The sequence below is a fragment of the Cricetulus griseus genome (assembly GCF_003668045.3).
Source record: "Cricetulus griseus strain 17A/GY chromosome 1 unlocalized genomic scaffold, alternate assembly CriGri-PICRH-1.0 chr1_0, whole genome shotgun sequence".
Taxonomy (NCBI): Eukaryota; Metazoa; Chordata; class Mammalia; order Rodentia; family Cricetidae; genus Cricetulus; species Cricetulus griseus.
The window spans coordinates 212,894,555-212,966,643 of NW_023276806.1; the positions used below are offsets into that span (position 1 = coordinate 212,894,555).

The 72,089-nt window shown below is 38.0% G+C and overlaps 1 protein-coding gene across 2 annotated transcripts; it reads right to left on the reverse strand.

Annotated features, from left to right (window-relative positions):
- Positions 1–22,003: 22,003 nt before the first annotated feature.
- Positions 22,004–40,857, reverse strand: Tmem106b (transmembrane protein 106B). Of its 2 annotated transcripts, XM_027389925.2 has the most exons (9): positions 40,715–40,857; positions 40,266–40,351; positions 38,447–38,668; positions 35,415–35,478; positions 31,108–31,267; positions 25,071–25,211; positions 24,802–24,851; positions 23,828–23,881; positions 22,004–22,988 (listed from the first exon to the last, which is right to left on the reverse strand). In XM_027389925.2, the coding sequence occupies exons 3-9, from the start codon at positions 38,664–38,666 to the stop codon at positions 22,850–22,852; spliced, it is 828 nt and encodes a 275-aa protein (XP_027245726.1). In that variant the 5' UTR covers positions 38,667–38,668; positions 40,266–40,351; positions 40,715–40,857; the 3' UTR covers positions 22,004–22,849. The 2 variants fall into 2 exon arrangements, with proteins under 2 accessions (XP_027245726.1, XP_027245727.1); XM_027389926.2 differs by lacking the exons at positions 40,266–40,351; positions 40,715–40,857 and adding an exon at positions 40,415–40,546.
- Between the last annotated feature and the right edge of the window lie 31,232 nt (positions 40,858–72,089).

Sequence of the window (72,089 nt, forward strand, 5' to 3'; positions counted from 1 at the left end):
GAAAAATTACCTTTAGAGTGAAAATTCTAATGAATTTCTATTAATGAATTAACTGAATTGAAATAAAATATACCATAGTGGTTGGAATGAGGTTTCAACTTTATCAGACATCTGTAATGCAATACCCCCAACAACTTTTTAAATAAGTTAGTGGAAGGTTTAATCAAAAAATATGAAAATTACTTTAGAAAAAAATATCACTCTTCTTAATGACTATGCAATAAGCCAACAGACTAAAATGTTCCTGCGTGGGGACTGGCTTGGCATAAGTTTCCAAGCCCTGTGGGGCTCAATAAGAGTTCTATGAAGTGGAATGAGAGGATGCGGCAAAAGAGAACTTTTCAAATGATTTTAATAATCTTTGAAATTGGAAATTGATGTTCTCTGACAAATAGCTTAACCTCAATTTTCTGTTAAAGTCTTATTGCACAGCAACTTTCCATGCAAATTGTGGTATTAAAGAAAAGTAGATTTTGTATATGCAGCATATCTCTTGTTAATTGTACACTACAAGGAACACACTTTCTAATTAAAAAATCATATTCTGGGATAATAATGGAGATTGAAAAATAATGATAACAAGTTCCTTTAAATTTTAGTTGTATTTAAAAACGTACTATCTTAAAATTCTTCATACCTTTACAACACCACATATTAAGTTTATCATCCTTGTGATACCTGATTTTGGGTAATCTGTTATTAGGACAATTTCAGTTTATACCTATTTAGCATAATCTGGTGAGTTATGTTACATCATTATTATGGTATAGAGTTATGGTGTAGATGGAAGTTTCTATCCGCCTGGCCCCACCACCATTTAGTCCAAAATAAACACACAGAGGCTTATATTAATTATAAAATGTTTGGCCAATGGCTTAGGCTTCTTACTGACTAGCTCTATCATAATGATTATTATCCCATTTCTATTAATCTATATATCTCCACATGGTCTTGGCTTACCAGAGAATGCCCAGGCATCTCACCTTGGTAGCTACATAATGTCTCCTTGACTCCACCTACTACCTTTCTCTATCCCTGTTTGTATTTTTCATCTGGCTAAATCTTGCCTGTCCATTGGTTGAAACAGCTTTATTCATCAACTTATAAGAGAAACATATTTTCACAGTATACAGAAGGACATCCCCATCATCTTTCCTCTTTTCTGTCTGAATAACAAGGAAGGTTTTAACGTTAACATAGTAAAATTATATATAACAAAACAGTTATCAAGCAAGCACCATAGATAACAATATTTAGTCAACTAACATTTGGCAAAATTAAAAAAATATTCTATCATCTACCCTGTCTTTGTGAGTCTAAAGTTTTATATATAACTTATCTTTCATTATAACTAAGGAAAACCATAACCATAACTATCTCTCTTCAACTCCATAAAAGACCCCACAAGGATAATTATGAACTCCAGAATTGACAGAGACATCTCACTGCCTGGACAGTCACCCACAGCTTCTCTGTAATGCGGGGGCATTCATCTTCACTCCATAGGCCATAGTGTCTGGCAGACTTTTTTCATTTAAATTTAACAAGATTGTTTTACATGTCAATCCCAGTTCCCTCTCCCTTCCCTCCTCCCCTTCACCCCACTAACACCCTACCTATCCAATACCATTTCTGCTCCCCAGGGAGAGTGAGGCCTTCCATGGGGGCGTCTTCAGAGTCTGTTGTATCCTTTGGGATAGGGCCTAGGTCCTCCCCCGGTGTGTCTATGTGAAATGGGTTCCCAAAGTCCATTCCTGTGCTAGGGATAAGTACTGATTGATCTACTACAAGAGGCCCCACACATTTCCAGGGCCTCCTCACTGACACCCACATTTTATGGGGTCTGGATCAGTTCCATGCTGGTTTCCCAGTGATCATTCTGGGCGTCAAGAGCTCCCTCTTGTTCAGGTCAGCTGTATCTAGTAGAAGCAGATACCCACAGCTAAAAACTGAACTGAACTGGAATCCAGTTGCAGAGAAGGAGGAGTGATGAGCAAAGGGGTCAAGACCATGCTGGCAGACTTTTTAATGAAGTAGAAAATTGGAACATCTGTTCTGTATTGTATTGGCAAAGTTTGTCATTTGCTTTATTCTGTAAAGCAGGAACCCTGAAGGACTATTTTGTTTCTTGGCAAATTCATTAGTCACTTTCCTTTGTAACGTGCTAGTCCAGTTTGGAAAGCATGCTTATTGTTAGCAGTTGAAGCAAGGGCAATTCTTTGCCCAATAGGCCAGTTTTGGCTCATTGTAGGCAAACTTCATAATGAGTTTCTTCAATGCCTATCTTCCTCTTTTACGAAATTGGTGTTGCCAGGAGCAGTTGTGTATCATTGTCATGAAAAACCCTAAGAAACCATTTTAAATGTTGTATTCTGTAGGTCGCTGAAAGGTTTTGAAGCATACCTATCCATTTGAACTTTATCTCTGTATATCTAGAAAACCTAACTAATATAAGTTTTGACTATTACAGGTAACTCTCTATAATCTGTATTTAATTATACATTACATTTTTTGAAAGAGCTGTATAAACATAATACCTAAACAAGAGTAGGAATATACATAAAACAAAATTGACCTTAAATTTGTATCAATAAACCAAAATCCATACAATGCAAAGTATTCCCTTTTGTCATGTCATATTCCTTTTTCTTCTTTAACCATTTATAAACAACCCCATTTAAATGAAAACAAGCATTTATAAACAATATTTAGGAATTTAGTCGTAGTTCTCTCCAAACTGCTTCCTGCTGTTTGGGGTCACTGTCAATCCCAAGAGTATCCTAAGAAAATACGGAACCCTGGCCAAATCTTGGCTGGTCCTGTACTCGTCTGTGAGCCAGCATGGTCTCAGCTGTTTTGGGTGCTGGATCACCTGGGCCACTCATTCAGGGGGTCTTGTCTGATCAAACCATATTAATCTGGAAGAAACCCACAGCTTTCATCTTCTGTGGAAACAAAAGCAGAAACTCTTTTCCAAAGTAACCTGTCCTTAGACTTAAATTTTGAAGTCAAGGCATTTTCAAAATATATAGGTTGGATTAATCCAGCAGCATTTATAATCAAATGTCTTTTAGCAGCTGTTTCTCTTTCCTCATCAATCAAACAATTCAAAGACAACACAATAACATACAGTAACCAGACTCTCTGTGTATTTTCCATTTTATGTGTCTTTTTTGTTACTCTTTTATTTCTTTTTTGTTTTTTGAGAAAGTGTTTCTCTGTGTATCTTTGGCTGTCCTGGAACTCACTCTGTAGACCGGATTGGCTTTGAAATCACCAAGATCTGCCATTGTATTATTAGAACACATAGGTTTATTATTTTTACTTTTGCTTCTTTATGTTATATAATTATATGGATACATTATTAAGTTTTCTGTAATTAATTGCTGTTTCCTAGTGGAACTTCTGATAACGAATTGTGGTTATTTTGTGCTAAAAATAGTATTGAGCTATGTAAATATATTTTAAAACATGTACTGTTTTCTACTCAATTTCCATCCTTATTTCTTTCTTGCAAAGCCTTGGTTTGTTCATGTAGCAGTGTATCCAAGTATAGGATAGTATCCTGCTGTTGCATGCTGTTTACAGAGTTCTCTCCTGAAAAACCAAGGCTGAAGGTTTCTTAGAATACCTTTGCTTTCATCATGGAGATACATCCCATCCTCCTTTATTTTTCATCTTGCCTGCATCATGAACATGACCAACCACCTTCAGGTCATGAATTAGCAAGTCTGAGAATGGACAGCAAATGCCTAGCTGGCACTTGACAAATGGCAGGTTCTATCATGCCATCCCAGAAGTACACTTAAGCTCTCAACCTCTGGAAATGTTAGGGATGAAGATTTAATCTATGTTAAATTCAGCAATTGGGTTTTATATTATTTCCAGTTTAATGTGATTCTAATGTCACAGCCTTATATTTATTACATAAAGTCTGTCTAGGAGACCAGTCAAGGATCAGGAAACATACGGTGTGTAATTGGGTCACAGTTCAGTGGAAGCATTGCAGCTTTCTTAGTAATGATGTCAAGTCACTTGGATTAATTATACTTTTGAAAAATACAAACTCAGATCCTTCATACTCTGTACCAAATTATTTAAAGATTAGGCCAAGTTGTAACCATGAAAGCTAAAAGAAAGACTAATCTTATGTTAGAAAACAATAAAATATGCATGCAACAACCATAGACACGTTGAAATTTATTAAAATAAGAATTCCTATTCATTAAATTGTTTCAAGGAGAAAAGGTAAGTCAAGCACTGGAAATATTTACAGGGCATACACACTCAAAACAGATTCCTGTCAGAATATAAAAAGAAACCCTACTATGAAATATGTAACAGAAAACTCATTTATAAATGAATAAATCATTTAAATAATACTTCCCATGAAGTATGCAGCATATGCATATATATTATGCTACTTATAGTACATATTGCATTGTATTATATTATATATGCAGTTTTTGAAGCAGTATAGTTTTATGACATGCAAATCAAATCCTACTTTTGCCGTAAAACTGACTAAGAAAGACAAAGCATTAAGGACAGGCATGGATGTGGAATAACTGGGAACCTTTGGAGCTCTGATTCTCGACTTCCTTATGCATTCAAAATAAGGAACTTCTATTGTCTAAACTTCTATTGTCTAAAATAAAGTTCCATAATGATCTTTTTAATTTACTGTATTACAAGTGTGCATAAAAAGCACTCATCTAGGCAGGCTTATTAGAAATTTTATCACTTTTCATTTTATGTATAGATTAGTGCTTGGCTCACACTGGAAAGTGAGAAGCACTTTGATACATGCATTTTAAAGTAAGAGTTTAGGAAAACTTCAAAGGTTGCATAACATGCCTCTATCTCCCTTTCTTTTTCATAGTGTAGTATGGCATATAATTAATATACCTAATAATTACCTCTTTGCTATGAAACTTTGATCCAAGAAAGGCTATGAGTACCTGCTATATAATCAGGTTCAGCCCTTCAGAATAGAAAAGAATGTACTGGGCTTGGTGGTGCAGATTGGAATCCCAGTTCCTGGAGTTGGGGTTCAGAGCTGGTACCAGAAGATCACAAGTTCAAGGTCTACATGAGTTTCAGAGTGAGTTCAAAGCCGGCACAGGGACATATGAGACCTTGTCTCAAAATAAAAAGGGAAAAGAGCCTGAAATACAGCTCAGTGGTAAAGTGGCCTATGGAAGACTCTTGTCTCAATCTTCACTACAAAAACAAGTGATAGAAAAAAAAAAACAGAATGTAAAATAGCCACCCACCGAGCTGGGTATTATGGTCTATACCTATAATCGTAGCACTTGACAAACAGAGGCAGGTGGGTTAGGTAAAGCCTAGGGCTGTGTGAGAGCCTGTCACAAAGAATCTAACAAACCATTAAATAAAGTAGCTTGTCTTTTACCTTCTTATGAACAAATACAGTTTTTCTAAGAACAGAGAATCAATAAAAGTACAATTCCAAAGTTAATTTGATTGTCTGTCTAAAACATTGTGGGGCAAGGAAAAACGTTTTCTTGTGTCATCGTGGTATGTCTGCATTGACCTTGTCCATATGGAATCCTCTCCCCTCTTGGAATGCCACTTCCAAACCCATTCTTGGCTTATGCTTCCAAATCATGGAGTAGCATGAATCTGGGAATCAGGTTCTATTTCAAGGCTCTTCGTTCTATAACCGAGTGTAGTACTGACAGAAGCTGGGCCCAGACTCTTAATTCCCACACTTATCATTTGCATATCTTCCCTCAATTCCCATCACAACAGCATTCTAGATTGACCTTGGTCTAGTGCCAGCAGGACACTGTCAGTGCCAAGATCAGTAGCCACCTGTGGTAACAGCTGTTTCTTGTCCACTGATAGGATTTATGTATGTGGACCACCTCTGTATACAAGCCAGCAAGAGACTCCAAGAAAGACCCCTGTTGGGTGGGGGAAGGAAATGTGTTTAAGGATTGTGAAATGGGTATTCTGTAGTCTTTGGGACAGATGGGCATGGTCCAGAAGGCAGAACACAGGTGTGGAAGTCACATGCCTTTAGATTATGGGGAGACTTTGTATTGATGTCTGCACATCAATCTCTCTTGTTGTGTGACATATTCCTGGACAGACACAAAAAAAGCCCTCACTCACTGCTGATAGAGCACCAATAAGCAGGCGAAAGTACATTTTCATCCATGTCCACCTTTGTGAACAAATGAGTTTATTCGGCTTCCATACAGAGCATAGGTGAGGAGTCGCCTACAAGAGCACTGGCGACTCAAAACATACACTCCCCCAAAAATCTCACCCAAGCATGGACAATGACTCTTGCATAGCTATATAGATAGAGTCTTCCACTTCAGCTAGCCCTCAACTGTTTGTAAACTCTAGGACCTTTTGAGAGCAGAAGCCAGTGTACAGTTATGGCAGGATTGCCTACAGCTGAGGAGAGGGTAATAGGCAGCAGTGACTAGAATCCAGGCCCTTATATGATGGACTGTCAGCAGGCCCAATGATAAGTATCTCTTATATATTAATCTTAGCCCCTCTGATGTAGTTGTTAATGACTGGGAAGACTGCATGACAGCATTGTACAACAGCTGCCTTCGTACGGGAAGTCAAAACTTTTCCAAACCTTGTATGGAGTTGTTCTAGATAGAATTCTCCTCACAAAGAGTTGATCCAACTGCTTGCTGTTTACCTACTCCTTTTCACTCCTAGAAGCTATTTTATTTATTTATTTTTGGTCTGGAGGTAAATGGTATTAGCTGGAGAAAAGGGAAAAGGGACAGGAGAGGATACTTTTTGCCTTAAAAGAATCCCCTTGGAGTTTTCTTGTTAAAGGATGATAGTTTGGGTCTCTGAGCTATACTTCTAGCTATCTCAGTTGAAATTTAAAATGACATTATAATTCAATAGTACATTTTAGAAAACATACTAATGGTATGTAGGGCTGTCTATATATCTCAAACTGACTGATTAAGAGTACTATGATATTATATGAACAGTGTTGGTGATGGAAGATGACTAGAGAAGCATGGTGGAAGGCATACAAGGACAATAAATAAAATTTATTTCCAGTGATCAATTAAACAGTGAAAACAAAGTTTCCTCAATGCAAAGAACTGCCAAAAACTCCTTCTGTCTCCTTCAAAAGGAAAATAAAGCAAATGGCTTTCAAGGTCTTACACAAATTTGTATCAAAAATTTTCATTCCAGAATCTCATTTTCTTCCATTTTACAGCATAGAAATTACTTTTTAGAGGGGCAATTAATGACCTCATTCTCTTCAATAATATAGTAGTGTAATTATTTCTCCTGGAACGACTACTATATATTATTTCATATTTTATTTTCCCCATAGCTTTTCATATAATACCCACCTTACAAAGTGATAAAAGAAATTGTCAGGAAAGATTTAATGCAGAAATAACAATGGAATACAACATCTCTACTTATTCATTTATGCTTACACTTACATAACTTCAGAGGTGCTCAAGGTTCCACAAATATTGAGTCATTAAAGCGTGGTGCCCCTGAGAGCTGCACTTGCTATTACCATTATGGTTTATTATTATTCAGATAGACCAAATTTCCCCTGGAGTCCCAAACAACTCTTATAGAAAGTGTTGGCTTTTTAACATTCTGCATCAGAGAGTCACAATTCAAGTTGTTAAAATTAACTCATTTTTCCTAGGATTGTCTCTGAAGCCTTCATCTGCTTCAGGTAGCATGGCAGAAATAGTGCTTGCTTGGCTCTTAGGAAACTTCTAGTTGAAATGCCATTTCTTCCCCTCTCCAAGTGACAGAGATGAGGCAAAATGCTTTAGGAATTGAAAGTAATTGGTTCTTGAAATGAAAATTATTGATGTAATTGCTGTGGTTTATTGACTAATATACCACGGGGTTGGGAGTATAGTTTAGTGGTAGAGTGCTTGACTAGTAAATAGAAGGCCATGGTACACATACACACACACACACACACACACACACACACACACACACACACATACACACAAACATAATAATCTATTCTAGTCTCTCCTGAGAACATGAATGGTCTATGTAAAGTGAAGACCTCCATGTTTCTTTAAATTGTTTCTTCTCAAAACTTGTTTTCCACCTTAATTCTACTCAGTTCCAGGGTCACACCTAGACCTTGACATGATCAATTTCTGGTATATGCAACCCCAATCCTAGTATCTAATCCCCCAGCACAAATTGTGAACACCACCCATAAAGATTTGCCAGCTCCCATCTTTCTTTATGAATATCAGGCACTCAATCCCAACCATCATCCCAAATATGGTGTCTTCTTGACTTTTATATGTGTCTTCCTTTGTCATTTTCTCACTGGAACTCAAATTTACACTTAAACCCCTTTCTTCAATTACATAGGGCTGGAGTCTGTAACTGTAGAGGACCACCGAATGTGGCTAGAAGGCAAAGTATGTTCATTAGTTTTCATTTTGTTTAATGCTCAAGTAAGTAACTAGGACAACCAGACCCTTCTTGCCTCTTTCAACTTTCTCATTTCCAGTGGACTTTGTTACTGTGTGGAACCTCAAGTCTATTGGAGATGCACTGGTGATCCGAGTTTTATGAAGACTGTAGACAATTGTTATTGCTTGTTTAAGGGTGAGACGCAAGGCTTAACAGATTCTTTTCTTAAACCATGAATCTTCTTCCCAATCCACACTCACTGCTCAAGGCTAGACTCTTCACCATAGAAAGGTGCTCACTGGCTTTGTGAGGAGCTGCACCAATAGAGCCATATGACAGTCCCGATAAATAGATGACTGGGCATCACAAAGGCATTCCACAAAGGGCAGCTGATTTATTAGTCCTTACCTGTTTTGTGCTTTGAGGTCACATCAATTGGAAAACTGTAATCACCTCTATAGTGTCAGCATAGTGCACCAGCATTATCTTGTTTGTACATAATTCATGAATGACATGTTGATTCCAATAATCATGTTTTATGCAATATCAAATTGCTGCTCCATAATCTTCAGGGGTTGGGCCAGTGCATCTTATGGTTCTTACTCTCGGAAAATCATTTAGTAATATGGAGGACAAACAATATAGCACCCTCGGCTAGAAAATAGATCTTATGACTGAAATGGTGTATGCACTACATTGCTTTGACTATTATTGGTTGTGAAACCTAATTTTAAGTGATTCGTTAAACATTTCTATGAAAAATGTTTTGCCAATATAGCCAATTTGGCTGAGTTTTGATTGTAATTATGAGTAATTATAAAAATAAACATTACTATGTTGCTTTCATTGGATGGAACTAAATGACTATATATCTATATCTATTAATCCACATATATATTAATATCATTTTAAATATGTGTGAGTGTTGTAGTGTTAAAGGTAGAATCCAGAGCCTCTTATATGCTAGACTGGGGTATATATTTATCTCAACACTTTTTCTAAACACATTCAAATATTTTCTCTGGAACATTTCTGATTTTTATTATTTGAATATTTACTTTGAAAATTACATATACCCATATAAAAATATAAACCATGAAGGACAATAAAGTAAAATTAGAATTCCACATAATCCCCTTACTTAAGATGTCCAGTGTTCTAAATAGGAATACATACTCAAGAATTTTGGCATCTACAAATTTCCCTCATGTCACATGGTTATGGCAACTGCTGTACTATTATTCCCTAGGTGAGATTCCTACTGGGGTAATGGGACTGTAAGATACAGCCTCTGGAATGGAATTATAGAGAATAGTACAGTTCATGGGTCCCCATGGGTGTTCCTAAGGATGCCAACTGACTCCCCAGAGGAGCTGGTAGATGCATTCCTGCAAAAGTGGAATGAATGGCCAATCGCTACCAACTCACAGGGAATTAAATAAACCATCTCCTCCACAGGAAGCAAAGCAAAGCAAAACAGCACCATGAAAACATTTGTTCCTTTTCCTCTAATTACTGTTTTGAATTCTCAGATCTTCATCTCCGAGTCCAAAAAAAAAACCACCACCACCACCACCACCAACAACAACAACAACAGAGAGCAAGGTAGATGGAGAATGTGAGTGTGTGGATGCCCTTCCTCTCCCCCACATCATTTCTGATTGAGGAAATGAGGCCTGAACTGGGATTAATTAGGAGCAGCTTTGAAGTGGGATGAGATTGAAGTTTTCATTAAATGTGAAAAGATTTTTATAATGACAATAACAATGTTTTAGTTGAACTCCTTATATTTCTTCTAGTGACTTTTGGAGTTTTAAAGGATATTGGGTTAGTTAAAGAAACTCAAGGGAGGAATGAATTTCTTTACTTGGGCCATGATTTCTGGGGTTTCAATCCGTGTTCAATTGGCCCCATGCACTTGGACAGAATATCACAGTGGCAGGAACCAGTGATAAATGAGAGCTGCCAGGGACTAAAGACAAAAGCAAACAAACAAAACAAAACTCCAATACCCCAAACCAACTTCCTCCAGTTAGGCACTGATTACTAAAGTTTCCAGATCCTGAGAACACTCCATACTGTAACTATAACAGCTATGCCTGACTGTTTAAAATGTAATGGTTTCAGAGGCACTCTAGAGTAAATGATCTTCGTTTTAATTTCATTATTGAGCTACCCATTGTTAAAACTGCCTGCTTTGTAATTTTTTTGATTTCTAGTGAAGGGACCAGCTCCCCGTTTTGGCAGCCATAACAGCCTAACATGTGCTTACCTGACCTTGCCTTGGTCATGAGGAGGTCAGATGCCCACCTGGTGGCAAGGAACCAATCAGAAGTTAACTGGCAGGGCTGTGCTTTACGGCTCTGGGTGTGCTTTACCAACAAGTGCACAGCAATAACATGCAAGGCATAGCAACTCCCTGGGAGGGCCTATGGGCCATAACAACCAGTTGACCAATCAACACAGGGCAAGTCGTCCAAGCCTGGAGGCGCACCAATCCTGAGCCTGTGTGTACTCTTAGACACTCCCCTTATGCTATAAGATTTTTGTCCGGTAGGTCTTTCCCCAGCCATCCTTGTAGTGGTGGGTGGATGAAAGGCCGGAGCTAATGGGGTTAGCTCATTAAACAACTGCAATAAAAGACTCATTGCTTTTGCATCAAAATGGGCCTCTTGGTGATTTGGGGGTTCAGAATTTGGGCACAAGTTGTGCTGCATTCAGGTGAACAGAAGTCACCACGCAATAAATAGTACATAGTAGTATAAATTATGCACGTTTGTATTAGTAATAGATGCTATAGTAATGTAATAGTGTAAAGCTCTGACAAAGCATTGAAGGAACCGGCTTCCCTTTTGGCAGCCATAACAGCCGAACACGTGCTTGCCATAAACTTGCCTTGGTCACTTAGAAGTCAGATGCCTACCTCGTGACAAGGAAGCAATCAAGTTAGTCACTAGAAAGTCAGATGCCTGTCTCGTGACAAGGAACCAATCAGAAGTTAGCTGGTGGCGCTATGCTTTACGACCCTGGGTGTGCTTTACCAACAAGTGCACAGCAATGACATAGAGAGCATAGCAACCACCCTGGGAGAGCCTATGGGCCATAACAACCAGTTGACCAATCAACACAGGGCAAGTCGTCCAAGCCTGGAGGCGCACCAATCGTGAGCCTGTGTGTACCCCTAGACACTCCCCTTACGCTGCCCTATAAGATCTTTTGGGAGACCCTAGGAGCCATCTTTTTTAGCCATCCGCCATGGTGGGTGGGTGAAAGACCCAAGCTAACATGGGGTTAGCTCGTTAAATTACAATAAAGCCTCGTGCAGTTTGCAGCAAGCTCTCGAATCTACCTAGTGATTGGGGTGACCGAGAACATGGCCTGGGACCCCGGATACTTGAGTTTTCGGGGGTCTAACAGCATGCATTTGAAAAGAATGTGCACTTTGGGTTCAGGGACAAGTTCCTGAATACTGGGTTACAGGTGTCCACCACTTCCTGCAGTGTTCACGAACACTGCTTACTGGTCAATTTCTCCATGTGTGACATCAATTTTGCTTTTTGTATTTTAGAAGCGGGCTTGGTATACTCCACTGTTTATCTAGAGATGACTATACTGAGTCATTGTTCTTGTTGCTCTGATGAAATACCTGCCATGAGCGAACAGCTTAAGGACAGAAGGAGAGGCTTGCTTTAGGCCACTGTTTGCTGTGAAAACATTCAGACAGGGAAGTCTTGGCAGCAGGATTATGAGGTCACATTGTGTCCACAGTCAGGACACAGTGAGAAATGAATGCTGGTGTGCAGTTTCTTTGTCCTTTTTTTTTTAATCCCTGGGCTGGGATCCCAGGCTGTGGAATGGGGCCACCCACATTAGGGTTAGGGCTTCCATTCTCAGGCAAAACCTTTCTGGAAACACTCTCAGGAGTGTTTCTTCTAGTGTGCTCATTAGTCCACACCAACTTGACAGCAGCTAGTCTCTCCATGGAAAAGACCTAAACTGAGAAATCGCTTCCATCAAATTGACCTGCGGTTATGTCTGTGCGGCACGTTCTTCGTTGTTAAATGATGGGGGAGGGTCCAGCCTATCTTGGGTGATACCATTCTTAGGCAGATGAGCCTGGCTTGAATAAGAAAGCTGCCTGAGCAAGCAGGAGCCACCTAAGCAGTGAACGGAAGCCAGCCTGGGATACTTGGTCCTTCCTTGCTCCTAAAGAAAAAGAATGGAGGTGCAGCTCAGCCGCAGAAGGCTGGAATAACATATGGGAGTCCTCAGTCCCACCCCTCACCTCCCAGCACCACATAAGACTTGAAATAAACGGATTGGAATCTGTGTCATTTTGCAAATTTGGTCTTTAGTTTGGCCTAAAACTGTAATCCAAATAATCACATGATTATATTACCTAGTTCCTGAAATAAAAAGTATTGCTCACAGCAAGAGCTAACACTCATGGTCCAATGCAGCCTTCATGTGCCAACCTTTAAGCTACGAAGTAACTTAGCCTTGCAAAATAATTACAGTTGAGTACATCTGTTATTTGCACTAGTCTGAGTTCCAATTAATTCTGGATACAGCCAACTGGCCTAGCTAACTGCTTCTGCAGCTCAACTGGAATCCTATTAGAGTGAATGGTCTAAAACTTTAAATAGGCAGTTTTTAAAGCAATTCAGAGTGGCAGCCTGCTGCCAGTATTTTTGTCTGTAGTTCTAGATAAACTAAATAAAAATGCTTCTTGTGTTGAGAAATTACTCTGAGCACTTCTTCAATTGGAAAGTAAAACAACAACAAAAAAATGAGTGTCACTAGTATTTATAAATCTTGATGATGCATAGATTGTTTTATGTGGTTCACCTGCAGAGAGGCTGTCTCTCTGGACTCCTTGTCAGTGTTGCTGTTCACTGAGAGCATGGACATACAACATGGTTGTCAGGGAAAGCTGTTGTCTTCCTACTGATATTTATGGAGGCATATATGTTTTAAGATATTTGCCTTTAGAGTGTCATGAAATGATAAAAGCATGTCTAAGACCCAGAGATGACTGAAGGGCAAAATAAGAAAAGAATTGTATGATCATATAATCTATTCTAACAAAAGATGGGAAATACACTAGATACCTTATATCAGATTTAGTAGATTAGTAAGAATTTTCCTCATCATTCCTTAAATGTATAGGGCTGCTCAATACCACCATCCATATCTTGTGCAGAAAGTATCTGTTCAATTTAGGAAGACAGACCAACGAGGATGCTCAGAGATGCTCAGTCATTGCAGAATGCAAATGGCTATCAGAAGGCTGGCAGATTACAGGCTATCCATAGAGGGTCAGCTGCTTGAAGAACTCCGTTTGACGCCTCAGCATCTTCTTTACTTCATATCCCTTTTAAAACATTGCCACTTGGGCTTGTTCATCCCAAGACAAACTTGAGTAAAGATGAATAGAGGAAGGTGAAGTACCTCCTACATAAAAAAGAATGTGGGCCGCTTTAATTTTGTATACTAAATTGCTCCAGACTACTTTCTTAAGGCTTTTTTTTTTTTTTTTAGACAGAAATTGTAGCCACTTTCAAGTTTGAGTAAGAAGGAATTCATGAATTGGTTTATATGCAACAGAATAGGGGGCGAGTGACAAAAGGTCAGAGTTATCTAGTAGGAAAATGAAAAAGGAAACTAAGTTATTTAAGAGCTGAGGATGCAGTTCAGTAGAATGCTTGTCCAGCGTGCACAAAGCCACAAGTTTAATTTCCAACTCTGCATAAACAATCAATGTGCCAAAAATTTATCTAGTTGGAAAAGTCCCCAGTTACATAACCATCCTAGTGGGCCACTTATTTATTAGCCGAGGTTTTTATATTTTATCTAATATAAGCCTTTATTAGAAATGAGGTAAGTTTTGTTTATATTTGCAATCATGACCAGGGGAGATTTTGTGAGTTTCCCCACACCCTTTGTGGTGTTAGAGCTTGACTTCAGAGCCACCAAGCCATTCCCAGACCCAAAGCTAGTGTTAAAATATTGATTGGTTTGTTAAAACATTTGCTTTCAGCTGAGTACATTTTCATTTTGTTTTAACATAATGCATATTTTTATTTATGTATTACTGAAACCTGAAACTTTGTCTTGCAGTTAGTTCATTGAATCGAAACTCTAGTACCTATTATCTCATCATTTTTAAGTCCTTGAAATTCTAAGTATCATAGTTAGGGAATATCATAGTATCATAAAAAGGGAGGTTCTGGGATTGCTTAAAAACACCTTTGTTTTTAATAGATCTGACAATGGTAGGAACAGACTTAAGTCAAAAGCCAACTACCCTTCATCACAGCAATGGGTCATTTTCATTATTAGTAAGCTAAAATTAAAACCTCACATGCAAAGGTTGTGAAGTCACAAAATGCTACCGTTTAAAAAAGAAGAGAGCAATGATGGCTTTGCAGGTAAGCTGAAGAAACTTTTCTGATACAAGTGGTACAAACCACATTTTCCAGGTTTCCTCTCAGGATAGCCATCAGCTTTTTCTTAAAGTATCGATAAACAGGATTCAAACACAAATATAAGCATTTCATCCAAGTTTCTTCATCCATTAGGATGGATGTACTCTTATCACAGGCATCTGTGTGACTTGTTTTTAATGTTGGGATCACATTACAGATGCTACGTTTGAAAGTTTTAGAAATTGGGGGTGGAAGCATGTAGCTCTCATCTCCTTCTCCAGCATCATGGCTGCCTGTATGCCCCACTGCTCGCTGGCATGATGGTCATGTATTAACCGTCCAAAATTGTGAGCAAACCCCAATGAAGTGCTTCTTTTATAAGAGTTGCCTTGGCCATGATGTATCATCACAGGAATTGTAACCCTAGGACAATTACTGTGTAATAGTATAAGCACACCAAAGAAAGACAAAAAAGTCAGCAGCATTTTACGTAGGGCTAAGGCTTACAAAAAAAAGTGAAAAGTACAAGTACAGGCAGTTCCATAGTTTATGGATTCTAAAAGCATATATTTGATGGAATTTTGGAGGTGGGGTGTCTCACTATGTTGCCCAGGAAGGTCTCAAATAACTGAGATTCAGTGATCCTTTGGATTGGTCTCCTGAGAGCTGAAATAATGGGTGTACAAGTGTATGAGCAGATTTTTAATCTCGATATGAACTCACCTAACAGTCACTGTTTTAATATTTTGAAAGATATTGGTTGGAGGTGATGTTTTTAAATCAAATGATATTTAAATATTTTCATTTTTGGAAATTTATTATGTCAAAAAACAAACAAATAAACCCACAGAACTATCCAGGCAGAATACAAGTAAACATGTTCAGATTTTTAAAGATTTTTGTGTGTTCCTGAGTGTAAGCACTTGAGTGTCAGGTGGGCACACTTGTATGCACATGCAGAGATGATGAGAGGACAGTAAGAGTCCTACTTTACCACTCTCCTGCGGAAGCTGGGTCTTCCTGAACTTTCAGTGTTGGCTTGGCTTGGCTGAAATCTAGCAAGCACCAGTTATCGTCCACATCCCTCAGACATGGAGTTACAGGCTCATGCTAGGATCCAATTCCAGTCCTTATGGCTGCATAGAAAGCACTCTTTTAACACTGAACTATCTCTCAAGCCTGAATTTCAGACATTGGAAAATTTGTATTCTGTAAACATTTTTAGTGAAAGGGACTGTATGCGACATTTTTTTTTGTTTGTTTTTTTTGTAAAATCGATTTTAGATTGTTAATGTCTCAGTGATGGCTCGTTTACGTTTATGCTAAAGAGTCCCTCCAAAAATATAAGACAAAAGTTGATTTTGTTTCAATGGGAGAAACATTCTTTTACATTTCAGGTTAGGAATCTTTTTACACTTGATTTGCTCAGGGTGATGTTTTAAAAATGCTATAAATAATGCGTCCCATCCCTGGTACTTGAGTTTATGAAATAAAGATAAATTTTGCCAATTGTGATGGCTAAGTGCCTATAGCACTGGATACAAAAAGCAAAATTTGACTTATGATATCATCATAAAACATGATGCACTGTGCAAATTTCTGAAAATTTCCCTTTCAAAACTAAACATGAGAGTAAACACAGAAAAGCATTTGTCAGAAAGTAAAGATCACACTTTTCATTGTCATTTTGAAAGCTTTGTGAAACATTTAAGCTTACATGTGCTCAATCACGGCATATCAAAATACGTTTCTTGGTCATTAAAGCTGTCTGCAGTTGTTGGTCTTTTGTCCCTCACTAAATCGAGGCAGAAATGACGTCACATATTGGGGTCCTACACAATATGCTGTCTTGAAACATAAAATCTACATCTTAAGAAACATGAAAACTTTGATCAAAGGAATTGAAATTTACCAGAATAAAAAGCCTCATCAATTTGTTACTTCTTTCTGACTTCACAAACTGTCAAGGTTAAAAACAAAATCAGATATAGAAAAACAAACACTATTTTTTTTTTCTTCATTATTCTACCAACATTCAGGGCACATCTCATCCAACCTTGGCTCATGCTATTTTGTACAACATTTTAAACATGTGCTTAAAATAAAAGCTCTGTGTTGAGAAAGGTGTTTGAATAAATGGTGACCTAAACAAAACATTTAAACACTATGAAATTCAGTTTAAAAGAAAACACTTTAGGTTTAACTATAACTTTTTCTTTCATGATTAGGCAACTGATTTAAAAGCACACAACTGGAAAAGGGTTACCAACTATGAATCCATTTGAAAGAAAGGGAGTGAGGAGTGTGATCTGAGCTGAGCCACAAAGAAGATAGGATGCAGGCTAGAATAAATTTTGTATGAAGAAACGCATGGAAGGAGCAAAGAGCTGAGGCAAGTTCCCCAGGCATGGCAGAGCTCTCAGCTTTGCTGGTAGATAGGGGATAAAGATAGGCTGTAGTCAGATCATTAAGGGTTTCAATGCTAGAGGAAAGACCTGGGCTTTTTATTTATTTTTTTCCTGTAAAACATAGGGACTAGTTCAATAGAGATTCCACATACGACTCCAGAGACATCGTGTGGGTAGAATGGGTAGAACTTGAGGATAAATGGAAGCTAGAGTGGATCATAGAGAGAGAAGCCAAAGATAAGGCCCATGCACAGAATCTACAAGCTCCATGGGACCAGAGTATCCATACTCCCCAAATTTCAAGAGCATAAGCCAAAGAATTTGTTGATAGAAATTTTATTTTTCATGCTAAAATGGTTTTACAAATTTTATTTTTGTCATACACAAGTATAAGAGTAACTGTTTCAAGTGAATTTAAAAAATAGCATTGGGGGGCATGTCTATTCTTTTTTTCCTGTCATAACCACATTTCCCTACATGAACAGCAATCATAACTATAATTCATAACTGTACAAATAATAAATTTAATAGATGTACCATGATGGAGGGAGACCACTAAAGAGCATATTTTAAAATATCTAAAGAAGATATTTTACATTCTCTATTCCACAATTTGAACTGACTGTTAGAATCTAGTAATACTGTCATGTATGTAATCAGCGGACATCCCAAATCATTTCCCCAAACCTCCTTAGTTTAGTTCTAAAGGAAATTACAGGATAAACCACACAGACATGACTGGTTGATGCTTCATGTCTGAAGCCAGCGTCTGTGTAATGAAATTCTGCATCTGGTACAGTCTGGCATCCCTCCTCCTCCTCCTCCTGGACAATTACAAGATGAACAGCATGTATAGCACTTAAAAACCACCCAACACAGCTGATGCAGTATCCCCCAGACTTCTAGTTTCTAAAATTCTGGGTGAATTGGTCAATTTGAACTTTCATAATCTACATGGTAGTAATATTACCTTTGGCCATTGGCACAATACTATTCTTTTGTGTTTTACAGTATACAAAATATCCTGAAAACATTTCTCTTAAACACATTTCAATTAATATAATTAAACAGAAGGCAACAACTTCCTTCTAGAATAGTTAAGACTCAACTATGAAAAGCTCATATTTTGCTAAGTTATCTATGCTTTGAGGGTTGAACACCAACCACGCTATGTTCTTCAACTTGGACTCTGTGTTAAATGTGCAAAAAGAACTACAAAAGGAATTACATTTTAAAACACAGAAATTCCATTTTCGTTCCTATAGTAACCACATCACTGTTGGCTTAATCTCAATTAAAGATGAGCTTCAAAACTTCTCCATGAAGCCTGTTATCTAATCAAGCTAAAGACACACGATGTAGTTTCAATTAGAAACTGTGAGTGAGTATTGCTGTGTAAATATATCTTGGGATATAGAATTTATATTTTTGATCCGAGAATATCACAAATATAGCTGTTTTAATTGAAAAATAAAAATCTGAGTAATGATTCTTATCCAACTATCTCTGATATGTAGTATTTTTTCTTTAAAAAGTTAAATATCTCATTTAAAACACAATTTCACAAACAGTAAGAGGCACCCAGCTGACCCCTCTAAGATGTACTCTTATCCAAGCACCTGCTGCACTTTAGTGATCTCAAACACTCTGATTATACATCAACAACTTAGCTAATATTACTTGTTAAAGAAGACAGAAAATGCATTTGAAAGCCTAAAGCTCTTTGCATTTTTAAGGTATATGAACGATCTTCTAAAATAAGAAGCATTCTGTCAATACTTGTTGACTTAAGCTCTTTCCTTTAAAAAAACAAACAGAATGGCAAAGACTCAGCAACACACCTGCCAACATAATATCCAACATTACATCACAATAAGGCCAAAGAGAACTCATTAGGGCCAAGTCTCAAGGCTCTTAAGATGTTACTTATCCTGTGTTTTGAGGTCACCTCCTATCCCCTTTTACATGACCCTGCCATTTCCTAAGTGCAATTCTGAAGTGAGTTATATTTTATGCTTGTAACTTTTTAAATCAGAAAGTAACTACTTCATTAATCCCAAGTAAACAGGAATCAAAAGAAAACTGAACACAAAATAAAGCTACAATGTATTAAATGTCACCTCAGTCAAGATGGTCTTTTAAGCAATTTCAAGGAATTTATCTCATGTCTAATGTTTGCATACTGTATTTCAAATCTCAAATGTAATAATCTTATTTATAAATAATTCACACTGAAAATGTCGGTTTTATTTTTATTAGAATTATTGAGTATTAAATATTAACACAAAATTAAGTTCCAAGTAGGATTGGCTCTATAGTATTCTACATTGTTCAATTAACTTTTAGAAATATTTCAGATAGCAATTCAGAGTCACCAAAATCTTAGCCCATGACTATTAACTTCAAGAACTTTGATTCTATTTTTACATGCATCTCTCTCTCTCTCTCTCTCTCTCTCTCTCTCTCTCTCTCTCTCTCTCTCTCTCTCTCTCTCTGTGTGTGTGTGTGTGTGTGTGTGTGTGTGCGCGTGTGCATGTGTGCCCGCACACGTGCTCGAACATGCATATACATGTGATACTGTGTGTGTATGGACATCAGAAGACAACTTGCAGGAGTCAGTTCTCTTTGCTGTGAGATGCAGAAACTGAACTCAGATCATCAGGCTTGGTGGCAATCATCCTTATACACTGAACCATTTTGCTGGCCATTTCTAATTTTTAATTGCATTAAGCCAATTTACCATGGCTTTCTGATGGGTATTAAATGAAAGGATAAAAATATGAGATACTAGTATGCAATTTTAAAGCAAATCCTCTCAGTACACTGGTGAGAAATCACCTAATAAAAGCAGACAGAAGAGCAGCAGCCAGTGTGCTGTTTGGCATCCACAATATCCATCCAGAGGCTGGAGCACTGTTGGATTAGGGTAGAACGGAATTTACTTCTGAGAGCACAGAGCAACACTGTAATGTCTTCCTCACGTGCCTGGCTAAGTTATGAAGGTACTCATAAAAATATATTAATACCTACCCTTTCTCCATGCCAGAAGCCAGACTCAGCATTGACCTAAGAAAAGCTAAAAGCCTCATTGATTTTTCCAAATGTTTTTATGCCTACCATTTGGCTTCTCCAAAAATACGGATTTTGTTGTTGTTTATTTTGTTTTAGTTTTAACTTGCAGCTTGTTATCATCTGGCTTAACCTGTGGTTACTTGATTTTCCTTGAATTGTCACAGGCATTCTGCATCTCTCTGTCTTTTATCTTTCACTTGGGTTTAAATTCCAAGTATTTTTTTTTTTTTTGATGGCTCAAACATTATCCAAGTAGACATTGAACCTAGATGTCTAGATGTGATCAAATTTTAAAGGGTTAAAGGATTCTGAAACTGAGTCACTGGGAGCAAAGCAGCTTCCAGTGGCTGCACCACTGTCCTGACTCGTCAGGCCCTACACATGCGTTCCACACAAATTTCCTCACCGACACAGTGCCATCCCAGACTAAAATGCACACAGAAGGAACACAGATGGTGATTACATAAGACATATGTAAAAGTTGACTTTGGAGAAATGAATGAATGATGATTTTGTACACCATGTAATTAGGCATGAAGGACAGGGGCAACGCACAAGGGAAGTCATAAAAGGATTTCTTTACAGTTTATTTCTACACATAGAAAGTCACCAAGAAACACAAGTTAACCTAGTAAACATGAAACTACACAGTTACTGGTCAAGAAGAGACACAGACTTAGAGGCCTAACTAAAGATAGCAGTGATTCTGAAGTGACTGGATTAAACACTTCTAGACAAACGGAAAACCTGATGACTCACAGACATCAGTTATGTCAAAAGGAGAAAATACAGATAATGAAGTGAGTTTAATTTGGAAAATGTAAGCACAACTGGACAGAATGAATGGGGGGGGTGGGAGGTGGGGGCGTGGGGGGAACCAGCAAGCACTGGAGAAGAAAACTTCCGACAAAGACTTGTGTGACTAGAAAATGCATGACTGCAAAGGATGGCCTGGGCACGACAGGAAGGATAGACAGCTAACCTTGGAACGCCTGAGGAAGGCAAGATACAAAACAACAGATGTTTGCAATGTTCCCTCACATGGAGAAATGGTGTGAAAGCTTGGGGAAGACAAAAGTGTGCTTAAGGGACAGGATGAAGCCATGAGAATTTGTTTTATAATTGAGATCTGATGTATACTTTAGACTGATCAATGGGCTACACAACATAACTAAGGTAGGCAATTGGGTATGGGAAAAGGAAAACCCAATTTCTGTCATGAGTCCAAAAAAAAAAAAAAAGGAAGAAAAGAAATTAATCTGGTATCATAATTAGTTCCTATGACTAGTGTTATATATTTTAAAGGGGCCTTAGAATTTTCTGAATGGATAAGGAAAAACCACCTTATGGAAAATGACCCTGAAAATATAAGTCATAACGTGACCACATCCTTCATACTTGAAAACAATGTTAGATGAAATTAAAGTAAAAAGGGGAATACTTATGTAACTGCAGAAGCATCAAATCAGTATGATATATAATGATTAAAATTTTAAAAGCAAACTACAGGCTTATTTTGATGTAGCCACCAGTGTTAAATGAAAGGATTTCTAGAATAAGTTCTAGTAAAATATAATTTCCTTGCATAAATCATTCATAACATTGATAATACCTGATCATTCTGAAAACATCTATATAATTCTTAGTATGAAAAGCAACATAAAAGGAAAGCATGAAAATGTTTTATTGTATATCTATTTTTGCCACATCCAAAAAGTAATTGGGACCTACTGATATTTTATATATTTCTGAATTTCATTTTCCTACTTTATTTTTTAACAACTTGTTTTACCTTCCTAATCAATACCACTTCATTTGACAGTTATCAAAGCTGTATAAAAGCCATGCAGTTTATTTACAATATTGTACACAAAAGGAATATGTTTGATGATCACAAAAAGTTGACAAAACTATACATGAAGCACATACTGAGAGGTTCTTACAAAGTGTACAACAGAATTTTGGTAAATATTATTAACCATTAGCTAAAAATAAGACAAAAACATGCAAATGAGTAAAATTTCAACAAGTTAAAGGCTAAAAACATTTAGCTAATAGCTACGTTATCATATAGTCGAAAGACTACCATCTTATAAGAATGAGAGTTTATAAAACAGGTTAGTTTTAAAAGTCCTCCATGAGTAATGGATTTTCATATAAAAATTTTCAGAGGTTACTTGTCAAATTATGTTCATGACTGAACTATTATCAATAGAACTATAGATTAAGTCTATGACTTTTATATAATTATTTATTGTATTAGAGGAAGTCTCAGTTTTTCACCTTGGGAACAAAGATAAGAAGAAAGCCAATCAGTTAACTTACAATCGAGGAAAGGCTCTTGGTACAAGCAAATCACTGACACAGAACGAGAATCCAGGGACCCTCAGTGTCCTGGAGTAAACTTTAGACATGCTCAATTCAAGGTGTCCTGGGCAGTATCTCCTCACTGACAGTTCTGAACATGTCTCAGGTGGGTCATCTGCTCTATCACACCTCCTTTAGACTTTACTGTTGTGGCTGAAGTACATTTAGATACTCAGACTGGGCCAACTGGTAAGTCGTGTTCCTTCCACAGTCGACGTACTGGTACCTCTCCTGAGATATTTGTTCAGAGTGTCCAAAGTATGTTGTTGTTACAGTTACTCTAAAAATGAAACAAATAGAAAGAGTATACAAGTTATATGTAAAAATTATCTCAATGGGATTATTTGAGGCTAAAATCAAGCTAATATGAATTTATATCTCATACACTAATGTCCTAAAATTACTTATTGTGAATTACAATTATCAGTTATTGTTCATTTGGATTTGGTATTAATGATGACAATATTACAGACATAGGATTATTAGAGAATATTTATTCAACAAATCCAAAAATGCTAACTGAGCAAACCCTACCCAATTATTTGCTTAAGTAATATGTATATATAAACACACATAATAACACATATTTATATTTCTTTATACATATATAAAACATATTTATAAAATATATTTCCATATCCAATTATAAACATAATTAAAATAGTTATTTTGACTTGAAAATAGTTTATTACATGCTTAAAAAAAATCACATTGTTCCCTCATCATAGGAAAATGGAGAGTTAAATGTCAACCACTGACCAAAATATAAAATACAACGAATAATATTGTACATACATAAGTAACACACAATTTTAACCCAAAGCATTATTCTTTGTTGCTGTAAGTTTATTTACCAAGTAGAAAGGAACAGCTGTTAGCCCAGTCTCCCTGTGCTAACCCTGCCATTTTCCTGAGCTCACACAATGCCTGGCAGCGTTTAACTGTGTCTCTGAGCAACCGTACTCTAGCTAGCTAGGTGAGAAAACATTTACGTTTTACACAGTACTCTTGTAAGACTGAAGGCCCTCGGAGATGGCTTTCTCGGGGGCGCATATCTTACAACTTTTATAAACTCAACATCTTATCAAGAGCTAGTTTTGCAAACATGGCCATACTTACTGCATCATGAGTACTATATTGTGTACTTTGATGGAGATCAGTGTACAGAAGTCGCTGTAAAAAAGAAATTAAAATAGGAAGAACAATTTTATTACAAATATTAACCAAAAATTCTGTTAAACCTAATAGACACTGAATACTGATTTTTGTTTTATTTTTTTTCCCCTTTGGGATGGAATCACCATATGTTGTGTAGGTTGACCTAAATAATATTCCCCATCTCATCCTCTTTAATAGCTGGGAATATGGGCCCATTTAACTGAGCCTGGAGAGACACTATTAAGAATACATAAGAAGTGCTGAGGAGATGGCTTAGTGGGTAAAATCCTTGCTGTGTAAGCATGAAAACTTGAGTTTCAATATCAAGTACTCAGACCAAAGCCAGGCATGGGATGATGTACTTGTAAGCCCAGTACTAGAGGTTGGGGTATTAGGGGTTTGCTGGACACCCAGCATCACCAAATGAATGAGCTCTAGGTTTTCAGTCACAGATGCTATCTTAAGAAAAAGGTAGACTGGTAATGGAAAACACTCAACTTCAACGCTGGCCTCCAAAAATTCAGTGCTTATCCTTACACATGCAGCATGCGTGTGTGCACACACACACGCACGCGTGCACGCGCGCACACACACACACACACACACACACACACACACACACACACACACACAAAATTACAAAGTCATCAGAACTCTAAGTCCTAAGAGAGTATTATTATGCATTAGAAATCTCAGTACTTCAATACTGAAGCACTGTCACTAGATGGTAACCAAAATAATGATAAACATATATAATCCCGAAAATAAAGACTTTTGTGGGTATAGGTACACATGAAAACACATTATCTACACTGTAGCAAAGAAGAAAAGCATGCTCAGAGAACAGCAAACATTGAAAAATGTGGTCATTTTAATTAATAAAGTTATAAAAATTAAAAAAACAAATGATAAAGTTACTAAAAATCAACACTTACTACATGTAACTCATTTCTTCAGCAATAACTGTGGGTACCGTATAATCAATCTGAAAGCAAAAACAACAAAACAGCAAAGAAAACATATCAACAGAGGAGAGGATACAAACACTAAACATAAATCTTTTCTTTGATGAACTCAGTTTATATTTATACTCTCAGGGGGCACATGTCCAAGTTTTGGGGGACATCCCCACCTCCTTCCATTTTACAACACACAGGGTGAAGAACCATGTAACTCACTCAGACTGTCCCTGACTGAGGCTTACCTGTTTCATATCAAGTGGGCCAATGTTAGTTATGTTGTTTAAGCGTGCCTTTCCAATAACTGTTTTTGAAAACTGAACTTGAGCAGTGATGTTTTCAACTTCAACAGAATAATAGTTATTGTTTGTTATATTTAGCGTGTTCTGTAAAAAAGAAAAAGGCAGAAAATATATATTATCTTTAAATAGGGCCTCAAATGTTAACTCAAAACTATAAAGTCGGTGACTTTAGGTATGTCTATGCCTCATTTATTAGGAAAAGAAAAATATTAACAAAAATGCCAAAGAATATTTACAGAGGTATATGTGTATAACACTAAATTCAAAACTTTGAAAAAGTTGGACTAAACATAATTATAAAATTTCATTTAAATGTTTATGTAATATGTACACACACACACACACACACACACACACACACACACACACACACACACACACACACACACGCATGACTCTCCCAACTAAATAGTTAGTACTTTAAAAAACAAACAACAGCCCCCCCCACCCCCCAGTTCTGAAAGGGAAAGCAACTGTTTTCAGATAGGATCGCAAGCAGTCCTGCAGACTTTGAACTCACTAGCTAAAGATGACCTTGAATTTCTCCTCCTATCTCCAGGTCTACAGTGCTCCTATCACAGACAGGTACCACCATGTCTGCTTTTGTGTGGCCACAGAGGCTGAATCAGACTTTGTGCATAATATGCAAGAACACTACCAAATGGCATTTCAAACTTCCATGCTCGTAGATTTAGATCAAAATGCAGACAAAAATGGTTAGATTCAAGTTTGCAGCTCAAACTGACCTTCCACTTCCAATCTCCCGCCCCACCCTCCAGTGGTAGGTAGCATCAAAGGCATATTGCTACCATGATCGGTTTTAGTTTGCATGTTTTAAATGCACAGTTACTGTATCAAAATGCTTTGGAAAATAGTCAATGAAAAAGCCTTTCATGCAGGAAAATTTGTGTGATCTCAACCAAAATGTCCATGAGTACACGTGGCATGGATCATATGGCGACCATGCTGCTTGACCAAGTTCCAGCATATCGACTTTGCAGACCCCACTTCTCCAGCACACCTTTTTACTTTCATTTTTAATGATTCCCACTATTGGTGCCTTTCCCTATGGGAAATTTTGTGCAGGTGCTGGTAAAGGCTACAATGTGTCCAATGGTAGTTTCTCTAAACAAACTAATTTTTTTGGAAAAATATCCCTGCCTGGTGGAACCAGGAATTCCAATGTACCTCCTAATTACACCAAGGACAGGAAAGTTAGAGATGTACTAGACTGACTGACCCCAAGGATGAATGCCTGCCATACAGATCCAGAGCCTCAGGCCTTTCAGGTTAAGAGTTCACTTAAGTTTAGAGAAATCAGAATGGTCTGGTATAAAGGGAAAAGGGAAGACTCAGGCCCTTCCCTTTTGGGAGCTTGTGAGGGAACCAGGCCCAAACAGTAAGACTGAGAAACTATAGTATAGTGTCTGCATCCCCAAGTCCTTCCCCAAGGTCATACATTTGCATAAGGGTGTGTATTCCCTCAGGGCTTGAGGAAAGTCAAGTCCTTGCTTGCTAAAGCACTCTTTCTTGTCTCTGGCAAGAGGAATTTGTGGCCCTTTCATCAACATGACTGGTGCCTACTGTCTCTGATTTCAAGCCACATCCAGTTTGCATGCCCCTTTTTCCCATTTAATTCTATGAACAATAAAAAAGTGTAGTCTTTTTTTTTTTTTTTGAGTTAAATGCTGATGGCAGCCATTCTGATTTACCATCAGATCATGTCCGCCCCCCCAAAAAAACCCAAAACACAACAACAATAAAAACAACAAACCAAAAAACAAAACTCCACACATCCTCATAGATGGAGAAAACAAGATATTTCACAACAAAGTCAAATTTTATCAATATCTAGCCACAAACCTAGCTCTACAGAAAGTACTAGAAGGAAAAATCCAACCCAAGGAAGTTAGCTACATCCATGAAAACATGGGCAATAGAAAATGCCACACCAACACCACCAATGACCAGCAACAAAAAATTAACAGGAATTAACAATTACCAGTCATCTCTATCTCTCAATATCAATGGAGTCAATTTGCTAATAAAAAGACACAGGTTAACAGAATGGAAGTGAAAAGAGGATCTATCCTTCTGCTGCATACAAGAAACATACCTCAACATTAAAGGCAGACATTACCTCAGAGTAAAGGTTGGAAAAAGATTTCCCAATCAGATGGATCAAAGAAGCAAGCTGGTATAGCAATCCTATCTAACAAAATAGACTTCAAACCAGAATTAATAAAAAGAGATGAAGAAGGACATTTCATATGCATCAAAAGAAAAACCCACCAATCGATGCCTCAATTCTGAATATCTATGCCTCAAATACAAGGGCACCCACATTTATAAAAGAAACACTACTAAAGCTAAAATCACATATTGAACTCCACACAATAATTGTGAGAGACTTCAACAGCCCACTCTCACCAAAGGCCAGGTCATCCAGCAGAAACTAAATAGAGAAATACCAGAACTAACAGATAATTATGATTCAAATGTACCTAACAGATACCTACAGAACGTTTCTCCCAAACACCAAAGAATATGACTTCTTCTCAGCACCTCATGGAAGCTTCTCCAAAGCTGACCACATACTCTGTCACAAAGAAAATCTTAACTGATACAAAAATGTTGGATTAACACCTTGTATCTTATCAGATCACCATGGAGTTCAGCAAACTACACAAAGCCTACAAATTCATGAAACTGAATAACTCTCAACTAAATTACCACTGCATCAAGGAAGAAAAAAAGAAACTGAAGACTTCCTAGAATCAATGAAACTGAATGCACAACATAACCAAACTTATGGGATGCAATGAAAGCAGTGGTAAGAGGAAAGCAGTTAAGTGCCTCCATAAAGAATCTGAAGAAATTTCATACTAGCAACTTAACAGAAAACCTCAAAGCTCTAGAAGAAAAAGAAACAAACACACTCAAGAGTAATAGATGGCAGGAAAAAAATAAAGCAGAAGACTAAAATTAATAAAATAGAAACAAAGAGACCAGGACAATGAATTAATGAAAGGAAGAGTTGGTTCTTTGAGAAAAATCAAAAAGACAGATAATCCCTTTTTCCAAACAAACTAAAAGGCAGAGAGAGAATATCCAAATTAACAAAATCAGAAAGGAAAAGGGAGATGTAACAACAGATACTGAGGAAATCCAGACAATCATTAAGTCATATGTCAAAAACCTATACTCCACAACATTGGAAACTCTAAAAGAAATGGCCCAATTTCTTGACAGATACCTCATACCAAATTAAACCAAGGTCAGATAAACAATTTAAACAGACCTATAACCCTTAGGAAAATAGAAGCAGTCATTAAAAATCTCCCAACAAAGAAAGGACCAGGGCCACATGGTTTCAGCACAGAATTACACTAGAGTTTCAAAGAAGAGCTAGTAACAGTACTTCTCAAATTATTTCACAAAACAGAAACAGAGGGAACATTATCAAATTCTTTTGATGAGGCCACAGTTATCCTGGTACCCAAAGAACACAAAAGATACGACAAAGAAAGAGAATTACAGACCAATTTCTCTCTGAACATTAATGCAAAAATAATCAATAAAATACTGGCAAATTGGATCCAAGAACACATCAGAAAGATCATCCCATGATCAAGTAGGCTTCATCCCAGAGATATAGGGATGGTTCAACATATGAAAATCTGTCAATGTAATCCAGCATATAAACAAACTGAAACGAAAAAAAAAAAAAAAAAAACAAAAAACAAAAAACCACATGATCATCTCATTAGATGCTGGAAAAGCTTTTGATGAATATCCAACATCCCTTCATGGTGAAAGTCTTAGAGGGATCAGGGATATAAGGAACAAAAGTAAATATAATAAAAGTATTATATCATATAAAAATATAATAAAAATAAATAAAACATCAAATTAAATGAAGAGAAACCCAAATCAATTTCACTAAAATCCAGAACAAGACAAGACTGTTCACTCTCTCTATATGTAATCAATATAGAACTCAAAGTTCTAGCTAGAGAAATAAACAACAAAAGGAGATCAAGGGGATAAAATGTAGAAAAGAAGTCAAAGTACTTTTTGCAGATGACATGATAGCATACATATATGACCCCCAAAATTCTACCAGGGAATTACTACAGTTGATAAACACATTCAGTGGTGTGGCTGGATAAATGATTAACTAAAAAAAAAAAAAAAAAATCAGTAGTCCTTTTATATACAAATGATAAAAGGGCTGAGAATGAAATCAGGGAAACAATACCCTTCACAATACGAACTATGTTGCGATAACTCTAACTAAGCAAGTAAAAAGACCTCTATGACAAGAACTTCAAGTGTTTGAAGAAATTAAAGGAGATTATTGGAAGATGGAAAGGATGGAAAGATCTCTCATGCTCATCAATTTGTAGGATCAACATAGTAAAAATGGTCAGCTTACCAAAAGCAATCCAAAGATTAAATGCAAACCCCATTAAAATCCCAACACACTTCTTTACAGACCATGAAAGAACAATACTCAATTTCATATGGAAAAACCAAAAACTAAGGATGGCTAAAATTATTCTGTATAATAAAAGAACCACAAGAGATATCAACATCCCTGATCTCAAGCTCTACTAGTTAGCTATAGTAATAAAAACAGCATGGTATCGGCATAAAAACAGACAGGTGGATCAAAGAATAGAATCAAAGACTCAGACATAAATCCACACACCTATGGACACGACGTTTTACAAAGAAGCCAAAGCTATACTGTGGAGGAAAGAAAGCATTTTCAACAAATGTTGATGGCATAACTGGGTATCACAATGTAGAAGAAAGCAAACAGATTCATATCTATCACTCTGTTCAAAACTCAAGTCCAAGTAGATCAAAGACCTCAACATAAATCTAGTTACACTGAACCTGATAGAAGAAAAAGTGGGGAACAGCCTTGAACACATTGGCATAAAAGACAACTTCTTGAACAGAACACCAGTAGCACAAACACTTAGATTGACAATTAATAAGTGGGACCTCATGTAACCAAAAGCTTCTATAAGGAAAAAGACACTGTCAATAGGACAAAAAGGAATCCTACAGAATGGAGAAGATCTTCACCAATACCACATCTGATGGAGAGCTGTTCTCTAAAATATATAAAGAACTCAAGAAACTAGACATCAAAAAACAAATAATCCAATTCAAAAATGGTATATTGATCTGAACGAGAATTGTCAACAGAAGAATATCAAATGGCAGATAAACTCTTAAAGAAATGTTTATCATTCTTAGCTATCAGGGAAATGCAAATCAAATTGACTCCGAGATTCCATCTTACATCTGTCAGAATGGTTAAGATTAAAAACACAAATGACAGCTTATGCTGAGAGGATGTGGATTAAGGGGAACACATGTCCATTGCTGGTGGGAATGCAAATTGTACAGCCACTCTGGAAATCAGTATGGTGGTTTCTCAGAAAACTGGGAATCAACCTACCTCAAAACCCAGGGATACAACTCTTGGGCATATTCCCAAAGGACTCAATCATACCACAAGGACACTTGCTCAACTATTTGCATAGTGGCTTTATTTCTAAAAGCCACAAACTGAAAACAACCTAGATGCTCAACAATTGAAGAATGGAAAAGAAAATATGGTACATTTACAAGATGAAGTATTACTAAGTTGTTAAAAACAATGACATCAGAAAATTTGAAGATAAATGGATGGGACTAGAAAAAAGTCATCCTGAGTGAGGTCACCCAGACCCAGAAAGACAAACATGGTAAGTACTCAGTCATAACTGGATATTAACTAGTGGAGGGTGGAGAGGCTGCTATTGGGATGTGAAAGAAATAAAATTAATTAAAAAAAAGTCAAATTCATGGAAATTATCGCAGCAAGGGGTCAGCAGCAAGCATTCTCAGAGCAGAGTAGATGAGCGGTTGTATAACACAAAGGATGGAGTTTAAGCCTTTGGGAAAAGTGTGCACTTACCGTGATATTTAAATATATGGTTCGCTTTTGAAAATCGTAACTGACATAGGCTGATTTTACGCCAATATACTTCACATCAATAGATCGTGGGAAAAGGAAAAACACAGCCAATCCAGACAGGAGCAGGCAGACAGACACAGATGCCATCACATACAGCTTTCTGAAAAGAAAAAGAGGGTGCTTACATATGTGCCATCTAAAATTACATAGAGCAACATGTAAGGAAGTTATTTCCACTTGAATTGTTCTGCCACATATCCTAGCAGCAAGAAGACACATTTAATTTTTACCAAATTTACTCTAAAACTATTAGCTAAGGTTGGTACTACTAAGAGATAAAATAATTTCTGTAGAAGATGAACTATCAGTTTTGAAAAATGGGATTTCAGCCTTATAATAAAGTATTTACTGAAATGACTTTCAATCCAGACTTTATATTAGAACTACGTTTAGGGCCCTTTACAAATCCAGAATTCAGGCCTCCATCTGGATTCACGGAAGCAGGGTTTGAACTGGAGACTCTTATTTCCCGACACAAACACGGGTGCTGCTCCCTATTCTCATTATCACCACCAGTCCTTTCAGACTCCCTCCCAACATACTCATGTCCTCAGTTCTAAAAGTACTGTTTACACTCATCGACTGAGCAGCGAGGCGTTATTCTGTTTAGTATACCTCAGTGGAAATGGTAGGCATGTATAAGAGAAAAAAGATAAATAACCCAAATGTCTCTTCTAGTTTTCCTTCAAGGTTACACTAGAAACTATGGTTTCAGAACTCCTGTGCACTTCAACATACAGGGCTCCACTAAGGGCCAATTTTACTCTGAGTCACCTTCCTTATGACCTATTGTTTTGTCCACTCTCTCCTCCCCCAAACTTCCTATGTGTCAATTGAATTAACTGCATACACCTTAGAAGAGCTGTTAAAAACTTCCCAATGATTTTTCTAGGTACTTTGACTTACCAGAAAAGAAAGGGGGGGGGGCAGGGAGGGAGGGAGGGAGGAAGGAAGGAAGGAAGGAAAATAGCCTATTAAAAAGAAAGAAATCAATAACAAAATTTCACTAAACTGCTATCACAGAGTTCATGCTGCTGAGGGAAGCAAACCAGCCAACCAGCTAATTCCCACTCATTCCATATGGAAGTTTTTTCAATCTTAGTAACAATGATCTCCAAGTAACCAATAAACAAACTCAAATTTGTCATGCCTACAATATACCCATAGGCACAAAACATCTTAAGCACAAAAGGAATTTAAAAATCATTGTCATCAAACATCTTAACTTTATTGGATTTCCTATACTTTATTAGGTTGTTTAATTTTTAACTACTTGTGTACAGACACACACACACACACACACACACACACACTTATTTGCTTCGTGTTATTTGAGACAGGGTCTCATATAACTCAGAAAGACACAGCCCAGAGAGACCTTGAACTTGGTATACAGCTGAGGATGGCCTTGAACTCCTGATCTTCTTGCTTGTACTTCTTGGTACTGGAATTAGAGGTGTGTGCCATCATGCCTGGATGCTTTTATCATATTTGACAACTACCCTCAGTATAAATTTTTGAAAAGTCAAATTTCTATACGAAAGACTGAAGGCTTATGTAGTTTTGCTAGAAAATTCAAAATGCTTATTCAACTAGTAAGACATGAGAATGCTTCTGTTCACTCAGTAGTGCCAACATAGCATGCTGTCAAAATTCTGGGCTTTTGCCAATCTGACAGAAATGATATCTCTGTGTAGACTGAATTTGCATTTCTTTAAGGAACAGGATGGAGTGTATGTATTTCCCTTCATCTAAAGGTCATATATATTTCTTTTTTGTGGGTACTTTCCACAGCCTCTATTTTTATCACCCTTTGTGTAGCTGGCTTTTTTTCTTTTCAAACTTTGATGTTCTGTACTGAAGGGACTCAGTCCTCTTGATGACATGATTTGCAGACATTATTTCTTGGTTTATTATTTGTATTTTGATTTTAATTAAGGTTTTGTTTTCAACCTGTGGAAGTTTATCTATACTAAGTCAAATGTGTTTTTTCATCACAGGTGGATTCTAAATCATAGCTTTTGAAAAGGCTCTCCTTTTATAATCTTGAGATTATAAAATTGGCCCAACATTTTTCACCTGTCTATGACTTTTAAGATAAAAGGCCACATTAGGTTTACAGAAGGTTTACTTGACTTTAATTCCATGATTGCTAAATATTTTATTTAATAGCTTATTTGATGCTTCGTGGCCAAGAAGAAGTGAGTCAGTCTGATCCGTCTATCCCTTACTCATTAACTCAGCCTCTTGCTCCAATGTTCAAAGGGCTTTTTTCTTTAAACCTCCAAAGTTCATGACTTTCAGGGTGAGGGTGTCTCTTTCTGATACACAGAACAAAGCCTTTTTTTTTCATTCTAGCAATGTGCAGCTCAAGCAAACATTTAGTAATACCTCTTATTTGCTTCTGTCGGGTTGCAATTAATTACCCATTGTTTTCCTTATTTTCCGTCATTATTCTCAGATGTTTACTATGTATGTGTGGTAGTGTGAACGTAAGTAGCTCCCATAACTCATAGGGAGGGGCACTATTATGAGGTATGCCTTTGTTGCAGTAGCCGTGGCCTTGTTAGAGGAAGTGTGTCACAGTGGAGGTGGCTTTGAGAACTCATATATGCTTAAGCTACAAACAGTATCTCAGATTACTTCCTTTTGACTGCAGGTCAAGATGTAGGAATCTCAGCAGCTCTTTCTCCAGCACCAGGTCTGCCTGCAGGCTACCATATTGTACCTTGATGATAATGGACAAGCCTCTGAGAATGTAAGTCACCCCAATTAAATGTTTAAATGGTTTTTTTTATAAGAGTTGCTATGGTCAAGGTGTCTCTTCACAGCTAATGAAACCCTAAGACAGTATGTATGGTGGTTTCAGTAAGAAGACCCTCATACACTCATATATTTGAATGCTTAATCATCAGGGAGCATGGCACTACTGAAAAGGATTAGGAGGAGTGGCCTTGGAGTAGATGTGACCTTGTTAGAGGAAGTGGATCTCCAGGGGTAGCCTTTGAGGTTTCAAAAGCTCAAGACAGGCCTAGCATCTCTCTCTTCCTGCTATCTGTGCATTTGGATGTAGAACTCTGAGCTACTTCTCCAATACCATACCTGCCTGCTTGCTGCCATGTTCCCTGTGAGGATGATAATGAACTAAGCATCTGAAACCATAAACAAGCCCCAATTAAATGTTTACTTTCATAAGAGTTACCACGGTCATGATGTCTCTTCACAACAGTAGAATACTAAGACTGTATGTTTTCATATTTCATGTTTATTCCATTTCTCTCACATTTTCCAGGGCATCACATTTGCACTGTGTACTTCAATGCTACAGAAAAAGTATTTTTCTACATATTCTATTGGTCTGTCGGTTCTCTTTTCACACCCTTCTGTCAGTTATCTCATTTCTGAACTTTTCAGTGTCTTACTTAAACTACTGTCATACCTTCTATAGTTTAAATTTTACATACACTGAAGTTTCCATCTCCCCCTCCCTTCCTCTCTCTCCCTCTCTCTCCCTCCCTCTCCCTCTCTCTCCCTCCCTCCCTCCCTCTCTCTCCTCTCTCTCTCTCTCTCTCTCTCTCTCTCTCTCTCTCTCTCTCTCTCTGTGTGAATTTTCAGCATTATTCTGAGTTCCTGCTCTTCATGTTCCACACTGAGTACTGGGATGGGCCAAGGTTGGCTTGGCCCGCAGGAGTACTCAGCCCCTTTTGACTTCTCAAGGCCACTGTGGGTTTTCTGCAATCTCTCTTCTTCTCTCTATAACTAAATACTTGCCAGGGGTGCTGAGTGCAGGCATCTTCTTTAGAGGTGGAGCATTTGCTTTCTACATCAGGACTCTTCGATTCATTACAGACTCTCCTGGCTTCTCTTCAAATGCCCACACTTCTGCTAAGCATGCTCAGGTGTCTGTGGTCACTATGCTTGGGCAGTTACTATCATTCTGTGGTTAGTGAGAACACAGAACCTCCTATGCCTGATGAAAATGGCCTGTTTACATGTGTATGGCATTGCCACTATTTTAAAACTCGTTTAACAAACAGATTTCTGAAGATACAGGTGCCATGAAGTTTTCAAATTCTCACCTAAAGCAGTAATTTTTTTGTTGAAAGATACAAGGCATAAGATGGTATAACTTAAAAACTAGATATAGTTTTCTTCTTAAATGTCTTATCTAGAGTAATTACTTATGTACAGTTTGAAAGTAAACATATACAAACAGCAACAAAAGCAGAAAACTTATAATCACTTACGTTCTTCTAGGCCGTAACCGCTGATCACTATATGGGATCAATGCCACCAGTTGGTTTTCTTGCCCTAAAGGTGAAAGATGTAATTAAAAATTCATTAACACCAATAATTAAAAATATAGTGGTGCTCAAGGAAAATATGGCTTCAAAAGACCAGGGTTCTTCTCTCCTTATTTCTTTAGTACACTGTTATTTATATCTTCAAAAGTTGAGTTATAGAGAAGATACTATGTTTTTTTATAATGTCTAATTAATCAAAAGTAGAACAATTAGCTGGGCATTGGTGGAACACCAATTTAATCCTTTAATCCCAGCACTCAGGAGGCAGAGGCAGGCCGATCTCTGTGAGTTCGAGGCCAGCCTGGTCTCCAGAGCGAGTGCTCCAAAGCTACACAGGGAAACCCTGTCTCAAAAAACCAAAAAGAGAACAAGTAATGAGGACTCTGCTATCCTTTGATCTACTGGATGAAAAACCAAAATTCAAAGCAAAACAAAGCTGGCAAGTCTTGGCTTTCAGGAGATCTGAACTCCCCCGAGCTTCTTTCAACTCCACTGTTTTCCATTCAGAGCAACTTGGAGGAGAGTGGAAGAAACACATGGATGCTGCCCTCTTCCTGTAACCTCAATCACTCCATGGCTGAACCCAAACTGCTATTCTAAATCTCAAACTTTAAGAGCTCACTGTTCTCATTTGCAATCACTAATTTCCCCAAGGAGACAATTACACCATATTTCCTTACTTCACACTCTCTAACACCACAATTTCAAAACTCATCTCTCTTCAGACTCTCGGTTTTGCCTCCTTTATCCTCATTCTTGTTCCATAATGTGGAACAGGGTGAGAATATCCCTAACAATGTACCTTGCTAAGACTTTTCAAATGTCCTAAATTAAGTTACAGGATGGAAAACAGAAGGAAAAATAAGATAACTTCATTTAACTCATAGCATCAAATGAAGAAAAGGGAACAACTGTTCTACACTCCTTTCCTGTATGTTAAAGAGGAAGCCATCAGACCACACTGCATTCAGCTTTTGGAACCAACCAACCAGGCAGGGAAATCTCTTTCTACACTCTTCCTGCTCTCCATGGGCTTCTCTGTTATCCGGGCACCTTTTCTAGACCCAAAGGAGGCTCAAGGAAATAATTTATAGTTTTTCTCCCAGAAATTCATTATAGATTATCTTGGTCTCTTAGGTCCAGTGGACACTTTTCCAAGTGCTATTTGGCTGTGCTCCTGGTGACTTAGAGAAGTTGTCATAGGACAAGCTTTTACCTGTGGCTAATATCTCTAACAGCTAAATAAGCCCTTTATTTCAAACTCATCTGCCTCAAGAGTTTGACTTAACAATATCTATCCTCCTACTTGTTCTATGTCCCTTCTTAAGAAGCTCTCTGTACTCTCTACAGGGTCACCCTCTCTACCAGGTATCAACCCTCTGCTCCTACCTAGGGATATTGCTCTATTAACTATCCCATCTCCTGTGTTACCAGTATGTCCTCTATGAATCACTTTTATCAGCAAGCATACATCTAGCACTCACTCAATTGTAAAGAGATCACTCTCCTGACATTACAACCTCCCAGCTACCACCTCTCCTCCTAGAGCAAAATTCACAGAACCTATTTTCTTTACCTTTTTCGTGTGTACTAATTCAATAAAAAAAAAAAAAAAAAGGTTTTACTATGGCACTGTCTACACATGCTGTTACAACTATGCAAACTACTCTAAAACAATCCCCAGTGGCCTCCACACCTCAACACCAATGGGGCAGCCCTCAGTCCCCACACAGCTTCATCTGGCATCAGTATTAACAGTGGCTCTCTCTTTCCTCCTCAGCACATTTTCTCTACTTATCCTCTAGGATGCCAAAGACAGATTTCCTCCCCCTCTCTCTCTCTTGCCACTGTCATCAAATGCTGTACTGCCCCAGAGTTCATGCCAAAGTTGCTTCCTTTTTCTTCTATCTAAATTGTCAAGAAGAGTGTTCCTCTCAAGTTCCACTTGAAATGTCATAATATTTTTGATGACACCACCTAAGATATCAAATTGTTCTTATGCCTATTTTAGCAAATAGCTATGTCATTCTTTAAATTGCTGGAATAGAATTAAAAAACAAAAGAAAACAGAAAAAAAAAAAAAAACCTTTGGGGTGATCCTTGATTATCTACTTTCCATAATCCACACCCAGGCTACCCAAAGCCTACTTGGCCATGCCTCAAAAGCATGGCTAGATAGACAGAAATAGTATTCCTACCCTACCACACTGGTGTATGAATTTCTTCAACTACAATACTTCTTTTATTCCTAAGCAACTACTGTCTCCCAGAGGACAAAAGCACCATTCAGTAGCCTATGCCATAAACCCCACTTAATGCAAGGCACTTTTCAGAGGCTCTGGACTATGAAGTGCAGTCACTTTGTCCTTCTTTAGGTCTCTCCAGGGTCACCTAGTGACATTTACCATGTAGAGAAGAAACCACAACACACTTTATTATTTGTCCTTTCTATCAATGCAATTCAAGTACCCTCCAAATAGGAGGGAGAGGACTAGTTCCTTCTGTCTTCCCCATGACAAATCACAAGCTCACTTTTTTCCCCCCTCTTACTTGGCTCGTCTTCATATGTCATGCATTTCCTTTAAGAAATATCTAATTGGGACATAAACAACTTATTGTTTAGAAGTTACTGAAGTATGTAATTACTAACATCCAATATGGCAAAATGCCTGGTGATATGGCTTCTAATGGTGTCAAAAGGGAGGGCAATCCAAAGTGGGAACGACAGTGCATATTGACTACTTTAGCAGACAAGCATGAAAAATACTAGGTGTGCTGAAGTCATGTCTATCAACTACTTTAGGAACGTTACTAACAGTTTGCTTTTGTGTCTTTCTGACTAAACAAAATTGGTTAAGTTTTAACTTCGAATTGCTGGGAATTGCTTTAAATTGCTTAAAACTATAGTTTTACATTGCTTGAACAAATGTTTGGAATATTTCTTTAAGAGGATAGATATATGGAGTAAAACATACCCCTAGGAATTCTTCCCGTTCCTTGGCAAGTGGGACAAGTGACACTATCTCTTCCAGTAAATTCCACATATGGAAACTGAGAGACATCTCCATTTCTTCCGTCTTCATTATGCACCTCACTGTTAACGAGTCCATTCCTCATGCTGTCTGTCGAGGTGACCCCATCATAACCATCTTCTTTATTTGAATGCAAAGGTAAATGAGAAAGAGACTTCCCCATGTCTAATGAAAAGGAAAAATCTGACAGTAAATTCCAGGGGCAAAGTCATGTCATGGGATATTTACAGGGTTAGGTAGTGTAAATTACTTGTAGGATTAAAATTATATTCAATCAAAATAATGGGACACGAGGGAACCATTTGCTAGGACCCAGAAGTGCTTTTCTAACAAAGCACTAGGAAATGAAACCCCGGTGATGACAATAAAGTCAAAATGGTAACACTTGGCAAAAGTTCACAGTAGAGCCAGACTTTAGGCCTTCTTAGTGCTCTCAGAAGACATATAAGTTTTTATAGGAAAAAAAAACAACAACATGTTTTAACTAGAAATCAGCTGGCACTAAAGGTGAAATCGATTGTTGGCTCATTATAACCTATATGCATATCACTAGCTAATTTCAATGTGGCATTTCACTCATTCAAAATTCATACTGTTTTACGTTCCAAACTTAGAAGTCTTACTTCAAACCACAGCAGCAAATATACAACAAGAAGAAAACCTCTGCATCACAAGTTCTTAAAGCTATGAATATTTTTCTGTAACAGTCTGGCAGTTAAAATTAGGAAGCAAATATTAAAAAATATTAAACATAATTTTCCATACAATGTAGCACGATTCAGTGTGTTCATGTCAAATTTTTAGGGTGACAGTTTAAATAACAGAAGCTTACAACCCAAGTAAGAATAATTAGTTAGTATTAGCAGTCACACAGAAATAAATGTTCCAGATAGGTCATGCAATACAATAAAGCCCTGTGATTTCATGAGGGCAAGGAACATGAAAATTCACATAATACAGCATGCTGGTATTCTGAGGAAATATTAATAGAAATGGAAAAAATTTAAATGGCGCAATTCCTTTCTTCCTATGGTTAATCATACCTCATTTATCAGTTTCTATGTATCATTATGTAATCATTAGATATTACTCTTAAATTATTTTATTTAAATAAAACCAACACCAAATAATTCAAGTCACCCCATTATGAAGTAAATTTTGCTTTTCAAAATCTGCACACTATTTGTTGAATTCACTCACAGTATAGACAGCAATGTTAAATAAAAAAAAACTTGAGTAGAATACAAGAATACAAGGGTAAGAAGATTAATAAAAATACTTTCAAAAGTTCTACACACACATTGCCCACCTAAGCTCAAATATATTCAACACTGTGACTTCCAAACATGGCTCAATGACAGCAAATAAGAGCCAAACCGACACTTGCCAGCCACAGGTGCACAGGGATGAATTTTAATCATCACTGTCCCTACACACTGTGACCTTGGAAGCTATGCAGAACACTGGGTGCTTCGGGATCAGCTGGCCTCAGCAGAGGGCATGGGGCACACCCTTTTAGCTCTGTTAGACAACAGGGGTGAAGACTGTGTCCCACCCAGGGGAGGTCTTAAGGCAGGAGGCTGAAGATAGCCAAGTGGCTCTAGTCTCGGCCGGCTGTCTTATCCAGACCCACAGCAACCTTGACATCTGCTCAGGTTTGGGCACGCAGCAGATTAGGCAGTTACTTGAATCCTATCGGCTTCGTGTCTAGCTTTCCTTGAGGGTGCAGACAAGTGTAACCAAGGGTATTTTGGAGACTTACTTGAGGTTTTAAAAGGAGTGCAAGATCCCCTTCGCCTCCTCCCTGGTCTCAATGTTTATGTCGCGGTCTTGTGAACTCAACACGGTCTGGAAACGGGGAAAGGGGGTGGGGTGGGGTGAGGAAAAGATAAACACAGCACTGCAACCAACCTAGATGTGTCACCAGACGCGGGGTCACTTCCGAAGGGCTGGGGAGGGAAGGGAATCGGCGCCTTTCTTTCAGAAGGCGCCACGAGCAAACAAACCCCCGGAAGACAGCAACATCCGAGGTGCCTTGCAACCAGAACAGGACGACCCCAGAGCCGCTGGGCCTCTGAGATGCAGGGCCCTGGCGCCGCCCCCGCCGAGCCGGGCGGGAGGCCAGGGCCCGCGGTGACAGACAGCCCCGCACCCGGCGCGCCGCGGCCTCCCTCCCCGCTCGGGCCCCCAGGGTCCGGGTCGCTCGCTCACCCGCACGCCGAGCGCAGCGCGCTCTCGGGATGCTCCGGCGCGGGCGGGCCGCAGGAGCTGCGGGGTCACGGCCTCCCCGGTCCCGGGGCGCTGCGGGGCGGAGCGCCGGCCTGAGAGCGGCCGGCCGAGCAGGGCGGGAGACGGGCCGGACAACAACCGCATCAGCTGAGCGCCGCGCCGCGGAAGCCTGCGCGTGCGCCTGCGCGCTTCGCCCCCTGGAAGCTGGGGTTGGGCCCCAGGACCGGCACTACGCATGTGCCCTTGCTCCGGCCCGGCGCCCTGGTGGGGAGCCGTCGCGGATGCCGGCTCTCCCGGTTTTGTCCCCTGCCGCGTCTCCAGACCGGCAAGTTTGGAAACCGTTTTGATTGCACATGGCTTACGAAGGATCGGTTTCCCCTTTCTCCTCCATCGGGCTGATTCCTTTTTTGTGAAAGGGAAGTAGTGCGCCGTCACAGTTTTCAGCGGCCTTGTCACTGTGCTAGAGAGGGGCAGCAGCCGGGAGACTTCCTCTCCGGGTTTGGCATGAGCCGGTTGGTGCACATCTCTCACGCGTTACGCGTTGTATTGGATTGCATTTAAATTCAGAGTTCTTGCACTGAGAACGCCTCCGCTACACCCCCGCCCCACGTCTTCCTTTGATCTCGTTTTGACTTCGTACTTTTAAGTTGACATTATTATTCTGTGCATGCAATAGGGTGGTTCTCCCAATGCCCATCCACCGGTGAGTAGTTAAAGGAGTGTCCTGAAGACACCCATCCCCTACTCACCTACCCACTGCCCGTTCATAACTCACAAGGAGTTGGGGCAACTGTGGATGTGTATCATTTTGGTGGTTCTCGAGAGTTAAACTTCAAAGGTTGTGAATTTTTCTTCCCTTTTGATAATCGATGAAACACAAAGTGGCTCAAAAGATGTCTGGGTAGGATTATAATCTGATAAATTGAAACCAGGAGCAGCTGGGTTGCTCAAGGGGTTTAGCAGTTTTCCTCTTAACTGGTGTTTTTGGTGAGATTCCTAGAAAATTAACAGATTTATGGCTAGAAAGGAGGAAAAGCCTTAAGCATCCATTAAGTGTGATGAAATTATTGCTTATCTGCTGAAAAAAGTCAGCAACCCGACTGGGTAAGGAGCTCCCAAATTGCCTGCCTTTCTAAACTGCTTTACTTGTATTTAAAAAGTAGCTTGATTTATGGCCATCTTCTGTAACTATAAAAGCTTAATGAAATTATTAACAGATTGGGACATGGTATGTAGAATAGCCTGAGCCTTTGTTTCCAGACTATGGTCTCTCATATGTGGCTCCAGAATAAACTCTTAGCCCATTTTGAGGTGAGAACAGTGTTCTTTCCATCCATACAAGCAGAATGTTTTAAGATTATTTAAAATCTTCACCTCCTTAGGTCTAGAAAGTCCACCGCTGGGAAATCATCTTAAAATTTAGAGAGAATTCTAAAAATATTTTACTTTTACAGTGTGTGACCAGTCACATATACTAAATTCCCAATGGGAATTGATTAAATCACACCAGTGATGAACTTGGTAAACACTGTGCTGATTCTTTTTAGACAGGGTTCTTTGTGTCACACCGGTTGCCATGAAACTTCCTGTTTACCCAGGCTGGCCTAGAACTTGAAGACCAGTCTTTTGTCCCCACCGATGTTTCCAGAGTGCTGAGGTTAAAGGTGTGCACCACCATAGCAGCCAAACATATTAAATATCACCATGACAGCATTCAATCAAGTAGTTAGATCATAGCAGTCTTGATGATCACCGAGGACAAACCCTCCTTCTCTCATAATTCCCCCGCATGTAAAATCAAAACTTTTGATTCATTATTAATGACAGAATGTTTTTTAGACGCAGAGTGGAGAAACTAACATCCTGTACAGACTGCTTGAAACATCATAGAATTCCTGGAGGCTTTCTGATAAAGAATAAAGGAATATGGTCAGTGGTAGAGGAGGGAACACATCTCCTTGCTTCTGCCTCTAACAGCCTGGGGAAGTTCTTTACAGAAACCTCCACTCAGGTATAACTGGATCCTTGGCTTTGCTGAAGGGAAGAGTTTCAATATGATCCAATACAAAGCCCACTTGAAGTGTATTAAAAGGCCTTTTAAACATTTTTTAAGCATAGAGGTTAATAAAAATGGGACTCGGGGAAAGGGTAAACCTCATCTGAGGACATGGGTGTACACTTCTCAGGAAAGTCACACGTCATTCATTGTCTTTACTGTAGCCCCATGTACATGCTGGACTGGGTTTTCAATTATTTTTATAGGCTCACTAGGAAATTTCAATGAGATTAAAAGGTAGCTCTTGTGGAGTCATAGGTACGATGGCAACCGATAATATAAAACAACTTGCAGGCGTGCAGAAAGTTAGGACAACTTTACCTAAACGAGTCTTGCTTGTGAGACCTTCATAAAATATTAAGAGTGAGGACATACATGAGTCTTATGTGTTCAGTCTGTTGGGGCTTTTTTGTTGTTGTTCTTTTACAGTTTTAAAAAGAATATATTTTTTCTGCCTCCATCACGGTGAATGTTAATTGTGCTGGAATCCTTAACTGCCAGGTGGTGAAAGACTTCAAGCAGACTCCAGAGGAGGGGCATTTTTTTTTTTTTTTACTTCCTATGTCCCCATAATTTCCTCTGCCTTTCTATATTATTTCTGTAAATCACCTCAATATTGCTACCACCACCCTTAAGATTTAATCAAATGAGACCTGTCAATCACCTAGACAGGAAAATGCCTCTGAGAAGCTGTTGCAGAGATTGAAGCCCACCAAGCCTTCCTGAGCACGTACGTCAGCACAATGATCTCCCTGACAGAGCTTTCCTTTACAGTGACCTTCTGGCCTCTGCCCACACTCACTGTATAGAGTGTTTACACTCCTCAGTAATACATTGTGTCTGACTTCTACACTATGCTCTGTGGTCGTCATCTGAATTCTTGTCATGGAGACCCAGAGCTAAGAGGAAGCTGGAATGAGGTCATGGTAACAATTTCCCATCTCGTATTGCCTCCGTTTTCTTAATAGAGGGATAGAAATACCCCCCTTGCCTTTTTAAAAGCTTCAAAATAAATATTGTATGCAACATTGAATTATAACCTATTTGACCTATATTATTTTCCAGCACTAGTAAGTCCTTCCTCAAAAGAATTTCTAAGGGTGTGTTTACTCAGTGTCGTCTCTGTTAATATCACTGGGCACACACAATCTTTACCCACATTATTAGAATTCAAGTAGCAGTAAATCCCTAGGAGACGGTTCTGTGAATTCAGTGGTACTGCCCTAGGAGATCCCTATGATATCCCTAGGAGACAGCTTGCCTGAGCATCAACTAAGCTGTCAGTGTGTACATAGCCTAGAAAACATTGGGTAAATACCATTCTTTATGCATATGTCCATTGTTAGAATGGAAAAGCAATAATGCTTGTTTTAAAAGGTTGTAACTATAGCAGCTATTAGATAAACCATGAGAAAGTTTTTGTGTTTTAAAGATTAATTGAATGCCAGGCACATTTTCTCCATTTCTTTCTTTCTTTTTTTTAATCGTTAAAACACATTTTTAAGGGAAAAAAATCTGAAAAGTTTCTGGGTAAGTGCCAGTTTTCCTGAATTCTGAGATCTGCATCAGTGCACGTGCTATTGGGTATGAGAGGAAATGCTTTGAAGAGCGTGAGAGAGCGGAACAGAAGTGGCAATCTGGTTAGATTCTTCACAGGTGTTGAAATTAGGCATTTCTCCGTAAGTTAAATCTCAAAACGGGCTTGTTCCTTTCAGGGCTCTCCTAATTTCCTTGAATGGGAACGACTCACCTATTAAGAGCTGGTGGCTGAATTGTAAGTGTCACCTCCTTAGAAATTAGTTGGTAAAACTTTTAAGAATACAAATAATTCATCAATATTTTACTCTCTTAATTGTTCTGAAGTATACAGTTTATTGTTAACATGCAAGGTAGTCACAACCTACACCTTTAAGTTTCAAGTTGATTGGATAACATTAGTAAAATGAGTTTACTTGTTTTTATATATGCACACATACATCATTTTAAAGCTCCAATCTGTGTGTAAATATCATGCACTTTTTGTCCTTCTAAGTCAGATTTGTTCTACTTAACCCTCTCTAATAGAAAACTGGGACTTAAAGGAGTAGAGTGTTTCTGGACAGATTTCTTGGATAGTTTCCCAGATACATAACAAAATTATTATTCCCTGTGGCCATTTGTCCTACATTCACTCATAGAAAAGTCTTCGTTCTGTGGCTACTACTTTGTTGTTCCTCTTTCTTTTTAACCCAATATTGTGTGTTAAATTCTGCAAACAATTCATGTCTTTAAACCTTTGGTTCATATTTCTGAACAATCTTTTTTTTGCATTAGCCCCGATTGGCATCCATATTACTTCATACCTACATAGTCTAATTTCTCCTGATGTATAAAAATTTTAGTATTAATGACTAACTTCAAATTGATTTTCAACCTTACCACTGTCATAATTAACTAATGAGAAAATGTTATGAATTAGGTAATATTTATTGGATTTAACTTATGTCATACAGTGTATAAAGTGTTTTAATTCATCTCTTAGTTTCTATGGAAAGTTTTTGGATTACACTCTATTATAGTCTCACATTTATTTTAAACAAAGTAAGTAGACACTGGAGAGATCACTCAGTCTGTAAAGTGTTTTCCCATAAATATGAAGAATCTTGTTCTGTTCCCCCTGAACACACATTAAAACTTTGGGCATGGAGTTTTGTATCTGTAATCTCAGCTCTGTCAAAGCAGAGACTAGCCTTGACAAATCCATGAGGTCCATATTCAGTGAGATATTCTATCTCAAAAATTGAGGTAGAGACTGTTTGAAAAAGAATCCCTACATCAATCCCTGGCCTTCACATGTACAAATGTGCATGCATGTCCACATTCATGTCCACACAGCAACATTAGGTAAGGAAGGAGATAGAAGATTCCAGGTTATGTCATTTGTGTATGACCACACACCTAGCAAATTGGAGAACTGGAAGTCAGAAAAGCACAAATTATTCCCCAGTGTGACATGGTATCTTTAAAAAAAGGAAATAATTGATTTTGTCCAAATGAAGGATTAACATATATCACCACTGAAAGATGTGTAATAAGATAAATTTTCTATTATACTTTCTGAAGAGATCATAATTTTCTGTGGACTTTTAAAGATGAGCAGCAGGAATAATTTTTAGTCATGCCTCTTCAAAAGCTGGAACTTAGGCAAACTTGTCTGTGGTCATTTATATTTCCTACTCATTATTTCTCAAACCAAGTGTCTTGCTTATCTTCATATTTTCAAGTCTTGAGCCCAGTCTCTTAACAGGCACCTCAACAAAGGTTCTTCTTTAGGATAGAGTAGCAGTTTTCAAATGAAAGTTCATTCAAAATATATCCCAGGGTAATATTGTTAGTCTTTAAAACATAAAGATCCAAATTGTCTGAGTGATTCCCCAATAAAATAAATGAAAATTAATTAAATTAACATTTAAAACATTCAGTTTCGAGGGAACTCCACTGAGTGTTCTTGACCACTTTCCCATGTTCAAAGTAATGTTTTTGAAAAATGCCTGCCCATAGCCTATATTTGAATTTTTCTTCTCATAAAATAACAAATCTGAAACTGCATATGGAAGGTGAGCAATGTGTACTGTATGAGGATCCCTGTGTATACATAATTACTCACTGTGTGTGTGTGTGTGTAACTATTAGCAAAAGTTTTAGATAAAGAAAACTAAGTTAAGAACACATACACAAAACAGAAAGGACTTGAAACTTACTGCAGGACATTGCTCTTTGTGAAAGTTCAATGTAATTTCTGTTCAGAATCATACATCAGTAGTCACCTTGCTCCTGGGTGCAGTCTACTGTTACCTTGCCAGAAGGCCATTCAGACTGGAGAGCTCCTCTCCACTGCTGTTTTCCTGAGTCCCCAAAGCCCAGACTCCCCTGTAATGATAAATCTTACTGCCAAGCCACCCAAGCCCCACCATCACATGGGTGCCCAAAATAACACAGAGAGATTAATAATAGGTACAATGCTGCTGGCCAATGACTAGGATTTCTTACTTGCTAGCTCAGTCTTAATTATCAACCATAACAACTAATTTATATATTTATAAGGATTTATCTTGTGGAGGATACTAGCCTTAGCATCCTGTCTTCCTGGGATCACTCCCCCTTCCTCAAGCAATCACTGCTAAAAACTAAAAATTATTTCAATGCAGAGCAGTGAGGCTCTAACATTGTTTCAACTTCCCAGTCCAAAAACTTCTTTTGACAACCAGAATGTCCCTTTATACTCATTTCAAAGCACATCATTTTCCTTCTAACACTTTAGAATACTGTTATTAAATATAGTGACTTATTATTTTCTTATGTTTGAGGCAGAATAACCAAAATATAAAAAGTTAACCTACAAGTAAAGAAAATCACCCTTGGAAATGGTAATTGTTAGATGAGGTAGCAGACAAAAATGGTATCCTCTGTACCTGTGCTGCCCAACCAAACTGTAACTTACCAACTAGTAGGAGCAATGTGGGGTCTGTGTTAGTCAGTGCTCTATTGCTGTGAAGAGAAACTATAACCACGGTAACTCTTATTAAGGAAAACACTGAATTGGGGTGACTCTCTTACAGTGTCAGAGGTTCAGTCCATTGTCATCCTGACAGGTAACATGGTGACATGCAGAAACTCTTGGCGCTGGAGAAGGAGCTGAGTGTTCTACCACCGGTTCCTCAGGCAGCAGGAAGAGACACACACAGGTCTGGCTTGGACTTTTGAAACCTCAAAAAAACACCTACAGTGAATCACTTCTTCCAAGCAGTCCACACGTCTCAATCCCTCCTAAGTAATGCTACTACACCCTAATGACCAAGCATTCAAATATATGAGCTTATAGGGTCCATTCTCATTCAAACCACCACAAGTAACTTTAAGTTTTCCTGCTGGCTATGTTAGAAAACATTGAAAGAAATGGATGAAATTAAGTATAACAACTTAGCATGTCCCTGAGGTTTCAAACCCATTATGTAGTCAATATAAAACTTACTGTCCAGGCTAGAGAGGTTGATCTGTTGGTAAAAAGCTTGCCTTACAAGCATGAGGATTTTATTTGGTTTCCAGCACCAAAGCTGAAAAAAAACAACAAGAGACTGGTGTAGCAACATTTTTCTTTAAGTGTGCAGTCCCACATCTTGGGAGAAAAAGACAGGAAGATCTCTAGAGCTAGTTGGCCACCCAGGTTAGTTGAACCAGCAAGCTCCAGGTTTAGTACAAAAACCTGGAACAATAAAGATGGAAAGTGATTGATGAAGACATCCAGCATAGATGTCTGGCTTCTAAACCCACACCCGTATCTATGTGCTATACACACTATCTGTGCACTACATGAAAATGTACACACAGAAAAATTGTTTTCATTATTATAAGATGTGTGAATAGTAGTTATATGATGCACAGACAAGATCTAATTGGGACTAGATATCTGATGAAGATCCCCTGAAAAGGTGAAGAATGGGTAGAAGCTGTTCTATTATTTCTTTAGATTTTACTGAGGTACAACTGACATACCTGAATTTGTGTGTATGGTGCAAATATACAGTCTGCTGAGTGTGGGGCTATACTACTCATGTGAAACCTTAGTCATAAAATGAAAATATTGACACAGCTAGAATTTCCTTTGTGCCCTTTTCCAGTCCTGCCCTTTGCTGTCCCTGTACTTACTTACTTTTTGTCCTAGTATAGTATCTTCTAGAAATTAGCATTAATGGATTCCAGTACTACTGAACTTCTCTGGCTTCTCTCATTCAGTCTAATTATTTCGAGGAGAGAAATACAAAGAAATAACTAGACAACAGAATCAGCAGTATCTGATTATTAGTCAATATTTCCTAGAGAGGATGGATGAACCTCAAAGTATAAAAAATGAGATTTTTTTCCATGCTACAAATTGAGTGTGAGACCAGTCACTACAATAGTCATACAAACATGTTTACAGCACACTATAGATACACACACACACACACACACACACAATGAATAAATAGGTAAATAATTTTTGCTCTTTAAAAAGCACTGTCTTTCAAGGACAGCCACAGATTAGGACAAAATATTTTCATATCACATGTCTGATATTGTTTCCACTCAGGATAGCATAATCTCAAAGTTCAATAAAAAGGAAACAAAATAAAAAAAATTGAATAGCTATTTCACCAGAGATGCTTTACACATGGCAAACAATCACTTGAGATGATATTCAGCATCATTAACCATTAAAGAAATACATACTAAAGCCATAAGAAAATGCAGTCCACCTACTGAATTAAACAGAAAGATCTTCTCATGTAACAGTAAACCGTGGAGCAATGGAGACTCAACTCTGCTGTTAGTGGCATAAAGGACACAGCCACTTTGGAAAATATGTTGTGGTTTCCTAAAACTTTACTCATACAACTGCCAAGTAATACAGCCATTATGCTTGCATATAATCACGTTTGATGAATATATTCATCAAACAAATGAAAACAGTTTGTCCTTGGTAAGATTTGTATATTAATGTTCATGGAGATTTATAAGAAAAGAGAAACAATCCAAATGTCTCTCAAGAACTAAATCGATACACATTTTGTGGTATATCCTTTTTTTAATTTTACTTTTATTGATTCTTTGTGAATTTCACATCATGCATTTGGATCCCGTTTATCTCCTGGTACCTTCAAGTCTTCCCTCTGCCCTTGCAACCTCTCCCCTTAAACAAATCCAAATTTAAAAGAGAAACCAAACCAACCCAAACAAAACGAAACGAAACGAAACGAAACAAACAAACAAACAAAAAACAACAGCTTCCAGAAAAGAATCCTATCATGGAAGCTATAGTGTGGCCCATGGAGTCACACAGTTTACCCTTTAGTACATTCATCTTTACTTGGAAGTGTTCATTGCCACAAGTCATTGGTCTCGCTCTCTGCCTCTGGTTTCTGCCACACCACTGATAATGGGCTGTCATTGGGGCTCCTTGTGTATATCCTGTTGTTGTCATGTGTCATGGAGACCCTGCTGTTTTATATTTGTAGGCTCATCTCTTTCACATGCTCTTCCAACAGTTCATAGAGTCAGTGGACGATGGGGTGGGCCAACTCACAGCTCTGGTTTTGGGCCTGGGTGGTGGCTGGGTTGGTCAGCTCACTAGCTTTCCCTCATCCTCGCTACTCAGAATATTCTTATAAGAGGTACCATACAGCAGTCTAAAGGCACGAGTAACTATTGTAAGAGAGTTATAAATGAAATTTAGAGAAAGAGGGTTTTCAGCTTGAGCAATGCCAGTGATGTAGGTGAAGAATACACATACTTCATTTGAAATTTAATCATCTGTTTTATGTATTTCCCCCCCTATGAACCAATGACATAGAAAGAGTGAATGAGGCCAAATCATTCATTAGATAAGCAATAACAATAGTAAATGGTTGTCAAATAATAGAGTAATACCAGTGTATTTATTATTTTTCTATTGCTTTGCTAAAATACCATGGCCAAATGCAGCTTATAAGGAAGAAAGGTTTATTTTGACTTATGGTTCCTGAAGGAGAGTTCACAAAGGTAGATGAGGCATGGCAGCAGGCAGCTAGAGTAGAAAGCTGGATGTTGCCACTGAGGAAGTAGAGAAATGAGTAGAAAATGGGATGAGGTTATAAATCCTCAAAGTTTGGCCCCAGACATACTTCCTCCAGGAAGACTGCACCTCTTAAATGTTCTATAACCCCTCTCAGAAACAAAACAAACAAGTGCCACTATTTGGAAACCAACTATTTAAATACTCAAGTTTATTGGAGATAGTTCTCATTCAAACCATTGTATTTTGAAAATGTACTTAGTTTTATTTCAAAACTGCACATAGTTTGTTACAGTCTCAATAATATTCAAAATTCTAAAATCTCTTAGCTGTAACTCCCTGTAGGTTTATCTTTTTTAAATTACATATCCCCAGTATGCAATGGTATAAAATATAAATTACAGTTCTATAATGGAGGAAAAATTGGATCAGAGCAGGGCAAAAATCTGGAACAAACACCAAATCCTATCTCCATGTTCTGTATCAAGAGTTTTAATTTTAAAGGGCTTGCCTCTTTATCTTTTCCAGTTGCAACATGTCTCTTTTTCTTGGCTGGTTCTACTCCCTAAATAAAGCTCTTATTGGCTGATGTGCCATGGCCTTGTCATTTCCAACATCTTAGGGTCTCTTTTGTAACCCACCCATGCTTTACCTTCGTAGTATCACACAGTGGTCCCCTAGGATGTTACAGGAACTCCAACCTACCATACAGTGACTAGTCTTAACATCTCCCTGAAGTTACTGATGAAGAGTCCAGGACACCCTTAATCTCACATCTTTCATGCCCCGAACATCAGAACCATGTGGATGATACTTCCAGGTTCTGCTGCCCTCTTGAGATAGAGCCTTACTTTGACTACATTAGCCGCAGCTTTTGCTTGCATTTGTCTCATTCCTGTCAAGATTTGGAAGAATAGCTAGATGAGGTATTTCCCTCAGCTTACCTTTTCTATTTTTTGGATGCAGAGTTGGAGCTTTTTATTTTGTGTCACTAATCTCCTTAACAATTACAGACTTTCTGCTATTTTCCTTCCCTAAATGCCTGTTTTTTAATTCTTTTTGACCCATGTTCTGCTGTTTTACATTATAAATCTGCATAATATGAATTAGTTATAACCATGTCACAGACTCAATATTAAGTTTCCTTGAGGTATCCTCTATTAAAGAAATTACAACATTGCCTTCTAATTCAACTTTGGGAAAAAAGTTAAGGCCTAAGCAGAAAATAGTAAAAATTCTTTGCCAAAAGATCACATGAATGGCCTCTTCTCCAGTTGCCTCTGAAAGAGTCTTTGTTCTCTTATGAAACCTCATGAATTATACCTCCACTGTCCACATTATTTCCAGCATTACTGATTTCCAGGCTTCTATTGAAATAGTCCATTAATTTCTGCTTACATCATCCAACTGCTTTTCTAGTCAATTCCAAAGCATCCCCATGTTCCTTTCAATCTCTCTCTCTCTCTCTCTCTCTCTCTCTCTCTCTCTCTCTCTGTGCAAAACAACAATAAACACCATGGTCAGGTTCTTCAAAATAATACCACCACTGTTAACTACCAAATTCTGTATTGGTTACTTTTCTGTTGTGATAAAATACCATTACCCAAAACAACTTGTAGTAGAGTTTATTTGGGCTTACTGATTCAGGAGTGTCCACAGTGGGACTGAGGAGAAAAGTATGGCAGCAGACAGCTAGAGCGGGAAACTCACTGATCCATTTTTATCCATGCATAAGAAGTAAAGGAAGCAAGTAGGATATAGGGTGAGATTATGAGTTCTCAGATCCTCCCATTTCCGGCAAGCTTCCATCTCTTCAAGAATCCATAATCACTTAAAACAGTGCTACCAACTGGGAGTCAAGTGTTCAAATGCGTGAGCATATGCCCAATGTTTCTCATTTAGACTACCACAACCACCTTGTTTGTTTTGACTATTGAAGATTATTTACAATTTAAATCTTTTTTGAGGGATTATTAGGACAATAATTGTCTCCCAGGGTTAGTATCTTTATTATAGTGTTATCTCATCTTCCTTATTGTGTTAGTATTTTGTTTCTTACGGTGGCCAATTACCTGAGGAACACAGAAGAAGACCGACTGTTTTTGGCTCATGATGTTTCAGTTCATGGTAGTATTATCACTGTGCCAGGTGAGGCCAGACATCCTGATGAGAAGGATGTGGTGAAACAGTTGAGGCTGCATGCATGGTAACTAAGATGCAGGAGAAAAATGAAAAGGAAAAGAGGTGAGAACTTAGGAATCTTCAGGGTCAACCTTTAGTGAGTTACTTCCTCCATCTAGGGTCCACTACCTAAAGTTTCTACCATTTCCCAGAATAATGCCATCTTCAGAACATGAGTTTGTGAGGAACAATTTATATTCAAACCATAGCTAAGTCAGAAAATCCGAACAACCCCAGATGAGATAGCCAACTTAATAAGTAATAATGATTTGCTTAATGATGATGGGGATACCACTATAAAATTGTCATTAGGAGCATTGACTTTCTGTGAACATAATAGTATGCACTTAGAGAATTCTACAAGACAGACTGCTACACATCTATGTTGCATGCTATTCCTTACTGCTCCTAGGCCATAAACCTTTAGAATATGTTACTGCACTCAACCCTGTAGGCAGCTGCCAAACCATGGTAAGTAGTACTTGTGTGTAAATCCCTACCTAAACGTAGAAAAGATAAGGTAAAAAATAATAAGCAATTAGAGTCTTTCAGCTCTTTTATAATAAGGGATAGGTCATATATATGATTTGTTGTTGACCAAAATATGAGCTAGATTGCACCCAAGTCAGAATTCTAATAGTTTAGGCGATGTGCACAGGGCAAGACAGAGCAAAGGTTCATCTGTCTTGTATTCTTGCTGAGGCCGTTTCAAGTTTACTAGAATTTGAATTCCTTGATGGAGAATCCCATGGAAAATTACCCAACTCTATTCTAGGAACCTAAGGTCAGGGTGTTCTAGATAGCTTATTTTGGCCTGTTAATACAGAATCCCCTGGAGCTAACCATTATCTTATCTTCTGTTCAACTCCTTGCTTCTGTGAAGCTCTGTTCCCTGAAGCTGCTGAGCAAGATGCCAGGACTGGTTTTATGGTTTCCACCTTCAAAAACCCCTGTTTGCACACTCAGAACTACACCTAGGTCTTCAAATACCTGGGTGTGGTCCCAGCAGCTGGAATAAAAAGCATCAATTGACTATAAATTGTGTCTGAGTGGTCATCTCTGGTGGGATACCTGTAACCAATGGGAACTGACAAGGTTTGTTCTTTCAAACTATAACAGTTTAGAAAGCACTAAGAGAGCCAATCTGAGAAGGTAGAGAACAATGAACAACTTTCATGTGTTCATCCCGGTAATTTGGGTAATTCACAATTTCAGCAAGAGTGCTTTCGGTTTCCAGAATTAAGCAGGATCCTTCCTATTAAGAAACAGAAGACTCCAGGAAGAGAGACCATTTGTAAAACAGATTTAGAAGCCTTGGACAAAGATCCAACCAAGAAAGAGTAAAGGATCAAGGCAAAATGTATGAGCAATGTTAGGATGTAAGAACCAGCACAAGAGCCCAGTACTGTAGTTAACCAAGAGCCTCTAATACTAACATACTTCCCACTGAAATCCAGTTTCCTTGCTTGAGTGCAGCAAATCTCCATGTACATGAAACTGGAAATGAAAATTGGTGGAATGAAACACCAGATGTGACACCCACATGAGGTCAAGTAGTTTTGTACAGAAAGAATACACCAGCTGATGACAGAACAAATGTAGGCGGGGAAGAAAACAACAATTCCCATTCTTTATCTGTGATGATCATCCCTGCAAGTTAAGAGAAACATTAGGTCCAGAAATCCAGAAGAAAGTGTTTTGAAATTATTATAAAGAAAAACACAAAGGCCAAGTTTCTAAGCAACAAAATACTATTGCTTTACTCATGATCCAAAAATAATAAATAAATAAAAATAAAAAGATAACCAAACTTGATTTCCAAAAACAGAATCTGATCCAAGAGACTGGAACCCCAATAAATAAGTTCAAACCCAGAAAGCGCTGAGAACTCCAGGGAGTTAGTAGCTTCTTTAATCTTCAGAACAGTGGGAGGAGGAGGAGTGCTGCTCCATAAACAGGGGCCAAGGGAGACTGGTGGAATGTTTACTGGCTATGTGTGGGCTGGAATGAGGGATGGCAAGTCCCCAGAGTACCAGTCACAGGCAGCCACCTCCCTTCCGGCAGGCTTCCACAGAGGAAGTGATCAGCTGTGTTTTGTGAAAGGCAGAGCCAAGCCAGGATGATGGGGTACAATCCCTTCAGGGACCTAGCCCTTCACCGGGGCTACCTGTCTGAAGGCTTGGGCAGGGTGGCAAGACTCAGAAACATAGGCAGGCTAAGCTGCGCGGTGGGCATGTTTGAACCTGAGGTTTGAGGAAAGAATGTGTCAGCAGGTATAAAAGGATCTTCACAGCATCGGCACTGCGGAGAATGCGAGCATATCTGAAATACATGGTGAACTGAAAGAAAATGAAGCATTATCAAATCTAAGACTCAGCAAATCTAAAGATTTGATTGGCTCAACATTCCAAACAAGAAGCCTGATTTAAAAAAAAGAGGATATTTTTTAAAGACACATCACTTACCGTGATTTTATTTTTAAACTCTAGAATTTAATAAAAAAAGAATAGGGTTACAGAGGAGTAAGGAAATGTGAGCAATAGTCAAGAGACAACACCTAAAACAATCAAAGAATTGCCTCACACTTGGAAATAATTAACTCATTTTGATAAATAGCTCACAGGATCTATAGAAAGAGTGGATAATATGTATGAATACAGATGGGATTCTACAAAGTGAGAACCTGCGTTTTCACCCGCATCAAAAATTGCACATTTCTGTGTACGGCCTGAACTCCAGCACTATGGAAGGGGGACAAAGGGCCTGCTGGGGCTTGATGGCCCGCAGCTTAGCTCTAGGTTGCGTGAGAGATTGCATCTCAAAGGCAGGATGTGTCAGAGCAGGACACCATCTTCCTCAGGCCTCCGTATTCATTAACACGGGCCTGGACACTACCCAGTCACATGTGACACACATGCACAAATGTATATTCATATAACTTTTCTTTAAAAGAAAATGGAGGCACTGAAAGCAACACACTATCCTCAGCATTCTGCTTCTGTTCTTAGCATCTTTCTAGGCCATCTGACATCCACTTTGCCGCCCCCCTCCTTGAAATGGAAACTTCACTCTATCTCTACTCTCAATCTGCCAGATTGCATACTCAGGAAACTCAAAGCAGCTCTCCTGGCTTCCGCTTCCAGGCTTTAGAATTCCTTCTCTTACCCCTCCATTTCTCCTTCTCATGTTGTACTATATGCTCAGGGCATTTTTATTTTTTTTGCTGACAAAGTGTGTGTGAGAGAATATGGGAAAGCTAGGTACACAGTCATTCTTTTACGAAGCTGTTCTTTTCTATTGCCCACTACCACAGAGCTCTTACCCTTTCTTTCCTGTGATGTTCTCCAAAAAAACAGGGTCTAATGCATTGTGGGTATTTCCTAAATATTTACCTTTACATATAGCATTTTCTAAATGTTAGGTGAATTATGAATATTACGGGGAAGAATTAAATTTTGAATTGCATTTGTTTTTTATTTTGCATGTCTTGACGTGTGTCTGTGCATACATGCTCAAGCACTCTTTTTGATGATAAATTCTGAGGTCAAATTTCATTTCTACAAAAAAAAGGCAATGAAAACAATATGAAACACACTGAAAGGATCTTCCTGAGTGAGCTTCAAGTGGGGCTTGACTCTGGGAAGGCTGAGTCCAGAGGGAGGGATGGCCATTCTCTTCCTGGGCTGCACGGGCAGCTGCTCTGAGGAAGGGGCAGCTGGTTACAAAGCAGAAGCTACCAATGCTGATCCCACAATGAGGAGGGAGACAGTGGTGGCCTGCTGTGCAGAGGAGTTGGGGCTCCTTGACACACCTCAGCAGAGCTCAGGGGTGGAGAATCTTGAGATTTCAAAAGAATATTCTGGCTTTTGCTTTGCCTGTGATAACCGGAAGGTCATCCACCGCAGCTGCAGGGAGAGTGGCTGACTGGAGAGACTCATCACACAGATGCACTGTGGCTCAAGCACTCTTAACATAGTGAACCTGTGGAGGTCAGATGATGACTCACAGGAGTCAGTTCTCTTCTTCCACTAAGTGGATCTGGGGCATTGTACTCAGATCATCAAGGCTGGTCACAAGGGCTCCATCATCTGACAAACTGAGTTATGTTTTCAACTTGGGTTTCTCTCCTTGAAAGTCAGGAAAGGGGTGGATAGCAAAGGCTTCTTTGTTATTTGTCAATCAACCTGTCTTCATTGTTAACATTATGAGATGTAATTTCTTTAATCAACAGTAGTCAACTGAAAGTATTGGGAACCCATTCTAGGAATAAACTGGCCAATGAAGAGTAAAGTACTCCTTCAGATTAAACAGTCTTAGCTGAGCCAGAAGAAACTGGTCCTGCTTCCAAGAGCAATGAGATGAGGCATGGAGGCTGAAGGTGCTTGGTTGAAATTGATAACTCTGATGGACTAACTTTGGTCCAGAAGATTCCTTGACACCCATCTAGAGCCTTCTGACATTTTAGGACAAAAACAGGGCATTCCAATTCTAAAATACATTATATACCACTTAGCTAGGAAATAGTTGGAATGTGAGAATGGCCTCCTGATGTGGGTAGTACTTCTGTGTATGCTTATCTTATTGATTGTTGAATAAAGTTCTGTTTGGCCAATGAGGCAGCAAGTTAGACAGGACTAGGAGTCAAAGAGGATTCTGGGAAATGTAGTAGAGAAGTGGTAATCCAGGCAGGAAGTGACATAGCAAGGAGACTCATATTTAAGCAAGGAGAAATAGGAAGTGGCCCTTTGCCCCTTCACATCCTCCAGCAGCGCCACCGGCAAGAGAGGGTGCCAGTGGAAGGCATCCTCTATAAGTCTTATAAAATATATAAATTTATGATAATTAAGACCGAGCTAGCAGATGAGAAATCCTAGTCATTGGCCAAGCAGCATTTGTACCCAATAGAAGTCTGTGTAAGTCTGTGTATTATTTTGTCCATCCACACAGTGGGCAGAACTCGGGAGGCTGGCGAGACCACCCACATGGTGGTAGGACTCGGGCAGCTTTTGGCAGAAAGATTTATCATAACAGCCTCCTTAGGAATAAATGCTGGGGAACTTAAATTGGACACTTAAAGACAGAGTGTGTATATGATTCATAAGTGAATAATTTATATATTTAATGTTATCAATTGTCTATCAATTGTTCATTTATTTTGGGTTGACATTGGCAACATATTGTTTCATATCATTTTTAGATAATTCCAGGGACTTTTTTAGCTTAGGTGGACATGATACAGTAAGGACAACATTTTTATCTTTGCATATTGTACTTCCATGCTATAGAATAGTGGAGGCTCAACCAATATTTTTGCATGAGTGAGTGAGTGAAATGTATCGTTTGAAGTGTTTGTTCTATAAATGTTAACTAAAAAATAAGAGATCATTGACAGAGCAATTGTTTGGCATGCTCTGTATCATAGGTTTGATTATCTAGGCCTACAGATAACCAAAAGGAACTAGTAATACATTTACAAATAAGCATATAAATTATTATAAATGCATAGTATAACTCTAAAAAATTCCTTGGTAAGATATTGGCCACAGCTGTGGATAAATCTGTGGATTGGAGACATCAATAAATACTGAGCAAACTTAGTGTCAAGAACAAAACAGGAGCAAATGAAAATCTAGTCATTTGTCATACCATGGATGAATATGAAGCCCATTAACACACCGGTGGACAGACATACAAGCACTACCTGACATCTTTACAGGAAAAGTCTAAAAGTTGGTCTCAAAGAAGTCACTAGTAGGTTAGGAAGCATGGTGAGATGAAAGGATGGAAGAAGCCTGCTAGTGGGCACAATGTTAGTCAACATGCAATATATACATGATATGAAACATTACACCATACCCTATAGATAGACACAAGCATTGTGACTCAACCAAATCTGAAGACATATGAGAGAAAAAAAAAAAACTACCAAAAATGTACAATATCTACAACAGCTTTATACTTAGTAGATCATAGCTTGACATGGAATAAAAACAACAGATAGCCCAATAGAAGCAATAAAGCAACTAACAGTAGTTTTGCAATCATATAAAAATATGTTAGTAATAAGAGTATACCAATACACGTAATTCTGTTGTGTAAAAGAACCTAAACAAGAAAGGATGCATATCTATTTGTTCACATGCATTTATCTTTTTTTAAAAGTCAAAACAAATACATGGTTATACAAATCAGAAAGCAATCACCTTGGTCATAAGTAGGAATTGACATTCGATGGAAATCTTGTGAAACTGTTGGATGGCTCCATATTTTATTTTTGGAAAGAGTTATGGGGTTGAACATAACTTCCCAAACTGATTGGATGGACTGCTTAGTATCTGCAATTTATTTTTTGTATAAATTGTTTATAAAGTATTATGATCCCCACTTCTCCACTTTTCTTTTTCTTTTTTTTACTGGAAACAATCTTTATTTCAGAGAAAACATAAGTTCAAGCTAGACTATCAGACTATATAGTATATTGTTAATATGGTGTCTCATCTCATTTGTATAATAATTCAATATTCAGCACAAAGCTGGTAGGTTCAGTTACAGTTTAAGAGAAAAGAACAAGTTTATTATTAGAAGAGATACATTTACTGTTAGTTTAACTTTTAAGAAAACCTTCATTGAAACAGGTACTTTATATAAAATTTGTGGATTTCAAAATCTAAGGGATGATGCTTTCATTCTTGGAAGACTAAATGAAATACTCTATAAACATAAATGGAAGAACAGTAACTACCATGGTTATAAACAAGATTATATAATTAAGATTTCTAAATGACATCACTGTACTGGCTATTATCCTGCAGTTATCTTTGTACATTATGTGACTGTGCTCATACAACAGCAAATGACCTGAAACTTTCCTTTTTATCTGATTGAGATATCAAACAAGTAACCCAAGGGTTGAAGCCACAAAAGAGCATTGCTCTTCAAAAGTACTAACTAACATAATTGATAAACTATGAAATTAGCAAAGGGAGAATGAAGATAAGACAGAAAACACAAAGAAGAGAAGCAACTTTCAGTTCTCCATCTAAGATGTTTATGAATATTTTTTTTTATTTAAAACTTCAATTGCAGTACTATTATTATGTTCTAATTGACAAAAAAATTATGCATATTTATGGAACATTCAATTACATTCACACATTGGCATACCTTCAAATCAGGGTAGACAATCTGTGCCTTCAAAGATTTATCAATTTTTTAGGATGAAACCTTCATTGTCCTTTCTTCTAGCATAGCTAGAACTGTATATATAAAATAAGCTAGAAATATATATAATATATATATATATATATATATATATATATATATATCTCACTATTTAAACATATGGCATCACCTTACTATACAAAGGATACTGTAACTCACTACTATCATCTAACTTCCCTCAGATCTGCTGGCAAGACTTTCCCATCCTTTCCTCTTGTATACTCTGCTCAGGTCTTGGTTCCCTCTATTCTACACTCTAGTACTATAAGGTCAAGTTATTTTAGGTTCTGCAGCAGTATTTATTTTCCATGCTTGACACATTTCACTTAAAATGATGCTACCTAGTTCTGTCTATATTATTGCACATGAGAGTATTTTATTTTTTCTGATATATATATATATATATATATATATGTCACATTTTCTTTACACATGAATTTGTTGATAGATATATCATATTAATAGTATTCTGCATAGTAAAGGAAAATGATCAATAGAGTAAGAAAAATATTTCCAGTTATATATCTGAGTTGAATAGATATTTGATTAAAAGTAAAATCACAAGGAGTTTCATATAGATGCTGTTATGAAACAGGGCCTTTTTGATACCTTGATTCATATTCTTTGTGAGTGTACCTGTTAATGTGATCTCTGACCTATATGGTATTTTTATTTTAATTTTTGATAAAAGTTATGTATTTTCTCTATTATATCTATACTAATGTGCATTCTCACAAAAAACTCTCTGTTCTCTATATTCGCATCAGCATCCTTTCCTTTTATCTTCATGATAAGAGTTGTGGTAACTACATTAAAGTGAATTCTCACTATGTTTTGAATTGCATTATCCCAGTTATTAATGGTACTGAAAAATTTGTGTGCTTATCAGCCATTCATGTCTTCTTTTGAGAAATATCTACTTGTATTTTTCCCATTTTACTGGATTATTTTCATTAATGTCCTTATATACTTCACTTTTCTTTTTCTGAGTTTTTTGTTTCATTACTGAGTCTCAGTTCCTCAGACACCATTTCCTTCAGATAGTGGGGTTACATGTTCATTATGTCAGGGACCTGTTTGGTGGTGGTATTCTATAAACTCTTGGTTTTAGTAGTACACAGAGATTACCTTTGTCTGACTGATACTATTCATTCCTTTGGCCTTGGTGTTTGACCTCTATTGTTCTTATTACTTTCCTATATTGTGGCTATCTTGCTTCTTTTGACCTATAATATCTATATATTATATCAACATTGAACTGTATGAACATCAAATTCTTTTCCACATCCACAGTTCTCCTCCAAGATACTCTAGACAGATATTTTCTTCTGTTGTTTGAGACAGGATCTAATATGTATTCGAGGTTGCCCTGGAACTTACTGTGTAGTTCAGGCTGGCTTAGACTGGCTATGCAATACAGGCTAGTCTCTACTATCCACCTAGCTTAGCCTCTAGAGTGCTAGGATTATAGACATGTGAAACCATACTTAATGTACAGTGTTTGAAATAAATGTTAACGTTGCATACTATAAATCTGAAAGGAATTACTTTTTGAAAAGAAAAGAGATGAATAATGAGCAGGATTTGACTCACATTATTTAGAAAAGATGCAGTTGTTCCAGAACATCTGGCCTGATCTGATGAGAATTATGAAAAACTGTATAATCCAATATGTGTAGTTAATGTCATGTCATGAAAATTAGTGTGTAAATCCTTTTTTTCTTTTTTTTTTTTTTTTGGTTTTTCGAGACAGGGTTTCTCTGTGGGTTTGGAGGCTGTCCTGGAACTAGCTCTTGTAGACCAGGCTGGTCTCGAACTCACAGAGATCCGCCTGCCTCTGCCTCCTGAGTGCTGGGATTAAAGGCGTGCGCCACCACGGCCCGGCGTAAATCCTCTTTTATAATTAACTTTTTCTGAACTGCCTTTTAGATCGGGTAGGACAAAGACACTGAGAGAAAACAGGGATATCTATAACGTAGAATTTAGAAACAGAAAATAAATACACACTGACTCCATGGAACCAACAGACAAGAGTTTTCAGTAGTTTTAAATCTGGGGTCAAATGATAAAGCACCATGCCATGTAAACCTTAATCTGCAAAAGACGTTGGAAGACATTTTGAAATACAGGAATAATGGAATGGCATTCCTGTTCTGTGGACTTGCTGGGCTAACTCCACACAAGTGTGCCTTTCTATGAAGCTGAGCACGTGAGTTGCGGCTTTCACCTCCCCAGCATCTTACCCTGGGTCTAGAACAAAGTGTTCACTAGAAGAGGTGTTTGTCAGGGTCCTGATCCTCATGCCAAGAATCATACTGTAGGAAACACCAGCAATGAGCAGACCTAGTTAGTGCTCTGCCCTTTCTGGTGTGTTTTCCTTGCACTATTTCAATTCTGTTCTGTTTTCTGTTTGGAATATGCTCATCATCTTGTGACTGTGCTTCCCCCCCCCCCCACTTCTTTTACTGACTAATCTCTCCTTCCTAATCTCATGTACACAACACATCATCAGTTCCTTATTTTATTGGAAGTACATTTTCCCACATTTATATTGATTTTCTTCAACGTTTGGTTGATAAAATTATACCTATGATATCAGCTGACCTATTTCCACTGACGTAGTTTGTAAAAGTCATGAACTACTTAACAGAATTACTTTGAGTCACAAATACAAAAGTAAACAATGCATAAAGAACAGTTAACAGACTTTGCCACCAGCCAAGCAAGCCAATCAGAAGGAGTAATCTGCTGTTTGAATGTACTACCCAATGAGTAATGGAAAATTACAGGGATCACTTCTAACTTTGACATTCCAACAAGGTGAGAGTTTCGTAAGAGAGCAGGCATAAGTATGCAATAACTAGAGCACTCAGGCAGAAAACAAGCCTTGGAAAAACAATGTGTGTCAGGAGGTTCTAGTTATTTCATCATTTCTATTCCTGTCACTAGAGTTAGTCTGGAATACATTTGTAAACATGCCTGGGAGGGAGGGTTCTCACTCTCTCTCTCTCTCTCTCTCTCTCTCTCTCTCTCTCTCTCTCTCTCTCTGGTCAGGAATCTATGAGAACTTTATTTTCAAAGCAACTATTGAAGAAGAATGAAGTAAATTCCCCTGTGTAAATTTTTTTGGCCCCATAATTATGTGTGGCAATGAATTTCTAGTTTCTAGTTCATCAGGAAACTTCTTCTTGGCAGTAGATGATAATTAAAAATGAGACCCACAACTGGATAATGAGAGATGAAAGACTTTGCTCAGCCCTAATCCGGATGTCTTATCAAGCCCCACCCACTCAAGGCTCATGGTGCTAGGTGGAAGAGACAGACAGATTCTATGAGCCACAGGTGGTGGTAACTCCAAGGAAATGGCATTTTTCAGATACATCATGGCTGATGCATGCGCAAGTTAAATCCAGACAGAATCCCACAGAGATGTAGGCACAAAGTCCCACCCCTAACCAAGAAGCTGTTTGCAATGGATTCCTGCTCGGAAAGGGAGTGAAGTTTCCTTCAATTCAGTTTGACAACTCCCTAGGTCAAGCCCTTTGACCAACGCAAAATGGATATGCAATACATTTCTCTTAACATACTTAATTCAAAGCTCCACTTATTTAAATCAGGAAGTAACACTGGCTTTCTATTTAATATTTTATGATACAGAATATGCACCATTTAACTCCTGTGCAAGATTCTGAAATCTTCCACATAGGCTTTGTTCACATATAAAGTCAAATATAGATAACACCTAGAAACACACACAATAGAAGGTATTTCTGGCAAAAATGACATGCTTAATTCCATAGGATACTATGCAATTCTCATTTTAATATCCTGGTCCTTAATCACTTTTGTTTGTGGGAGAAAGCAATAGGAGGCAGAAAGTTCAGTTTTGTTCAATATGTAATTATAATTAAAAAATATTTTGTTGTACTAGTTAAGCATAGTTGGAAATGAAATTGGCTATTATGAGCCTCTAACATAATCGTTCACGCTAATCAGTGGGTGGGGAGTTAAGCTAAGATGTTTCCATCCATTCACTAATGGTATCTTTTATGTGATAAACAATTCTCTAGCCTCTAGGGAAACAAACACAAACAGGAGCTGGCTTATACATTTGAGAATGAAGGCAAGCTGATAAAAATGGAACAAAACAGAGAACTGCCCTAAAAATATCAAACACTAATAAGCTCACCGGAACAGTGAGAGTTAGGGCAAGAAGTAAAAAACTGTTGAATAGATTATTACTTTACGTGAGCCTTTGTGAGAGACACTGGTACTTCAGTAGTGACCTGATTAAAGGGAGGAGACTGGCACAAGCTTCTCTAGAAAAGAACATCAAACAGAGGAGTGGTGATGCCTCAGAAGTGGAGAATCAATACATCCTCCAGCCTGGGACTTAGAAAAAAGATGCCAGTGTGCTTGAGGAGTGAGTTATGGGAAGAGCAATCAAGCTGGGTTGAAGGAGCCTTATGATTACTTATTACGAGATGACCAGGCCTTATCTCTACTGGTGAAGGCCAGGGGGAGGCCAAGCGAAGATGTAGTCTGTGGAATATTATGACCTGACTTTAAATAATAGGATGTTTCTTATGTTCTGTTCAGTTTTAAAATGTCATTTGAGCAAAGTAGTTATGGATGCACAGGGGCTCCATCCTAGGTAATTGCAGGTAGCTGCTTCATCTCAGAGCAGCCTCCATCAGCATGCAATAGGAGGTGCTCCATCTGCAGAGAAGTCTACATTCAACACACAGTAGGAGCTTCTCCATCTTCAGAAAATCCCCCAGTCAGCACAGAGTAGGAGCTGCTCCATCCTCAGAGAAGTCTACAGTCGGCACACAATGACAGCCAAGATCTCAGTCAAAGAAAATGAATTCTGATAACAATCTACAGAGTTTTCCGAGACACTTTTCCAACTCAAGAACACAGTCAGTATGGAATGACCTTGCTTACAAGTTCTCGGAAACATCATAAAACTAAGCAAAGAGCCAGATAAGCTGTGCTTGAATTCTTGACACAGGAATGAGACTTAGCCGCTAAGCTGTGGTAATACTTTTATGTTGCAGATGACAGATGATACAGTTTTCATGAAAACTCTAAGTAGTTTTAGTGCACATAACCAGATAAGAAATCATTTAGAGTATAATGTCCAAGGACTGTCAATAAAACTCTGAATATAGATTCCTTTTTATTTACATTTTTAAAGAAAAGTTCTTAACTGCTGTCTCTAAAGCCTAAATCCAACTTCTCAGAAAAGAAAATCTTATTTTCCAAGTGTAGATAAAATGTCTACTTATGAACAAAGTAAATGTAGCCCATAGAGTTCAAGATACCTAAAGTAAACATGTTGAAAAGGCTCCAGAAAGGGAGTGTACAGCGATCAGGGAACAGCCACCGGGTGTTTTCAGTTTGTCCCAATCATATTGATCATAATACAAGACAGATGAAAAAATGGCAAGGTTTCTTTAGCCTTGACCTGTAAAGAGCACAGTCTTGCTCCATTAAGAATATGTGTGATCCCACAAAATGATAAATGTTAATACACAAGTAACACTATGAATCCCCAAAGAAATCAAAGGAGGGTATTTCATTTAGCAAGAGAGCTGACTTACCTCATTGCGGCATCTCTGTCAGAAGTAGGGCAAGTCCATGTAACTTTGTATAGAATGTCACTGCCTTTCAGCCAAATTTTTCCTTCTATGAAACTCTACACTTTATTCACAGTTCAGTAGGGGACAGGGGACAGTCTACCCTAGTCCGGGAGATACCATATACTATATACTCTGGAGGCAGAGTTGCTGTATACATAGTTATGTTTGTGAATGCAGTTAAGTCAATCCAGCTTTATTACTTGCTAGCCAGTGTTCTCAATTTTGGACTTAGCAGCAGCAATTGACCTTCTCAGTTCTCTCCTCTGTTAGCTGCAGGTGTAAAATGAGATGCTGAGGAGTTCAGGTTATTCTTTCCGAATGCTCTGTATAGTTGCTCCAAGTAAAGAAAGGACTCCTGACCAAGTAGGAGCTTGGTGAAAATATACAGATAGAAAAACACTGCTTTTGTTTCTATGCACTAAATGCTTCATCAATCAAGAAAATGCTTGGTTCCCCTGGACTACACACTATGTAATGGATAAGGATGATTTATATACCTGACATTATGCAAAGGAAAGTAGTATATTTATTTATGAATAGTCATTTTAATGAAATTTAATCAATTAATTAAAATTTACTTTTGTATACTAGTATAATGAGATTCTCTAACAGAAGAGTACACAAAGGTTCATTCTTCCAGGAAGCAGATAGTGCCAGCACAGACTTAGCAAATTAGTAGACAGAGGACTTTAATGTGACTGGTGAGTCTGTGTCTGATACCATTTAGCACCTTTCTTTTCTGTATTGGGTAACATACGTTTTGACAGGGTGTTCTAAAGCTACAGGATTGTGATACACGAAGCAATGGCTGGAACATGAAGGAAGGGGGTTACTTGACCGTAGTAAGACAACACATGGACACTGACTAGACCATCTGGCTACTGCTTTCCTCCCCTAGGCCCTGGAAACTTTTCTCAAAAAGGTATTATTTGTTAACTATAAAAATAAGTGCTTTCAGTTTAGGTGAGATACAATGGTGTGTGCCTTATTGTTGCAGTTGAGTCCTATGGTGGAGGCAGCAGAATATCCAGGCTGCACTGATCCTGTCTCAAAGTCAGGGACTGGAGATCTCGTTCAGTGATAACCATTTTTTAGCATATTTGACGTTCAACTTCCAATATTAGAGAGAATAGTTTCAATTTTGTATTTAGGTGATAAGTAAAGATGTGCCCTTACAATTTGACATTTCTTTTTGCCTTATGTCATAAAACATTTAAAATGAAAATGTCTTATAATCAGAAACACAGAATAGTCATTGTTTTAAACTACTTCAAAAAGCACTTCTCTCATTGTTTTTAAATATGAGGTAATAAAATCTTAAATTTTATGAAAAATGATGCTTTATCTAATTTAATATTACTAATAAACCCCTTACTGAAACTGCACTTAAAGAACCCTGCAGTGAAATGGGGGAGAATCACACAAAAATAGAAAATCTCAGATGCAGAATTGCAAATATGTCATATAGCTTGAGACTGCTAGGATATTTTCCGAAATATAAGGTGGCATGCTGATTGTTTCTGCTGCTCGCACACATTCACAGCAAATTCTACACATCTTTAAAACAAATTCAATATGACAATCACCCTAGGGATGTAAAAGTTAAAAATTTAAGACTCCAGTATATAATCACACTGGGAGTGTAACTTCACAATTACAGCACTTAGAGGTTTTTCAAATACAGGTTTTGTGATTACAGACAAGGGATTTTACTGTAGGCTATAACTTTTGTTACATTAGCTTTGAAATCTAACTTACTTCCTTGTCTCTCCCTTCTTTCATCTCTTTTGTTTGTTTTCTTTGTTTCCTTCTTATATTCTCTTCCTGTCATTCTCTTTTTGTGATATATGTGTACTTGTTAGTAAGTGTATGACACAGTGTGTGTGTGTGTGTGTGTGTGTGTGTGTGTGTGTGTGTGTGTGTGCCTATGAGGTTATGCTTATGTGAAGGCCAGAGGTGGACCTCAGGGGTCTTCACTGATCACTTTACACCTTTGTTTATGGAGTCAGAGTCTGTCATTGAACCCAAAGCTCAAATGATTTGGCAAAGTTGGTTGACCTATGAGTTTTAGGGACCCGCTTGTCTCTTGATAGTTTCAGCACTTGATTTTCAGGGGTGCTGCCATGCCTGATTTTCTATAGGTTTTGGAGATCCAAACTGAGATCCTTGTGTGTGTGCAGTCAGCACTTCACTGACTGTACCCTAGTCCCTTATTATCCTTATTATCCTTATTATAATTCCTTATTATCTAATGGAGCCTACATGAAATGTCACATTTAATGTTATAAGCACTCTTGTTTGTAATTCACATAAAAAATTAAATAAAATACAGAGAACTCCACAGGGACAAAAAAAGAATCACTTTTGTGTTTCTAGTCAGTGGAAAAATTTCAAGATGGATTTCTGATTTTAATAATCATAAGGAGTCAACAGTGGCAACTAAAATGTGATAGCACAAGACAAAACAGGACATAATGCCTCATTTTCTTTGCTGTAATTCCTGGGCAGTTCTGAGCCTTGGAATTCTGGAATTCAGCCTTCAAATAGATAAAGTACTGGTAATGGTTTTGGTAATAAATAAGAATTATAGCCCGTATCAACTGACAGATTTAAACTATACCAATATTCTACTTAGTGGAACTGTTTTACCGTAGGAAGTATTTTCCAAATTTGGTTTGGTATTGTGCTAATTTCATAAGATATCAGCCTGAGATAAATGACAGTAGGAAATTATCCTTTATAGCTTATAAAATGTGCCAATTATATATTTCCTCACAACTTAGGATGCATTATATTGGCTCACCTTCAGGTTTTAGATAAAGTAGTTTTAAGTGGAGGTATCTCAAGCTATTCATTAGTTTCTACAGTACAAGTTTTACATCTAAATTATGAAAGGGTGACAAAGCCTTGTTTTATTATGTATTAAATAATGGTGAAGGATTGTTAGGAAATGCATTGTGAAGTTATATGAATTTAGTAAAGATTATACATATATATATTCTACTCAGCTGCTTACATTTCATTTTTAATTTCTCATTTATTATATCTCTGATGAAGACAACAGATTAAATGTGAAGCATTTACATATCACACATGCATTGTTTGTTCAGCGTCATGATTCTTTATGCAAGCTCCTCAAAGTGAAAGAGCCCTTTAGATGTCACTAGATTGTTTTTTTGGGGGAGGGATCCTAAATTGCTTAAAACATAATTTGAATATAAAAATATCAATTAGGCTGATGTTGTTTTTCTTTCTTTTTCTATTATTTCAGCTCAGTTCTCATGACTAAACAATTGTGCTGATCTAATTTTCTGTGGTTTCTTTCATTCAGTGCAAATTAACAATAGAAATTACAATGGGTAAATTTTGATGATGCTGAAAGTATATGTTTTAAAGATCCCGTGAATAATACTACATTTCATATTTTTCCTGTTGGATAGAAAGATAAATTGGGATTTCTTGACAGACTTTGATTTAGCTCCATCAGTATAAACATTATGCTTAGCGTTATCAAGATTCCAAGGGTAATTCATCTAAGGTTACTCATGTTATCGACATTATTATTTTCTATGAAGTAACATTTATCTTACAAAATAGATGTAGCATTTCTATGTGAAAATTCATAGAACACACTCCATTTTGATTATTCATTTTTCTCTGAAGCTTGATGAAAAGCCCATCACTAATATTTCTGATTTATGGTTTTGATGCAAATTCACAGTTACAGGTGAGTAAATTTCTTGATCAGACGGTTTTTCAATGACTTCCCTCTGCTTTAGAAACTACCTGGCTTAAAATTTACAGCTTTTAAATAAACAATAATGCATAAAAATATAATAAAACTGTAATTGTGCTCTATGTTAATGTAAAGGATTATTGACTCAATATCCATCTATTCATTCTTTACTTATGCTTGGTCTTTAACTAAATTGCTTGTTTTGTACAGTGATGGGCTGTGGTAGTATGAAAGAAAATGACCCCCAAAGGGAGTGGCACTAATAGGAGATGCGGCCTTGTAGGAGTAGACATGGTCTTGAAGGAGGTTTGTCACTGTGGAGGAGGGCTTTGAGGTCTCATATATGCTCAAGCCATACCTAGTGAGATAGGCCACTTCCTGTTACCTGCAAGATGAAGGCCTCTCACTTGCTTCTCTCGCACCATGTGTGCCTGAATGTTGTCATGCCCCCAACATGATGATAATGGACTATACCTCTGAAACTGTAAGAGAGTCATCCCAATTAAATGTTTTCTTTATAAGAGTTGATGTGCTCATGCTGTCTCTTGATAACAATAGAAACCTTAAGAAAAGGACATAATAAATGGAAGTCAGTATTAAAAATTATACTCAATAAAAAGAGAGAAGAAACTCAAATGGCAAAAGACATTTAAGGAATTTCTCCACATTCTTAACCATCAGGGAAATGAAAATCAAAACAACTCTGAGATATAACATCTTACACCTGCCAGAATGGCTAAGATCAAAAACACTAATGACAGCCTATGCTGGACAGGATGTGCAGTAAGGGGCACAGGGCTCTACTTCTGGTAGGAGTGCAAACTTTTACAGCCACTTTGGAAATCAATATGGTGGTTTCTCAGAAAACTGGGAATCAATCTACCTCAAAACCCAGCAATACCACTCTTGGGCACATACCCAAAGAATGCACAGTCATACCATAAAGACATTTGCTCAACTATGTTCATAGCAGCATTATTTGCAATAGCCAGAACATGGAGACAATCTAGATGCCACTAAACTGAAGAATGAATAAAGAACATATGGTCCATTTACACAATCGAGTATTAGAAGTAAAAAACAATGACATTGTGAAATTTGCAGGAAAATAGATAAAACTAGAAAAAAACATCCTGAGTGAGGTAACCTAGAGACAGAAAGACAAACACAGTATGTACTCACTGATAAATGGATATTAGACATAAAGCAAAGGATAACCAGGCTACAATCCACAACTCCAGAGAAGCTAGGTAAAATGGAGTACACTAAGAGGGACATTTGGAGGGCCCCAGGAAAGGAAAATAGCTGAGATATCCTGGGTAAACTGGAAAGGAGAGTTTAAAGGAGGGGATGGGGCATGAGAATATGAGGGTTTGAGATGGCCGAGTTGAGGAAGGGATGGAGAGGGGGAGCAATGAAAGAGCTATCTTGATAGTGTGAGCCATTATGGTGTTAGGGATAAACCAGGTGCTAGGGAAATACCCAGGAATCCACTGGGCTGAACCCATCTAAGACTCCTAGCATTGGTGGAGAGGGTGCCTGAACTGGCCTTGCCCTATAATCAGATTAGTAACTACCCTAATAGTCATCACAGAACCTACATCCAGTAACTGATGGAAGCAGATGCAGTGATCCACAGCCAAGCACTGGGCTGAGCTCTTGGAGTTCAGTTAAGAGAGGGTGGAGGGATTATATGAATAAGAGAGGGCAAGATCATGACTGGAAAAACAGCAGAGAAAGCCTATGCGAGCTAGTGGGAGCTCACTCATTCTGGACTGACAGCTGGCTGTCCTACATGAGACCAAATAATTCCTATGAATGTTGGTGACAATTAAGTGACTTAATCTGTTGGGGACGAGACCCTGGCAGTGGGACCAGGACTTATCCTGGGTATATGAATGGGCTTTTTTGGAGCCCAATTCCTATGGTGAGATACCTTGTTCAGCCTTCATATGGGGGGAGGGACTTGGTCCTGCTTTAGCTTGGTATACCACACTTTGTTGGCTCCCCAAAGAATGCCTTATCCCCTCAGAGGAGTGGTGTGGGGAGAAGGGAAGAGAGGGGAACTGGAGGTAGTATATAAATGAAAAATAAAAATTTCTTTTGCCAAAAAAGTAATTTTATTCAATATCCTATCTTGTAGTCAGATTAGAACTTATAGACCAGTAGTGTGTATACAAAGGTTCCTTGTCCCCACATCTTCACTAACATTTGTTTTCTGTTTTCTTGATGATAGCCATTCTTACTAGGTGAGCTGAAAGCACAATATAGCTTTCTTAACATTTCTCTGGTTAGTTAAGAATGTTGAGTCTCATGTATTTATTGGTCATTTGCGCTCATTTTGAGAAATGTGTATTCATTTCCTTTCTCAGTTTACTGATTTGATTACTTGCTATTTTTTCTTTTTAAAAATATTATAATAAGTTAAAACAAAAACTAACACCTTGGAACTGGACAGGGCACACTAACAGAAGGAAAACAGCCAAAGAGAGGGCAACAGAGTCAGAGACCCACTCATTCACACACTCAAGAACCCCACAAAAACACTACACTGGAAGGCATTATAGTTATGCAGAGGACCTTGTCCAGATTCTTCCAGGCCCTGTGCACATTGCCTTAGTCTATGTGAGTTCATATGAGCTTTGATCATGTTGATTTAGAGTTTTGTTTTCTTAGTGTCCTCCATCCCCTCTGGCTGTTACACTCTTTCGGCCTCCCCTTCCATGGGGTTCCCTGAACCCTGCCAAGAGAGATTTGATTGAGATTTAGGGCTGAGTGTCACAAGATCTCTCATTCTCCGCCTAATGCCTGGCTGTGGGTCTATGTATTTATTCCCATCTGCTGCAGCAGGAAGCTTCTACGATGATGGTTGAGCAAGGCACTGATCTAGCAGAATCTCATTAGGAGACATTTTATTGCTGATTTTTAAAAGACAAATATTATTTGGT

What these genes read in the sequence shown, in the direction of transcription:
- Tmem106b (XM_027389925.2), bottom strand. Translation starts at nt 38,666, where the DNA reads ATGGGGAAGTCTCTTTCTCATTTACCTTTGCATTCAAATAAAGAAGAT. An exon ending in CGGTTACGGCCTAGAAGAAC is followed by an intron (nt 31,268 to 35,414) that starts GTAAGTGATTAT and finishes TTTTCTTTTCAG; the next exon opens with AAAGCTGTATGTGATGGCAT. An exon ending in GCCCACTTGATATGAAACAG is followed by an intron (nt 24,852 to 25,070) that starts GTAAGCCTCAGT and finishes TTTTGCTTTCAG; the next exon opens with ATTGATTATACGGTACCCAC.